Genomic DNA, 72,089 nt, shown 5'->3' with positions numbered 1-72,089 from the left:
AGGAGAACAAAGCAGAACATGAGCGGTAGAGACAGAAACATTGAGAGATGTCACTGAGGGTGATCCTCCATCATCTATTCTACTGTTTAAACAGCAGATCTCCTGCTTGCAGCTCCACCAGCTAACAGTTTACTCCTACAACTCTCTGCTTCAGCATTTCACAGCCTGTTTCTGCCACTTCTTTCTGAACTGTACTACTGTCATTAAATCCCTTGGACTCCTACATCATCCCCATTGTGTACATCAAAGCTCCCCCTTTAAGCCTGTGCATTTGGAACATAATAATTCCTCTATATTGCCTGACACGCACCCCAAAAATGTTATTCCCTCTGTACTGTCTGGCAGGCGTTCCAGGAGGCAACGAAGCCTTCACTAAAACCTAGGGGTGGGACTTTAACGCGTTAATTACGATTAATTAATTACGATTAATTAATTACGGGGAAAATAATGAATTAAAAAATGTAACGCATTTTAATCGCACTTTGCATAGTGGATGCTTCTCAGTGCATCCAGTTCCAGTTCCAGTCATACAGATTATATCGACGCACAATGTGATGAGCGTGATAAGCTGTGTCCAAATTCATATAGTTTAAATGCAAAAAGTGCTCCGCTGTTTTCGGAGTTGTCCGTTGCTGCTGCTCTACCTTCAGCTCGCCTCTCTACCTGTCAGCTGACCGGGCTATAGAGGCTCACTTTAGCCGGACAGAACGCCCGACTACCGGCACATCATTTTCAAACCCCCCGGTGGTTTTCGCCGCTGAGTGGAAGTTAAACACAGATATAATTCACTCAGACAGGGGCATGGTGGCCAATGGGAGGTTTCCTGAACGGCCGGTCGTTTCCAGGCTGAACCGGTGATCAGAATTTTTTTTTTTACCCAATTAAGAACAGCAGCTCTCGTGGCCACAGGTGCAGTCCCACCACTCCTGTCTTAAAATTATGTTTTCTCCATTGTACAATCGGATAAAATTGTCCTACTGCCCCTGAATTTGGACACAGCTACAGTGTATCACAAAAGTGAGTGCACCCCTCACATGTCTGTATATATTTAATTATATCTTTTCATGGGACAACACTGACAAAGTGCTCAATTTGGACATTTACGGATGTAGTATTTTAGGGGTGTACTCACTTTTGTGATACACTGTATGTAGATGATGGAAGAGACTACGCTGGTGGATGGGAAATTTAAATACAAGAAACTTCCAGATGGAAGTAGAAACAAAAATTCTGAATTTGCTTATCACAGGAGCACTTCCACCCTTTTTTGGTCTGTGTAGTAGACTGGAGGCAAAATAAACAACATTTTGAAGAGCAACCTTATGTATATTGATTCATTCATCAACCAAACCTAAATATTTCTCATGTTAAATATTGAAATGTGATTAAAATGCAATTAATTTCGATTAATTAATTAATGACAAAGCTTCTAATTAATTAGATTAATTTTATTAGTCGAGTCCCACCCCTACTAAAAACCTAAAAGGAGCGTTTGAGCAATTTACGTCCACTGACTCACATCAACAGCACAAAATCTCTTCACATCTATCCCACCATCAACTATCAACAGTACATCTTTCATGCTGAATGCTGATTCACTCAACAATAAAGCACCACTAACCCACAATATCATTACTGACAGGAACATTGACTTCCTTTGCTAAACAGAGACATGACAAAATCAGCAGGACTTCTTTCACTCAACCAGGCCATGCCCCCTGGCTTTGTGTACATTCAGTATCCTCGCTCCAAAGGTCGTGGTGGTGGGTTAGCTGTCATACACTGAGCTGGCATCCTGGTCAAAGAACTACCACTACCCAATGTCACCTCTTTCGATGGTCTTCTTGTCACTCTGGCTGGATCCACACACCTCCAGGTTGTCCTTATCTACTGCCCCACCCCCACCCCCACCCAGAAGCTTCATGTCTGAACTGTCTGAGCTTCTGACCTCTATCTGCTCCATGTCTCCATCCACATTCCCACTTGGTGACTTCAGTATTCATCTTGACTCCAACAGCTGTTTGTTCACCATCAAATTCCTGTCTCTGTTGGACTGCTTCAATTTCATGCAGCACATTAAAGACACTACTCACATCAGAGGCCACACACTGGATCTGGTTTGCTCTAAAGGCATAACTCCTTCCAGTCTGAAGTGCCTGGACCTTGCTGTCTCTGACCACTTTGCTGTCTGCTTTCTGTTCCTGTTCCTCAGCCTAAGCTGTACAGCAAATGTAGCATCATATACAGGAACATCAAGAGTTAGCATTAGCCCTTAACAACCTGATAGTAACCCATGTGGCTTCAGACCCTGTCAAAATCATGTGTGACGGGCTTGGTGACCACTATAACTTCACCCTACCCAGTAGCCTTCACTACCTTACCCCCATCAAACCCCAGACTGTCTTTTTTACGTGCTCTGCCTCATGTTTACGATGGAACTCCGTGCTCTAGACAACCAGCTGCTGACTTGAGAGGCTCTACAAAAGATCTAGCCTCAAAGTCCAGCTAGAGGCTTATAGAGATCACATGAGGTCCTACAAAGCTGCTCTTTCCCAGGCCAAGACTCATTATTACACCTGCCTCATTCACCAACAGCAAAGACATCTCAGATGGCTGTTGTCCACCATCAACTGGCTACGTCACCCCAGTGATCCACCTCATCCTTCAAGTGCCCCTGACTTCTGCCACAATTTCCTGGACTAATTCCAAGAAAAAGGTAAATCTATCCATCAGCACCTCCTGGCACCTGTACATCCACTGCAGGATAACATCCCCCCTTGCTGCACATTGGCATCAGTGCTCCTGCACCTCCTTCTCCTCAGTAAATTCCTCCCAGGTCACAAAGAACATGTCTCATGAAAACCTCCACACGCACACTGGACCCCATGCAGGCAATGTTGGTCAAGACATGTCTACCTGCTCTGTGCCACCTTATAATTGGCATAACCAACTCTTCTCTGGAGTCAGGAGTGGTACACTGCAGCTTCAAAACTGCCTGAGTGACTCCAATTCTAAAGAAGCCAGGTCTAGACCCTGACGTGCTACTTCTCCAACCGCACACAGTTTGTTACTGTGGGAGGCTCCCATTCCATCTCTGCTCCAGTTAACCACGGTGTGCCTCAAGGTTCTGTGATTGGACCCTTTCATTGTCTACATGCTCCGCATCTCTGCTTTGATTCCTATGCTGATGACACTCAACTCTATGTCAGTACCAAACCCTCCACCCAGGATCCCCACAATCACTGTGGTCATTCTAGACTCCCCACTTTCATTCCAGACTCATCTCAAATCTGTCACCAAAACAGCCTTTTCCTGCCTAATGAACTTCTCTACACTTCGGCCGTTACTTACTAACTCTGTAGCACAGACCTTTATAAGTGCCTTTATCACTACCCAGCTGGACTACTGAAACTGAGTCCTTTCGGGATATCCAGCAAAGCCCTGGAAAAGCTCCAGTATGTCCAGAACTACACTGCAACGCTAATAACATGCAGCAAGTTCTAGCACCATATCACCCCCACCCTTATTAATCTCACTGGCCCCCGGTAAAGTCATGCATTAACTACAAGATACTTCTTCTCACTTATAAATCCCTCAGTGTCCTGGCCCCTCAATATTTGCCCAATCTCCTTCACCCATACAAACAGTCTCTAACACTTTGGTCCTCAGCCATGGATCTGCTCTCTGTCCCTCACACCAACCTCCATACCTTTGGAGACAGAGCTTTGAGTGTGGCAGCCCCCACCCTCTGAAACTCTCTCCCTTCTAAGCTTCGCACAGCCCCATCACTGGACTCTTAATAACTTTTGAAAGCTCACCTGGTCAATAAGGTCTTTAATCTCTAGTGTATTTATTTGTTTACTCACTTATTTTTTTAAATAAATATTTTTACTGTTGTTTATTTACAATCTTTAAACAGCATCCTTGGGTTTCTTGAAAGGCACTACATAACTCACCTCTGACACTGAGAGTCACTGATTTCTGTAGCAGCATGAGTCCATCCTTGTTGCAGACGGTGCAGGTGTAGACTCCACTGTCAGTAAGTTGGAGGTCTTTTAGGGTCAGACTGAGGTCTCCAGTATTTATTTGCTCTGTCTTCATCTCTGAGCGTCCTTGTATGTGAGACTGGTTTCGTCCTCTTTGATACTCGTGGACTTTCTTGTCTTTGTGTTTCCACTCCACTGTCACAGCCTCAGGGTTGCTGACTTCAGCTTTAAATGGCAGCACGACAGACTGCACCCCTTTAGCTGTTTCCACCATCTGCACCTCAAGAACTGAGAGGAGGACATGAAGCAGACAGACAGACAGACAGAAATGAAATTAAGGTTACCAATGATCTTCTTACAGCCTCTGACAGTGGACTCATCTCTGTTCTTGTCCTGTTGGACCTCAGTGCAGCTTTTGATACTGTTGACCATAACATTTTATTACAGAGATTAGAGCTTGCTATAGGTATTAAAGGTACTGCACTGCAGTGGTTTGAATCATATTTATCTCATAGACTCCAATTTGTTCATGTAAATGGGGACTCTTCTTCACACACTAAGGTTAATTATGGAGTTCCACAGGGTTCTGTGCTAGGACCAATTTTATTTACATTATACATGCTTCCCTTAGGCAGTATTATTAGAAAGCATTGCATCAGTTTTCATTGTTATGAAGATGATACTCAGCTTTATCTATCAATGAAGCCAGATGACACACATCAATTAGTTAAACTGCAGGAATGTCTTAAAGACATTAAGGCCTGGATGACCTCTAATTTCCTGCTTCTAAATTCAGATAAAACTGAAGTTCTTGTTCTCGGCCCCACAAATCTTAGAAACATGGTGTCTAACCAGATACTTACTCTGGATGGCATTACTTTGGCCTCCAGTAACACTGTGAGAAATCTTGGAGTCGTTTTTGACCAGGATTTGTCCTTCAATGCACATATTAAACAAATATGTAGGACCGCTTTTTTGCATCTGCACAATATTTCTAAAATTAGAAACATCCTTTCTCAGAGTGATGCTGAAAAGCTAATTCATGCATTTATTAGTTCTGGGCTGAACTATTGTAATTCATTATTATCAAGCTGTCCTAAAAGCTATAATCAGGCCCCGTATTATCTCAAAGAACTTATGTACCATATCACCCCAATAGAGCACTTCACTCTCAGACTGCTGGCTTACTTGTGGTTCCTAGAATACTTAAGAGTAGAATGGGAGGCAGAGCCTTCAGCTTTCAGGCCCCTCTTCTGTGGAACCAGCTCCCAGCTTGGATTCAGGAGACAGACACCCTCTCTATTTTTAAGATTAGGCTTCAAACTTATGATAAAGTTTATAGTTAGGGCTGGATCATGTGACCCTGAACCACCCCTTAGTTATGCTGTAATAGGCCCTGCCTCTCCATCTGCTTAGGGTTAGAGTTAGAGTTTGCTGATGAGGAGCTTTTGTGTCTTGTCAGATGCTGGATTCCTTGCCACATGCACTGTCAGCCATTCTCCAGGTGTGACTCTATGTCGCATGACAATCTTAAGGATTTCATAGTGTCGTATCTCCCTAACAGAACACTTCAATCTCAGACTGGCTCTCTTCCACAGCATGTCTTTTTTTCTCTCCCCTCAGCCCACCCGGTCTCAGCAGGTGACTTCCCCTCCCTGAGCCTGGTTCTGATGGAGGTTTCTTCCTGTTAAAAGGGAGTTTTTCCTTCCCACTGTCACCAAGTGCTGCTCATAGGGGGTCGTTTTGACTGTTGGGTTTTCTCTGCAACTATTGTAGAAACAGTACCAAAAGTATTGGTATAAAAAAAATAGTGTAGGTAAGAACCTAATTGTGCTTAAGAAATATTTAGTTGTTCGGTTTCTATATTTGTTTATTTGATGTTACCATTTGATTTTTATTTGATTTTTTGAAATTTTACTGCCAGCCACCAGTATATTTTTACAGTAATGTGACACACATTAGATGCAACCAAATAAACTGGGCTGATGCCAGAACTAAAACTAAGGGCCACAATGAACAGGGTGGCACAGAGCAGATAGATAGACAACGCAACAAAAAACAGAAGACAACTGACGGCTTAAATACACATCAGGTAATCAGGGCAAGAGGAAACAGCAGGGCACAGCAGGTGAAGCAAGTGAAACTAATAACAGGGGAAGCAAAACTAAACACAAAGCACAGGGAACGCAACACTGTCAAAATAAAACAGGAAGTGTCTAAACAAGGTACACACAGACTAAACACAGAGGACTGGAACACACACACGGGACAGAGACACAGACTAGTCACAACACTGGGAATAAAACTCAATATGAAAACAGGAGGTCAGGGTCAAGGAAAAAGGACAGAACAGATGCAGGGGAGACAGGGACAAAGGGAACTAGAACACCAAAACAAACTAGGAAATAACAAAACTCAATGAAAACTAAACTAAACACAAAACGCTGGGCACACAGCCCAGGACCATGACACAAACAGCTGTTACACTCACCTCTGACACTGAGAGTCACTGATTTCTGTAGCAGCATGTGTCCATCCTTGTTGTAGATGGTGCAGGTGTAGACTCCACTGTCAGTAAGTCGGACATGCTCCAGAGTCAGACTGAGGTCTTTATTTTTCAGTGGATCTTCATTCATCCTGGTGCGGCCTTTATAATCCTGGTCCAGTAAGTCAGGCTTACTTTGGCCACTCTGATACAGGTGGACCATTTTGTTCTGGTGTCTCCACTCTAGTGTTGCATCCAGAGGCAGGTCAGAGTTGGCTTTGAAAGGCAGCAGGACAGACTTCATCTCCTGTGTCACCTCCACCATCTGCACCTCGAGGACTGAGAAGGAAACAGAGGAGAACATAAGATGTACAGACAGATATCAGCGAAGTCCTCCATCATCTATACTGTAAAAGACATCTGTAATTTTACAAACTTTTCTTGTTCTTTTTAAATACATGAAACATAAATTACAAAAAGCTATGATTTAACATGTCTAATGTAAAATAATGTAGAAAACCTTTCTCTGAATACACATGATTTTTACTTTTCTTTTTATGGAATTATTTTTTTTTTCCACAAAAAAAGGACTCAAAATACAGCCAGAAGTTTAACATAGATTCATGAATATGCCAGGTTTGTTTAAACTGTTAAAGTCAGGTTTAAAGCTGTGAATACATATCTAAAATTTGATACACTGAGTGCAGAATGACACCGTTTCCAGTTTTTGTAATCTCATATGGAGTTCTTCATTGTGTAATTTAGGAAAATGACACGTGTGCGTGCGTGCATGTGTGTTTGTGTGTGTGGGAGGAGTTCGGTGAGGCTATGGAAAAAGCCTTTCAGACGGCATTGAAGCGATTCTGGCAAACTGTCAGTCGACTCAGGAGGGGAAAGCGGTGCGCCACTTACACGGTTTATTGTGCGGGTTGGGTGCTGCTGACTTCAACTGAGGCTATAGTCGGACGGTGGAAGGAATACTTCAAAGACCTCCTGAATCCCATTGACACGCCTTCTGTAGTGGAAGCAGAGTCTGGATACGAGGGGGATGACACGCCCATCACTCCTTGGTGGCAGGGTCCCTGGGGTGGACGAGATTCGCTCTGAGTTCCTGAAGGCGCTGGATGTTGTAGGGCTTTCTTGGTTGATAAACCTCTCCAATGTTGCGTGGAGATCTAGGGTGGTGCCACTGCATTGGAAAACTGGGGTGGTAACCATCTCTAAGAAGTGTGCGTGCTCCAAATATTGGGGGATTACAGTTCTCAGTCTCCCTGGTAAGGTCTGTGCCAGGGTGCTGGAGAGGAGGGTCCACCAATAAGTCAAACCTCGGATCCAGGAGGAACAATGCGGTTTTCAACCTGGGCGTGGAACGATGGACCAGCTATTCAAGTGTGCGTGGGAGTTTGCCCATCCAGTTTACATGTGCTTTGTGGACTTGGAGAAGGCATTCGACTGTGTTTCTCGGGGTATCCTGTGGGAGGTCCTGTGGGAGTATGGGGTTTCTGGCCCATTATTGCGGGCCATTCAGTCTCTGTACAACCGCTTGGTCCTTATAGCTGGTAATAATTCGGATGCGTTTCCTGTGGGTGCTGGACTCCATCAGGGCTGCCCTTTGTCACCGATTTCTAGGAGCAGCCAGGTGGGGGAAAGGTTCTTCCTTGGTGGCCTCAGAGTCTCATCTCTGCTCTTTGCAGATGATGCAGTCCTGTTGGCTTCATCAGGGGGTGGCCTCCAGCTCGCAGTGGAACGGTTCGCAGCCAAGTGTGAAGCGGCCGGCATGAGAATCAGCACCTCTAAGCCTGAGGCCATGGTCCTCAGCTGGAAAAGGGTGGAGCGCCCTCTCCGGCTCAGGGATGAGTTCCTGCCCCAGGTGGAGGAGTTCAAGTATCTCAGGGTCTTGTTTTTTTGTTTTATTCATTTCCGATATTGGATCCAGTAATTTAGGACAGGATCAAACCGATACCGATACTTAATATCGGATCGGTGCATCCCTAGTTTTCATTACTATGATTTTCTCCACCTGTTCTTCCTGTTATACCTCATCATTCTCTGTGTCTATATAGTCTGCGTTTCCCTCTCTTCTCTGTCATGTCCTCCTTCATGGAGGTGTGGGTTTTTGTTGACGTTTTCCTGTCTGCTAATCAGTTTAGCTTTGTTAAACTACTCCCTGCCTTAATATTTCTGTTTTGGGCTATTCTGTAATAAACCACCATCAACCTTCTGTCCTGTTGTGGAGTCTGTTTTCGGGTCCACTCTGCTCCCCACACCACCCGTACATGACAGAAACACTGTATTTTTTTTCCTGCATGTGTTTCTTTAATGTTGTAGTCGGTGGTTTTCTGGAACCACAATGGAAATAAGTGGTTTCTGATGCTGAGTTTTTTTGGTTTGTTTGTTTTGTTTTTGTGTTCTGGCATGATGAATCCAAATAAACTAAACTAAATTAAATTTAAAATCATTTAAGCACTAACTAATACCTTACTAATGCTGAACCCTGTGTAGTTATTATAAAGTGGACCAAATAATTAGGTGGAATTCAAATGTTTATGTTAGCGCTGTGTGAGCTGAAGCAGCAGATTCAGGAGTTTCTGCAGCTCTCATAGTTTTTACAGCAGTGTTGATGTTTGCTGCTTTTTATGGTTCATGTTGTTATATGAAATTTTTATTCAAAATTTTGTCATCATCCAATAAAGTCTCTGATTGGAACAGACAGCACTCAAAGGGATCATCATGATATGTGAAACGCCCCTTTTGATTGATCAGATGCTGCCAGCTCCGCCCCTTTCATGTGACTGTTTATCCTGTTTACTGTAATTTTGAACAAACAGCTGTTGGACTCACCTCTGACACTGAGAGTCACTGATTTCTGTAGCAGCATGAGTCCATCCTTGTTGCAGACGGTGCAGGTGTAGACTCCACTGTCAGTAAGTTGGAGGTCTTTCAGGGTCAGACTGAGGTCTTTATTTTTCAGGGCATTGTCAGGCATCTCTGTGCGGCCTCCATAAACCTGATCCTGTGAGAGAGGCTGTTTCTGGCTGCTGTCATACAAGAGGACCATCTTGTCTTCAGGGTGAGTGAGTCTCCACTGCACTTTGACCTCTGGAGGAAGCTCATCTGTGATTTTAAACGGCATCAGGACAGACTTCTGGCCCTGTGTCACCTCCACCACCCCTGCCTGGTAGTCTGTGAGGAGAACAAAGCAGAACATGAGCTGTAGAGACTGAAACAATGAGAGATGTCAGTGAGGGTGATCCTCCATCATCTATTCTACTGTTTAAACAGCAGATCTCCTGCTTGCAGCTCCACCAGCTAACAGGTGCTCCTAAAACTCTCTGCTTCAGCACTTCACAGCCTGTTTCTGCCACTTCACTCTGAACTGTACTGTCATTAAATCCCTTGGACTCCTACATCATCCCTGTTGTGTACATCAAAGCTCCCCCTTTAAGCCTGTGCATTTGGAACATAATAATTCCTCTATATTGCCTGACACGCACCCCAAAAATGTTATTCCCTCTGTACTGTGTGGCAGGTGTTCCAGGAGGCAACGAAGCCTTCACTAAAAACTAGGAGTGGGACTTTAACGCGTTAATTACGATTCATTAATTACGGGGAAAATAATGAATTAAAAAATGTAACGCATTTTAATCGCACTTTGCATCGTGGATGCTTCTCAGTGCATCCAGTTCCAGTTCCAGTCATACAGATTATATCGACGCACAATGTGATGAGCGTGATAAGCTGTGTCCAAATTCATATAGTTTAAATGCAAAAAGTGCTCCGCTGTTTTCGGAGTTGTCCGTTGCTGCTGCTCTACCTTCAGCTCGCCTCTCTACCTGTCAGCTGACCGGGCTATAGAGGCTCACTTTAGCCGGACAGAACGCCCGACTACCGGCACATCCTTTTCAAACCCCCCGGTGGTTTTCGCTGCTGAGTGAAAGTTAAACACAGATATAATTCACTCAGACAGGGGCATGGTGGCCAATGGGAGGTTTCCTGAACGGCCGGTCGTTTCCAGGCTGAACCGGTGATCAGAATTTTTTTTTTTTACTCAATTAAGCACAGCAGCTCTCATGGCTACAGGTGCAGTCCACACCTGCAAATAAAGTTATCTTGTCTTAAAATTGTACAATCGGATAAAATTGTCCTACTGCCCCTGAATTTGGACACAGCTACAGTGTATCACAAAAGTGAGTGCACCCCTCACATGTCTGCAGATATTTAAGTATATCTTTTCATGGGACAACACTGACTAAATGACACTTTGACACAATGAACAGTAGTCTGTGTGCAGCTAATATAACAGTCTTCATGTAGAGCAACAACAGTTGGATGGCTCTCTTTACTCGGAGTGTTTCTCTCCAGCCTGCTAGGAGCACAATGACCGATCGTTCTAGTAACAACAGCAGCAGTTGGTTTGTCTTTATTATGTATATTTCTCAATAGCTGCTAGGCTCCTTAAACAACACCCATACAGGCTCATTTATTATGTGTGTTTCACCAATACCTTACACAGAGCTCAGAATGTGCAATCAGCTGTTTACTCACATATTCAACAGGTTTTACCTGTAGCACGAGTCAAAGTCAGAACAGAACGTCACACAGACTAGTGTCTCAGTTTTTGTGTATACCTTAATAAAAATCCTTTTTGTTTGTAAGTCAAAACGACACAGCATATAACCCATTAACCATGCTTCTATACGTTTTCATCATTAACAGAGATTCTTAATGAAATATTTCTACATAGTTTTTCTTCAACAGATTTGTAGTTATCTCATGTGTGGTCCACATTCATTCTGTAGACATGAGTGTTCTGCTTCTCATGCCTCAGGTTTTATGGTCCATCACGCTAATGTAGGTGTCTGGTGTTGTCTATATGTTGTTGCTGTCCACACCTTTCACATTGTCCTGAATGCCCATATTTGGCAGATGTAGTTTAATCTGAAATATTTTCATATTGATTCCGTAAATTGGACACAGTTAAAAAAATATATCCCTATTCTCAACGCTTGAGTCAATTAAAAATATGAGAAACAGCGAGCAGGACCTGAGTCTGGTAGAAACAGTGCTGTCCATAACACTCTATGAGGATCAAATAGATTAAGAATATTGATCTCAATGTAAAAAATTTCAAAGAATTTACAGATTTGAGCTAACTCTTTGTAGCAGCACTCTGATACAACTGTTGCCGGCCACCACAAAGCCGACACTTCATAAACAGACAGAATCAAAGATCAGTCATTGCATAAAGAGCCTGTCAGGCTGGAGGGAAACACTCCGAGTAAAGAGAACCATCCAGCTGTTGTTCTGGGTAAAAAGAGGTTTTTGTTTTAAAAAGAACCCGACTGCACCAACACTGAGGCTGACATTGTTTAAAAGATCACCTGTGTGACTGTCTCACAAATAAAAACAGAAATATACACTAGCATCAGACTTTTCTCATTAGACTAGTTTGTAACAATGAATCCAAACAACAAAAACTCTGAGTCAGCTGACCAGCCGGCCAGCGCTCCATGCTTTAACATAGAAAAAACATTGCACAGCTCATCATTGTATGCCCTTACATTTTAAAAATCCTACTTTAATTAAAGATCACGCTAGTAGATATTTTATTTTCATTAAATCAGATCTGTTAATAGACCCTGTCAAATACATTCAACCATCTGCCTCATAAACTGCCACTGATAAGGATTTTTAATAGCCAGGTTTGTAACAGTGAAATATGCAAAAGCAAACTCTACTGTCTCGATAACAGGGGAACCTTCAAGACAAAGGAGGGGGGCAGAAAAGCCACCAGATATCTGGGGGGGCAGGAATGCCAGAGATATACTACTTATTGATTTATTTGCTTACGTATTTGTTTTGTTTTTGTTTATTTACACTCTTTGTACAGCATCCTTGGGCACTATATAACTCACCTCTGACACTGAGTGTTACTATTTTCTGCAGCACCACGAGTCCATCCTTGTTGTAGATGGTGCAGGTGTAGACTCCACTGTCAGTAAGTTGGACATGCTCCAGAGTCAGACTGAGGTCTTTAGCTTTAAGAGGATCTTTATTCATCCTGGTGCGGCCTCTATAATTCTGGTCCTGTGAGTCAGGCTTACTTTGGCCGCTCTGATACATGTGGACCGTTTTGTTTTGGTGTCTCCACTCTAATGTTGCATCCAGAGGCAGGTCAGTGTTGGCTTTGAAAGGCAGCAGGACACACTTCACCCCCTGTGTCACCTCCACCATCTGCACCTCGAGGACTGAGAAGGAAACAGAGGAGAAGATGAGATGTACAGACAGGTGTCAGTGTGATCCTCCATCATCTCCTCTGCTGTGAAACCAGCAGCTCTTCACTCCTGTTTCAGTGTTTCCTCTGACTTGGAGCTGAACTGATTGTGTGTTGATGTGTGAGGCTGCACAAACAGCTGCTTTGCTTTCTGCTGCTTTCTTTAGTGTGCAGCATTGAGTCTGGCAGTGCTGGATGAAGCTGTTAGCACTAACAATTTTCTACAAGTTGGATTCATACAGTTGACAGCTGTTCCACTCACCTCTGACACTGAGAGTCACTACTTTCTGTAGCAGCATGAGTCCATCCTTGTTACAGACGGTGCAGGTGTAGACTCCACTGTCAGTAAGTTGGAGGTCTTTCAGGGTCAGACTGAGGTCTCCAGTCCTCAGTGGGTCTCTGTTCATCTCTGTGCGATCTCTGTAAAGCTGCTCCTTATTGTCTGCTTGTTTTTTCCAGCTTGGATACGTGTGGATCTTCATGTTTTTGTGTGTCCACTGCACTGTGACATCCTCAAGGTCAGCTGTGGTTTTAAAGGGCAGCAGGACAGACTCCTGCCAATCAGCTACCTCCACCATCTCTGCCTGGAAAACTGAGACAGACAGACAGACAGACAGACAGACAGACAGACAGACAGGTGTCAGTCAGTGTGATCCTCCATCATCTCCTCTGCTGTGGAACCAGCAGCTCTTCACTCCTGTTTCAGTGTTTCCTCTGACTTGGAGCTGAACTGCTTTTGTGTTGATGTGTGAGGCTGCACAAACAGCTGCTTTGCTTTCTGCTGACTCACACATTTATTCTCACACAGCTGCAAACAGCTGGATACACTCACAGCTTCTACAAGTTGGATTCAGACTGAGGACAAACAGCTGTTGTTCTCACCTGTGACATTTAGTGACACCACTTTGTGTAGCAGGATGTCTCCACCCTTGTTGTAGACGGTGCAGGTGTAGCCACCATGGTCACTAAGTTGGGGGTCTTTCAGTGTCAGACTGAGGTCTTTAGATCTCAGTGGATCTTCATTCATCTCTGTGCGATCTCTGTGATCCTGGTCCTGTAGCAGAGGCTGGTTTGGGTTGCTCTGATACTCATGGACCTTCATGTTTCTGTGTTTCCACTCCACTCTGACGTCCTGAGGAAGATCTTCTGTGAATTTAAAGGGCAGCAGGACAGACTTCTCCTCCTGTGTCACCTCCACCATCTCCAATGGATAATCTGAGAGGAGAACAGAGCAGAACATGAGACAGACAGACAGACAGACAGACAGGTTTTAGTGAGTGTGATCCTCCATCATCTCCTCTGCTGTGGAACCAGCAGCTCTTCTCTCCTGCTTCAGGCTCAGACTGAGGTCTCCAGTTCTCGGTGGTTCCTCATTGGTTCCTGTGTTCATGCTCCTTTAACAGAGCTGCTTTGATCATGTTTTGGTGTCTCGGTTCCACTTTGATGAGCAGAGGCAGCAGAGCTGAGCTTCTAAAGGCCACAACTCATCAGGTGGGTGAAGGATGCAGGAGGTCCATCAGAGCCTGCAGCTTTGTTAATAACCACACAAAAACTTCAGCTACAGGTGGAAGTGGGGCGCTCCTCTGCTAGAGCGACTCACAACGTGTAGCTCGTTATGTTAACTCATTTTTTGTTTTATGTTGTTTCATGAGCTCCTTTGTGTGCTTTCTTATGTGCATTTTTCCACAAGATTGGAAAGTTTTAACTTTTAATTCAGGCGATTTTGTATTTGGATGTCAGGAAGTCCAGGAGATCTGGCTTCAGCTAGCTGGGAATGGTGTGTGTACTCACAGTGGAAGCTGCTCAAGTTTAAACCAGGTAGTGCTGGTGTGGATCTGCGACTATCTTCCCTCCTTGCTGATGTTCCTCACTTTTTGCTGCGGGGATGTTATAACAAGCGGATCCGAAGGAAAAAAAGGGTCCAGAGGCAGGATCAGAAATCGCCTACATAGACCAGGAAGTAAGCTTCCACTACCTGCTATAACACTGTCAACTGTCCAATCACTGAACAACAAAACGATTGAACACTCGGCACTCATTCGCTATGACTCGGATTACAGACAGACTAGTCTTTTCTGTTTCACAGTCATGGTTGTCAGAGGACATACATATAGATGGATTTAACATCAAACGTCTTGACAGGGACACAGTAGCAACATGGAAATTAGGTGGTCTCTGTATGGCTGTTAACAACAGTTGGGCAACTAACTACACAGTGATAGAGAGTGAAAGTTGTAGGAACTTTGAGCTCTTAACTGTGTGCTTTAGACCTCATTATCTGCCCTGCAAGTTCACACAGATCATGGGGATACTGGCGTACGTTCCCCGACCTGATAATAATCTGGCAGCAGACCGCATGGCAGACTGTTATCACAGAGCCGTCACCCAAACGGGTGAACACCCCATGTTATTGATGGGGGACTTTAACAGATATGATGTCACCTCGGTGCTACCAAATCTGGAGCAATACATCCACCACAAGACTGAACAGCACGTTAGATCTCTGTCATGGAAATATACATGGAGCATGCATTTCTAAAGCCCGCCCTCCTCCTGGTCTTTCAGACCACAGTGTTATTCTCTTACTTCTTCAGGACAGACAAAAACTCAAAACAAACAAAATTCAGACAGAAACCATCAAAATACGGGACAGTGAGTCGATTGAGAAACTCAGAGGCTGCAAAGATCTGACTGAGTGGGATGTGTTTTTCAAAGACAGTGATTCTGATCTGAACTTACTAACGACTCAGTTTCTTCCTACCTGACCTGATTCTGTCATTCCATCTAAGCAGGTTAATAAGCCAAGGGGTCACAAAGGACCTGAAGATATGCCTAAAAAACAAGAAACTGACATTTCTTAGTGGTGACAAACAAAAGGTAAATGAGCTGGAAATGTAGTTCAGGTGGAAAGCAAAGCTGGGCGAAATCCACTATATGAACAAAGTGGAGGAAAAGTTTTCAACAGGAAGTGTAGAGAGGCCTGGAAGGACTCAGCATCATGATGGGCAGAAACCAGAGCCCAGCTCAGATTAACTTCTCTGATCCAACCTTATTTGCAGAGCAGTTGAACATATTCTTTAGCAGATTTGACAACTCACAACAACCATCGAGAGACTATAATCCTAGCAGCTGCAGTCTCTCACATATTCCAGTCACAATCGAGCAGAACACAGTGGTCCACATCCTCTCAGGAGTGCACTCACAAAAATCTCCAGGCTCAGATGAGTTAAATGGCCGAGTACTGCAGGAATGTGCCCATGACTCAACTCTTCCAGCTGCCTATGGACACTGGCTTTGCCCCACGTGCATGGAAGGAATCTACCATCATACCCATACCCAAAATCATGAAAGCTATGGCCCCCCCAAAGACTACAGACCAGTGGCACTGACACTGGTGTGGTGTGTGACCTGTTAACATCATGGATTGCAGACAAAATGGACCCATTCCAGTTTGCTTACAGAGCTAAACGTGGTGTTGAGGATGCATGCTTAAAACTCCTCAACACTGTAAATACAAATCTGGACCACCCTCACTCATGTAGTAGAATTTTATTTATGGATTTCTCCACAACATGTAACAGTTAATGGTAACAAATCCACTAACATTGTTGTAAACACAGGGGATCCACAGGCCTGTGTTTTAGCTCCTATTTTATTCCGTGCTTACACAAACAATATAACATGTACCATGGATAATATGACACTCCTCAAATATGCAGATGACATGGCCTTGACTCTGATTCTAACAGCTTAGCAGCACATCATCAACAGATGGAGACACTCATCACTCTTATTGATAATAGCTCCATAAAGTTGAATGTTTTAAAAATGAAGGAGCTGTGCTGCTGCAGGACAGTGACGCCTGATGATGCGGCCTTCATTACTTCAACCACTGGAGATCAAAGTGCAGTTGGTGGAGCAGGTAGAGGTCTTCAGGTATCTGGGACTGGAGGTGGACAGAACGCTGTCCTTCTCTGTGCACCGAGATTATGTCTACAAAAAGGCACAGCAGCAGCTTTTCCTGCTGAGAAAACTCGGGAGTTTGAATGTTAGCAAAAATATTTTAACAGTCACTTATCGAGTCAGTTCTCACCTATAACACCACATCTTGGTACCTTTCTACTGCTACAAATAAATCCAGACTATCACGGGTCATCAAACAGGAAAACAAAATAACTGGCACCACACAACCATCACTATCAGACATTCAATCAGACGTAAAGTCAGTGCTATCATACACGACTCTTCACACCTGCTGCGCAGCTCATTTCAACTCCTCTAATCAGGCTGCCACTTACGGATGGGAATCAAGAACTGGTTCTTGCAGAGAACCGGTTCCCAGTAATTCAGTTCCATGGATTTAGTCTGCTTGCCTAATGATATCGGTTCCACTGACATAAGGACACATTTGCGTGATGACATTACACACACGCTTCATTTGGTTTGGAATATATCCAACATGGCGTCAAGAAAGAAGCGTCTAAAGTCTGTGGTTGTATTTCACAAAGAAACATATTACTTCAAACATGCATTTAATTTAATCCAAATATTTTTTATGCTTCAATCCCTGATTAGAGGCTAGGGGGATGCTTGCAGATAAAAAGCATTACAAAATGATGTTCACAGTGTTTCACCAACAGCAGCAGCTGTTCTCTGTGCAGTCTGTGCACACGCAGCAAGCACAAAGAGGCGAAGCCGTTACTGAGACGTGAGCTCTGATGGAGCGAAAGGAAACGTTTTTCTTGCATCCAAAGCAGCAGCGCTTGTTCCTTTAACCACCATTAAAACCTTTACTTTGAAACAGCTGGAGGACCTTCATCAGCCACCTGATCAATAAGTGCCAACATGAAGAAAAGAGAACACCTTGCAGTTGTATTTTATGTTAAAATGTTAAAATATCAATAGTGTTAATTTTGAAAGAGGAATTCTTTTTTTTTTACCACTTTTAATTTTGTTCTACTTTACATTAAAGAGTAAATGCAAACCAACCCATTTGCGGTATATTTTATTCACTAACCCAATGAGAATCAATAAGAGAATCAATAAGGAATCGAATTGATAAGTGATATCGATAATGGAATCAGAATAGTTAAATTCTTATCGATTCCCATCCCTACCACCGCTACAGGGTCCCTGCAGCCAGGACTAATATCATTAGGAAATCATTTATCTCAGCTGCAGTTAACATTATTAACATAATTAATTGTTATTTTTTTAGGTACAACTTTTAATAGTGTTCTGGTCTTGCTGTGCAAATTTAAACTCAATTAAAAACACTGAAGCTGATTCTGAGGGAGATTTTTCATCAGATGATCCAATGACACATACACACACACACACACACACACACACACACACACAAACACACACACACACACACACACACACACACACACACACACACACTAACACACACACACACACACACACACACACAAATACCTTTTCTTATCTTCAGCATGCGATATCTACGGTAAATGAAGGCCCCAAATCCAGCAGCCAGCAGAACCACAGGGAACAGGACAGCTGTGAGAACTGTGGGCCAGACTGAAGGAGGAGGAGGAGGAGGTTCTGTAATCAGCACAAACAACAAAGTCTGATGAAGTCACGAGACAGTTCACCTCTAATTTAATCTCCAACCTTTATCTACAACACTGACCTGTGACCTTTAGTTCTACATAGGTCTTGGTCTGATCTTGTCCAAACTTGCGGGTGGTGCAGGTGTAGGTTCCACTGTCAGAGCCTGTAGGGTTCCTCAGAGTGAGGCTGAGGTTTCCAGTCTGCAGAGCATCAGCTCTCATTGATGTTCGGTTGGCGAAACGATCGTTTTGCTCTTCAAATTGATCACCGCTCTGCAGACGCACGTGGACTGTTGGGATGCTGAGGTCCTTCTGGTCCCACACTGCTGCTGTGGAGCTCCTGGAAACATCAACTGGTACCTGACAAGGCAGCAGGGCAGACTTTGCCCCCTTGTACACCTCCACCCCTGAGGCATGCTGGGAAACTGAGGAGAAAAAATATGAAGAGGAATGCTGTGATTTTGTAATAGTTACTGAGACACAGAATGAGAATCCTAATGCGCAATAAGAGCTGAAAGATTTACGTTTTTACTGATGTACAGATGGGTTTGGTACTCAGGTGATCAGTCCAACTAATCAGGCAAAGAGGATCGATCAGAGGCAAAAACTCAAGAAAGCTATCGCTGTAAGAATAATGGAACGCTAAATACCTACACTAAAGAACACTGAAGTACACAGAGGAGAGAAAGACACGAGTGCAGAGGAGGAGGACCTGAAATAACAAAGAAACGCTAACAGGAAAAATGAAACTGCAGCAAAAGAAAAATGAAACATGAGCTTCTGCTTTAAGACCTACCACCACACACACACACACACACACACACACACACACACACACACACACACACACACACACACACACTGGCACTAGTTTAATATCAAATATTTTACACTTCTCTGACAAGACTGTAGATTCAAACTGGTTTGGGGTCACACAGATGAGTTCTTTTTGAAGGTGGAAAAAAGTGTATATCTTTAATTTGGGGCAGTCATTTCACTGTGTTCCTACACAAGCAAGTGACTCAACAACACATCCAGTTCTTTAAATGAGTCTGCAGTAAAGACTCTGCACTTTACTGGAACTACTACCCTACAATAACTGAGGTGACAGGGATTGTGAAATGCTGCTATATAAATAAAACTGAACTGAAATTCCACTTTCACATTAAGTTTCTTTCTACACTGACCAATCTGTGTTTGTCCTACACATGAAAACATCTGGAAACACCTGTGTGGACTCTTAAATGGACCGGAGCACTAACATTACTAACAGTAACATTTATTTGTATGGCACCTTTTTAATAAGGATCACAAAGTACTTGACTACAATAAACAAAGAAAAGAGTAATACACACACACACACACACACACACACATGCTGGTTAAAAGCACGTGTGTACCAATAAGTCTTCAGATGCTGTTTAAAAGATTCAGTGTTGTTCACAGAGGTATAGAGGTAGTGCAGTCTAAAGTTTGAGAGCTGCAACCTCAAATTCACATTGTTCTTTAGTTTTCAGAGCGAGGAACCAGCAACAGACTTTAGTCAGCAGGCCTCAGTGGTCTGTATGTTATATGTGGGTGTAAGAACTCGCTAATGTATGAAGACAGCTGAGCTCTGGAAGTGATCACCAAACAGAGGTCTGACTCAAAGTCAGTGCAAATATGACAACATAGGTGTAACACACACACACACACACACACACACACAAACACACACACACACGTATATATATATATGTGTGTGTTTGATAAAATATCAGGGGGCAGAGCCAGTAACCAGCCGCCTGCTAATTATTGTTATCACAGACCCAGTGTGATAGAAAATGTGTGTAAAACATCAACTGAACAAGAGGACGTTCGTTTGATGCTATCAACCACATTTAGGAGCTTTTTAATGACTTCAATGAGAAGTTCTCTTTTTCTCAGGATTGATGGGGAAATAAATCAGAAGAAGAGGCAGAGGTGGGAAGTAATGAAGTGCAATCATTACTGTACTTAAGTAGAATTATCAGGTATCTGTACTTTGTTCTTTAGGTGACTACTTTATTACTTTTACTCCCTACATTTTTACACAAATATCTGTACATCCTAGTCAGATGCCCAAACCACCTCAACTGGCTCCTTTCAAGGTGGAGGAGCAGCAGCTCTGCTTTGAGCCCCTCCCTAAAGGCTGCACTCCCCACCTTATCTCTAAGGGAGAGGCCAGCCACCCTTTGGAGGAAGCTCATTCTGCTTATTTTGCCTCCTGTCACTGAGGGCAACTCCAGACTGGTACAGAGTCCAGCTCCTCTCCAGGAGTCTGGTTCCAGAGCCCGGGACATGTGTTGAGGTGAGCCTGACTATATCTAGCTGGTATCTCTCAACCTCACGCGCTAGCTCAGGCTCCTCCCCCACCAGAGAGGTTATATTCCATGTCCCAGTAGCCAGTCTCTATAGCCGGGGATCAGTCTGCCGGGGCCACCTCTGCCTTTGGCCACCGACCAACACACATTGTACACGACCCCTACAACACCTCCTGTGAGTGGTAGGCCTACAGGAGGGTGGGCCCATGCCACCAACTCTCCCTCGAGCTCCCTTCCTGTTCCTGTGAGCTGAAGGAAGAGCTGCTGTATTTCCAGAGAGAGGAAACAATGAGCGATAACTTCACTCAGAGATGGAGAAAGATGGAAGAAAGAGGAAGGAGAGAGGTTAGATTTAAAGGTAAGGACCGCTCAGTGACATCTGATAGTCTGGAAATTTAAAACTTACATTTTTAAATCAGATCCTAGATCTGTAAATGATGTGAAGTTATGATTTTTCATGCTGTGAAACATTTTGTAAAACAAACTGAGGTACACTAACTTTGTGTTATTCAAAGGTTGGATGAAAATACTGCAGTTTAGTGCAGGACAAACAGATTAGTTGCAGTACTGTGGTGAGTTTACAGTAAACTCTACAGCCTGCTCACAAAGAGAATTTACTGGAGCTCACAACAGAAATCAGATTATTTTCTTTTAATTATGATTATTCTTTTTTTTTCTTTTTGGAGTTTGCATGTTCTCCCCGTGTCTGTGTGGGTTTCCTCCCACACTCCAAAGACATGCACTTACTGGGGTTAGGTTAATGGGTCACTCTAAATTGCCCAGGTGTGAATGCTTGTCTGTCTCTCTGTGTTGGCCTGTGACAGGCTGGCGACCTGTACAGGTGTACCACTTTCCCTATGACAGCTGGGATGGGCTCCAGCCCCTGATGGATGGATGGATGGATGGTTGGATGGATGGATGGATGGAAACAGAATAAAATCATAAATGATAATGTAAAAAGTTCTGAAGACAATTATCTGAATTTTGTTTATTAAATGTTTCCAGGCTGGTGAGAGGCCGGTCAGCCTGTGGGTAAGTGCTGTTTCAGAGTCTGGTTGTTTCAGTGCTGATGCTTCTTTTCTGTGAGGGGAGAAAATTAGAAATGCATTAGGTGGGTGGAAAGGATCCTTAACAATCGACAGGCTCTTCTTCTGATACCAGTTCTTATAAATATCAGCAATGTCTGGGATTTCACACCCAGTAATATGAAGAAGCTCATCATACAGTCTTGATGGCACAATGGTATTAAAAGCTGAACTGAAATCAACAAAAAGAACCCTGCATAATCACCAGGCTCCTCTAGATGTTTTAAAATAGAGTGCAGGCATAGCGACACAGTATCCTGGACAGATCTATTTGCTCTATATGCAAACTGGTATGGATCTAAGATGATACTGGAAAGATGTGTACACATTAATAATATTTTCATGATAGCTGATGTCAGTGTTACAGGTCTGTAGTCATTCAGACAGCTCGGGTTAGGTTTCTTGGGTACAATCACAGCTGATTTAAAACATGCTGGAACTTCCTGTTGGGTTAAAGAACAGTTAAAACTGGGGCCAGTTCATAAGCTCAGTGTTTAAAGGAAACACATGACACCAGGTCAGGACCAGCAGCCTCTCTGCTGTTCTGCCTCTGCAGAAGGTTCCTTACCTCATGCTGTCTTATAAAAAAAAAAAAAAAAGCGGGGGGGGGGGGGGGGGGGGGGGGGGGGGGGGAGGCTTGGAGCCATTAATAATTTGAGGCTGGGGGCTTTTCCTTTTTTCAAATCTGGCATAAAAGTTATTCAGTTGTCAGGCAGATTAGGATCAAAATCCAATGAAGTGTGTTTTGCCTTATAATTGATCATTGATTGGAAGCCCTGCCATAACTCTCTGCTGTTACCAGAGCTGAGTTTATTTTCCAGCTTCTTTCTTGGCTTCCTTTAGGGCTTTTCTAAATCTATATTTAGCAGCCGTGTAAAAATCTTTGTCCCCCAATTTAAAAGCTGCATTTTTCTCCTTCCATAAGGTTTTAACATGTTGGTTAAACCACAGTTTGTTGTTACTATAAACCATTACACACTTAGATGGCACACACACACATCTTCAGCAAATTTAATGTGTGATGTAACCACATCAGTGAAGGTGTTCAGATCTTCATGTGGTTCCCCAGAACAGACCAGTCAGTTGTAACAAAGCAATCACTCCACATATCAATAGCTGTGGGGGACCATTGTCTGCCAGTCCTCCTGCAGGGTTTGATAGCTTTCAGTCTCTGCCCATATTTGGAAAACTGTGTTGTGGTCAGGATCTCCCAGGGGTGCTCTCAGAAGAGTATGAAAGGCCCCGGGAATAACACAGTAGCACTGATCATGTCTATTCTCAGCTGTGCTAGCAGTCGTAATCTGTTCTAGGCAGAGCTTTCTCTAAGCTAGCCTGATTAAAATCCCCTAAAACCAGCACTAACGAGTTCAGGTGGAAATTTTCAATGTCAGTAATGTGAGCAGAGAGTTTCTGAATGACAGCCATAACACCAGCTTGAGGAGGAACATAGACAGCTATCAATATAAAAGAAACAAATTCCATAAGGACATAAAAAGGCCTGCATCTGATGGTGAGAGTCTCAAGCTCCAGAGCATAACTGTGACCAGGGTGTTACTGTCAGTGTACCACCGCTGATTCACGTAAAACAGACGCCACCTCCACACTTCTTCAGAGACTCCTCTGTGTGATCCGCTCGGTGAAAGGTGAAGCCTTCTTGCTGTATCGCCGAGTGATTTATCCTGGCCTCCAGCCAGGTGTATGTGACGCACAGGGCTGAGCATTAGGTGTAGTCCCTCCTTGAGGTAATTGTCATACTCAATGTATCCACTTTGTTTGCCAAAGAGCGAGTGTTAGAGAGTATCATAGAGGGTAGTGGAGTACGATGACCCCACTCTCCTCCCTCGTTTCCTGGGCCTCAGGTGCTGCATGTTGCCTGATGCTGCAGCTCTAAACCATCAGCAACAAAGTCTTTGGAGGGATATAACAGTCCTCACCAATCTGCAATAAGCCCAGCTGATCATATTTGATTGAACAATGCACATTTCCCGCAATCAAACACACAACCAGCCAGCAGACACACAGCATGAGCCACATCAAGTTACCATAGGTCAGTGCCATCTTTAAAGCTGCTCCTCCAAGAGCTTCAAATGTCACTGATTACATGTGAATTTGATTTTTATGTGTATTAACATGTTATTTACATGTTTGAAATAAAGATTTGATATATAATATATAATGAAGATCAGTTAGCTTTACACAAAAATAGCTGACAGAAAAATGACAAAAAGACTTTACAGTCTTCATCAGACTGACTGGCTGTCTCTGGAGAAGCAGGTGTAACAATGTGTCTGATTGTGTCAACATTTTAGACTGAATTTCCTGTTGGACATCAAGTGTCTAATGACACAAGTGTCAACATTAGACTCAACATTAGACATCAAGTGAGAAAAATCAGCCCTTGCATTCTGCACACTTCTGATAAAAGAAAGTTTAAACACTTTCAGACAGGTTTGCTTCAAGCAGTGAATGCTGCCCTTCATCCAAGGAGACGGATTGTTAAAAGTCACCTTTCTCATTAATATTCTACCTAAAACAGAGAGACACTGATGGCTAAAAGAGTCTACTGAATATTTACATCCGTCACCCCTCATGTTTGAGAGCAACAGTAAGTTTATCTGGAGAAAGGTGATCAAAGATGTGTGAACAAATCACACATGGAAGAGATAGACAATCAAAATTAGGAAACAAATGAAAAAGAAAATGAATATAATAAGAAATTTTAAAAAATCCTCAGAATAAAAAGAATCAATATTTAACCAAGAGTAGAAACAAGATGTAAAACATGCCCTTTGTCATGTTGCTGCAGCTTATATAACAGTCTTCATGTAGAGCAACAATTCGTCTTTTAAGATGCTCACAGAGTTCTTTGCCATGAGGTGCCAGGTCCTGTTGGCTTCATCAAGTGGTGGCCTCCATCTCACTCTTGAACAGTGGTGAGTGTGAAGCAGCTGCATGAGAATTAGCACCTCTAAATCTAAGGGTGGAAAACCCACCTGGTTCAGGGACGAGTTGCTGCACCAGGTGGAGGAGTTTACGTATCTCAGGGTCTTGTTCACCAGTGACAAGAGATGGACAGACAGAGGCTGCTGCAGCATCTGCAGGGATGTGGACGCTGCAGCAGCCTGTCGTGGTAAAGAGGGAGCTGAGTGTGAAAGCAACGTAGATTTATGGGTCAGCCTGCGTCCCTACCCTCACCTGTAATCATGAGTACTGATGAAAAAATAGATTAAGTGACTAGTCTAACTAGAAACGTCAATCAAATTATATTTTAGGACTGATGGACAATGTCAAAAACAAAGGCATTGAAACCATTAATCTCATTCTTCAATAATGAATCACACTTTCAGTGCTGCTTAACTCTGTGGGAGCACTTATCATCCGGTCGTGTCCTCCTGTTTTACATGCAGTGCAGAAACATAAAATGCTGACCTGTTTCTCTCTCCTGGGTCCTACTCTCTGCTGGTCAGTGTTTTAAAGGTGCCTCTAGCCCCTCTGGTTTTTTTGCTTCTCTGTACAGACTTGGGGGGGGGGTACCCAGAAATGGAGAAAATGCCGTTTCTCTGGAGGTGCGCTTCAGGTTATGCTGTAAAACTTTAAAGATAACTAACAACATTAGACCTAATAAAAATATCTGGTCAGGATTAACAGTCAGGGCATTTTTCTATAAGGATGTCGGGGCTGCAACTTCATGTGGTGGCAGATGGCTGCATAACATTTAGGACAAACATTTATGGCACCAGGCATTAAAATCTTAATAATTAGGCTAATAGATTAGTACGTTTGGTAACGACTAGTAACAATTAGGTGTCTGTTGTGCACATCCCAAATCACGAGCTTTGGGTAGTGACCAAAGAATGAGATCACAAATACAAGCGTCAGAAATGAGCTTCCAAAGGGTTTCTATTGTAATAAAACATTTATGTAAATCATCACATTCTGTTTTACATTTATATTTTTCACAGCATCTTAACTTTTTTTTAAATTTGCTGCATCAGGCTATTCAAACTGATCACATGTTGCTTGAGAACTTAAGTCCACCCAAAACCCACTCTTAATAATTGCGTCATCATCGTCAGTGCAAACACTTTTTGATTTAATATAGTCTAAAATCAGCTGACGTACACAGATCATTCCATGATGAGGCTGAAAGTCTAACATCCAACTATTAACACCTGCTGGTGATGATTTACTCTGAGTTTATAAATGAAACTATGAACCACTAACAACTCCTAAATGCCTGCTTTGTACTTGATGTCATATTTAATTTAGAGATAATTTATAAAGTACAAAAACATGTAATTAAATCATGTTATATATGAGCTTTAAAATCAAGAATGAAACCTTTATATCTTTTTGTGTATTAATGTAGAAGTAATGCTTTATAAATCAGTTCTATAGAGCCTCCTCATATTACAGGCTAGTTTTAAGTAGCTGTGCATGTGTCAAAGACACCAGAGCAGCGTTACAGAGTGAGAGGAGCAGCAGCATCAGCAGCATCTTCATCCTCTGTAAAAAGGCCTATTAAAGGTGAGCCTCACTCACACAGACAGCTGAACCAGCCCACAAAAATCTGTTACACTGCAGAGGATCAGAGCGGCTTTCTTACCGAGTCCGAGCAGCAGCATCATCATCAGCATCTTCATCCTGCAGTAAAAACCCTCTTTAAGCTGATCCTGACCGAGGCTGTTGACAGAGCAACGGTGACTCTGCAGATACACCCAGAGACTGATGCACAGTTTACTTTCACTTTCACATCCTTCTTTCTGCAGACTGCCTCCTGATTGGCTCTTATTTTGCAGCATCCTGGGGCACTTTTTTTTCTATTCTCTGATTTAGAGTTTCTCTAACAGCATTTCCAGGTCAGGTGCTTTTTTAATATTACCTGTAGAGGAAGAAGGATCACTCTGAGAGAGGCTTCCCATGTGTATCTCTGTGCACCATGGATCCTGTCACGCCTGTGTGCGTACGTGTATGTGCGTGCATGTGTGCGCGCGTGTGCGCTTTCAGAAAGGATCAGAGCAGTTTTCTTATCACGTGAGAGGAGCAGCAGCATCACCTTCATCCTGCAGTAAAAAGCCCAGTTAATGCTGATCCTCAGTCAGACTACAGACACATGAACAACAGACAGAACAGTCCGTGACTGTGACACTCAGACACTGATGCATAAACACCATTTAATTTTCACTTTCAGTTTCCAGGATTTCAGGCTCTGATTCATTTCCCCCACTTGAATTCATGTGTCATAGTTTGGCTCAGTCTCCATCTGCAGAACATTACAGGAGAGCTTGGCGTGACAGTCTGACTCTGGAAGATGAATTCACAATGTTCAACCTTGTGAGTATTGAAGACCGTGAGGAGCATGCTCCCCATCTCGTTCCTCTGATGTGTTGACTTCAGGCTCAGAAACTGTGGTGTCTCCAGCAGAAAGCTGCTCAGTCATGGAGGTGTAGTTCTCCTCAGGAGTCCGCAGATCTAAAGAAACTAGCAGCCCTTCTTTAAAACTTAGCACAAAAATGAAAGAAATTAGTGTTTGGTTGATTATCTCTTGTTGTAACAATGCTTCCTGGCAATAAATCTTATACCATTTGAAAGCCTGTTTATTTCTCCTTAAATGGAGCCACATTCATAAGGAAAATGTATGTGTGGGTTGAGCAGCAGAGTTCAGTCTGTGAGATGTGCCCATGAAAAACTTGCCATATCTTCCAATGCCAAACAGCTGATTCTGCTGTTGACTCTGGCTTTGAGCTTCTGGTACCCCAGGTGCTGACAATCAAAACCCCACAGAGCGAGGTTTATCAGACTACCTCCAGAATGGTGGATGGAAGGGCCTGCCTGCAGTCCTGAGCTCGACCACACTGAACTATTGTGGGATCAGCTTGGGTGTGCTGTTCACGCCAGAGGGACCAACACAACCACTGGTTGTGCTGGTTGAAGAATGGGACGCCGTCCCACAGCAGTGTGTGACCGAGCTGGTGACCAGCATGAGGAGGAGAAGATTTGACAAGTTTTTGGCAGGTTGTGGTACTCCACCATCACTGACATGGAGAGGGGTCAGTAAATATCCCATGATGTAACGTCAGTGATGGTGGGTCAGTGATGGTGAGGTCAGTGATGGTGGGGCAGTGATGGTGGGGTCAATAGGTGGATCTTAGGTCCACTTAATGACACAAAGCCCAAATGAGTTGAGTTTACAAGAAAACTGTGTGGAATTGCCTTAAACCATTGAAGTTTTTACACAAGGTCAAACTAAATATATTAATTTGTATTAACACTGAATCATGAGTGATACAGTAGACAAATCAACAGTACATTAGTAATCTTTACTCAAAGTCATTAGTTCACAAAACTTATTCCTTTTGTGTAGTTGAACGTAAATGATCATTATATGAAACTTAAACACAAATGTTTCCTGCTTAAAATTCATTTGAAATTACAACTAATATCTTTTCTTGTACTTTAATTTCACTGTTTTCATTTTTCAACTGCTATATTAAAACTGTGTTTCAACAAAAAGTAAGAAAGCAACACATTTCAGTGTTTGAATATAAATATTTTATTTTGACAAAACATCAAAGGAACCAGTGAAAACAAGTCTTTATATCCTTAAAACTGGGTACAAGCAGAGTTACACAATTTAATACAAAGCCACTAAATAAACTATTTCTTTGGCTTGGTTATGATGAACAATGCACAGATTCATTAATATTCTGATTTATTTGAGTTAAAATATAATTTAACATACAACCTTAAATAGCATAAAGATGACAACATTAAGGCTACAGCCTGTCTTAAACAGCAACACGTGTTTGTCTCAGTGAAAATATAATGGAATTCGTAATAATCGTTTTCAAACAAAACAAACAAAAATAATGTTATAAGTTGTTCATAATGTATATTAAAAATAATCAAATAAGCATTTTAGAAACTTTTATTTATGGTGCCCAGGTGGCTTAGTGGTTAGTGACCACGTGTATATATCACGCTGCAGTGCAGGCGCTGCGGGTTTGAGTCCCGGCCTGTTGCTAATTTGCCTGCATATCTTTCCCTGATTTCCTGTCTCTCCTCTACTGCTAATAAAGCCACTGCGGCAATTATTCATAACATTTTGCTTTAAACTCAAAACATTTCTGTTATGTTGCTCCCTTATAGTGTCACTAAGTAAACATTATTACTCGACACACAGAGCATGGAGGACAACTTCTTGCTGGTTCACTCGTTTTTTTATTATCCTACTGTTGCTATCAGAACCCTGTATGCCCTAGTGGCGGTCTGCCCCTCTGGTGGTAAGTATTGGTAGGACATCTCTAGGTTCATACATCACATATCTCCTCCCCACTAAGATTTGTTGTCAGTAACAAAAACATTTCTTCGGAAACAAACGTAAGACATTATATCCCCTTTTAAACTACATGAGATTATTTCTTTCTTTACTTCTCCACAACATTACCAGAAAATAGGAGAGTTATGTCACAGCTTATAATCACTTCAAATATCAAAACTCAGAACCATTTAACAACATTCTACAAAAGCAAACATTCTTAAACATTCTTCAACTTTTTCTTTTCTTTTTTTTACAACATCTTGGAATGTCAACATTGTTCAACTCTTTTTTTTTTTTTTTTTTTTGTGGTTGTTAAGTTTACTGATCCCTGTAACGTACCGGCGGACGTGTGATCCTCAAAGGATATCCTCATACAGTCCCTGTTGTCTCTGAATGTTCTGTGTGTGTCATTTCTGTGGACTGTGGTGTCTTGAGTTGTTTGGGTGTTTTGGTGGTGCATGTGGTGTGTGTGGCACTGTATCAGTATCCTCCTTCTGTTGAGGTGTATTTGGGTCAGGTGTGGTTGTCTGAGGAAGTGACAGTGGACAACTCACAGGAAAACTCCTTGCAGTCTCTGGTGGGTCTGACTCGGGCCGAGTCAGCATCTGTCCACATGACGCTTCCAGACCCCTTGTGTTCCCACATGTACCTTGTAGGACACTGGTCCGGTCTTCTCGATCACACAGCTTGCGTCCACTTATCCTCCCCCCTCCTATAATCACGCACGAGCACTGGCTCACCAAGTTCAAACTGTCTCTGTTTAGAGTGTAGCTGGCGTCGTTGCTGTTGAGCCTCTTGTGACTGGTGCACTGTTCCAGCCATACTTGGTTTCAGGAAATCCAGTCGAGAACGCAACTTACATCCGATGAACAGCATTGCAGGGCTTTCCTTGGTTGTTGCATGGGGGGTGTTACGGTAGGTCAGGAGGAACGTATCCAGACGCTGCTGCACTGGTGTAGTACCTCTGGAAGATTTCAGAGCGTGCTTGAAGGTTTGCACAAATCGCTCTGCCAAGCCATTGGAGGCAGGGTGGTATGGTGCTGAGCGAATGTGTTTGACTCCATTGGCTTTCAGAAACGTGCTGAATTCTTCAGAGCAGAACTGAGGGCCGTTGTCGCTTACAAGACTGTGTGGAATGCCATAGCGACTAAAAAGTCCCCTAAGCACTTGGATGGTTTTGCTCGATGTGGTGCTATCCATGATGTGCACCTCGGGCCATTTGGAGTGTGCGTCCACTATGACCAGGTACATGTGCCCTTCAAATGGACCTGCAAAGTCCACATGTATCCGTTCCCAAGGACTGGATGGCCACATCCACAGGTGTAAGGGTGCTAGGCCAGGGTCTTTCTGCACTCGTTGACATGAGTGGCATGATTTTGCTTGGTGCTCGATCTGGGAGTCGATGCTGGGCCACCAAACGTAGCTACGAGCTAAGCTCTTCATCCTTACTACACCTGGGTGTGCTGAGTGTAGCTCTGTCAGCACCCGGGGGCGCAGTTTGGGTGGCACAATCACTCTCAACCCCACATAAGGCATCCGTGCTGCACAGTGAGATCATGGCGGCGCTGGAGATAGGGAGACAGCTCACCTGCGTCCTTTGCAGCTGGAAAACGACCAGTTGTGACCATTTCCATGACACGGGACAGGGTGGAATCCGACATGGTGTGACGCTTGATCTCGGCGTTGCTGACTGGCAATGTGTCCAACTGTGACGTGTAGAACACCTCCACTGCACCTTGTTTCTCACTGGGGGCATGAGGGAGCGGTAACCTTGACAGCCATCAGCGTTGGCATGTAGGGCCCCCTTGGCGGTACTCAATGGTGTAATTGTGAGCGGAAAGCATGAGCGCCCAGCGTTGCATGCGAGCTGCAGCCATGGATGGGGTGCTTTTCACTGGGACTGAGAGATGGTTGTAAGCCGGGCGATGGTCAGTGAGTAGGTGAATGTATTGCCATCAGGTACTGTGGGAACTTGCGTATTCCAAAGACTATCGCTAACGCCTCCCCTCTAAATCTGAGCGTAGTTTTGTTCTGCTTTGGCTGAGAGTTCTGGATGCATAGGCGATGGGTTTTTCATCGCCATCCCGGCAATGACATGCGAGAGAACAGCTCCGACCCCATAGGGTGAAGCATCGCAAGCGAGACGGAGAGGCAACTCAGGGTTGTAGTGTGTGAGCACCTCTTGTGATACCAGGAGTGCTTTGGCTTTCTGGAACGCTGATGCACAGGCTGACGTCCCTGCCATTTCTTTTCTTTGTTCAGCCAGTTCATTCAACGGCTTTAGCACAGTGCCAGATCAGGGATAAAGCGTCCATAATAGTTTAGCATTCCTAGGAAAGATCGAAGTTTACTTACATCGCCTGGTGCTGGTGCTTCCACGATGCACGTACCTCTCCGGTGACTTGTGGAGCCCAGCAGCAATCGATGATATGGCCCAGGTATTCACGGATTCCTGGAAGAAGAGACATTTCTCTTGCTTGAGGTGCAGGCCGTATTCCTCTAGCCTGCTGAGTACTGCATCCAGAGTTTTCAGGTGTGTCTGCTTGTCAGGACCACTGACCAGTATGTCCGTCCAGGTAGCAGTGAGTGTGTGGCAGTCCGAGGAGCACCTGTGGTCCATTGCCTTCTGGAACAAGGCGGGCGATGACGCTACAACCAAACGCAAGCGGTTGAAGCAGAACAGTCCTTTCTGTGTTGAGATGGTCAGCAACTTCTTGGAGCTCTCTTCTACTTCTATCTGTAGATATGCATTAGATAGATCCAGTTTACTGAAGCGTTGACCTCCAGCGAGAGAAGCGAACAAGTCCTCAATACGTGGAATTGGGTACTTGTCGAGTGCAGAGGGCTGGGTTGATGGTGACTTGAAGTCCCCGCAGAGTCTCACGCGCCGTCCTTCTTGTTCACGGGCACCACTGGCGTAGCCCAGTCACTATGCGCCACAGAGGAGATGACGCCAAGCTCAGTGAGGCGGTCAGCTCAGCTTCCACTCGCGGTCGAAGAGCAGTATGGCACATTGCGTGGTGGGCAGAATTGGGTACACTGTTTGGTCTTAGAGTGAGCTGGCTTTCACTCCTCTCATGGTGCCTAACTTATCGGAGAAAACAGCGGAGTGTCTCTTTAACACTGTCTCTAAGCTGTCTGTCTGTCTGTACTCAATTGCATGTACAGTCTTTAAGTCTCTCCAATTTAGTTGAATGGCTCTCAGCCACTCCCTGCCAAATAATGGTGGAGCATCCGCCTCACCACATACAGTGGCAATACAGCGTGTTGCTTGTTCCAATGCACTTGCACTTTAACAACTCCTTCTGGTGCCAAAGGCTCTCCTGTGTATGTCTTTAGTATGATATCAGTGGGTTGCAGAGGAAACTTATGCAGCTTTCGTTTGTACAGTTCCCAAGGAATCAATGACACTGCAGCCCTGTATCCAATTCCATCTCCATTTTCTTTCCGTTAACTGTTGGCACTACTGATATGCGTGAATATTCCCTTTCTGAGACACTGCATACAGTCCCAAGTCACTGTCACTATCCGATTTCGTTCCTTCACTTTCACTTTCATTCGCCTCGACATGATGGATCTTTTCTTCTCTATCTTTCACGCTGCGTTTGTGTGCATGGCTTTTCTGTTCAGGCTTAATATCTTTGTGTTTTATGTTCTCTTTCATGACTGCTTTTTGATTTACTCCTGCACATTCGTTTTGTGTGGCCCTTCCTCCCGCACTGGTGACATTCGCGGTCTTTGTACCAGCAGTCATCATCACTATGATTTCCCTTCCCACAGCGGCGGCATTTTTCACCTTGCGAAAACACTGCGTTTACTTTCAGGAATTACTTAACTGCTGTACGTCGCGTGCTGCTGTCTCTGCTGACACTGCATGTTCAACAGCTTCTTGAACGTGAGGTTTTCCTCAGTCAGAAGGCGTTCTGCACAGCTTCGCATTTCAATCCGCAAACAAATCTGTCCCTCAGAGCGTCCTCTAGGTAAGCCCCGAACTCACAGTGTTCCGATAGCTTCTTGAGCACTGCTACATACTGTGCTACCGTTCTCCCTCCCCCTGATTTCGCTTGTGGAACCTGAACCTCTCGGCTATAACAAGCGGTTTCGGTGTGAAGTGATCTTTAAGCACAGTCACAGCCTGTTTGTAAGTCATTGTGCCCAGGTGCCACGGAGCTACTAAGCTACGAAGCAGTCCATACGTTTTAGGTCCCATCACACGAACAGTACTGAAACTTTCTTAGCCTCATGAATGTCATTAGCCACCACGTAATGCTCAAAAGTTCAATATACGTGCCCATTGCTCACCCAGACTCATCGAAATGTCCATAGTGTCCATATATTCCAGCCATCATACGTCTTTCTGGGATTACGTGCACTGTAGATGAACTCGAAGCACTCGATGTCCTTGTATCGCAGATGTAAACACTAGCTGCACTCGGGCCCCCCTCCGATAAGGTTGGCTCAATAGTTGATCAGCACATTAGCTATCCAAAAACGCGGGTGTTCATTTCGGTCCACAAACTTGCACAAAGCTGACTTAACTTTCACAGCCAGTCGATGAAAAGTATTCCGAAATACACGACTCGTCGCCAATTTATGTTATGTTGCTCCCTTATAGTGTCACTAAGTAAACATTATTACTCGACACACAGAGCATGGAGGACAACTTCTTGCTGGTTCACTCGTTTTTTTATTATCCTACTGTTGCTATCAGAACCCCTGTATGCCCTAGTGGCGGTCTGCCCCTCTGGTGGTAAGTATTGGTAGGACATCTCTAGGTTCATACATCACAATTTCTTTACACAAACATTTATTATTCAGCGAACATCAAAAACATTACATTTATTTGAAAATGCATAAACATTAACAGGCCTGTTGAACAAAAATGCTCTTTGCATTATAAATTGAGAGAAAAAAAAACAATCAAAATATGTCTGCAGTTTTAGTTAACATACTTTGTGTCATGGTCCTGGGCCGGTGGCCCAGTATTTCATGTTCTTGTTATATATTTCTGTTTTATTGTGGTTTCACTGTTTCTATCCCCCTGTGTTCTGTTGTGCTGGTGTCAGTTATCCCTCTGTCATAGTCAAGTCGGTGTGTACTATGTAAGTTACTTCCTGTTTATGTTGATAGTCGTCCGGTCTCTGTCTGTTGTGTTCAGTTTTGCTTCCTCTGGTCTTGTCCTTGTAGTTAGTGTCACCTGTGTTCCCGGCTGTTTCCACTTCCCTCGTTATCCTCCTGTGTATTCAGGTCTCGTGTTTTCAGTGTCTGTTGTCGCGTCGTCGTCTTATCCTCGTCTTGCTCTTAGTTTCCCAGTGCTGTGTGCCTCTGTCAGTTTTCCCTGTGTTCTTGGAGTATTGATTTTGTTCATGCCTTTGTTAGCCCTGCCTAATGAAGCTGAGTTATTTCCTACCTGTCTGACGTATCCTGCGTTGGGTCCTCCTTCCTGCCTGTCACACGGACTGATCCATGACACTTTGAAATGGGTCCTGTTAAACCTGCTAAGGAGAACCATACTAAATGTCTTCCTAAAACAAAGCCAGCAGTCGCCCCCTTTTCAAATGGTCAACATAAAATATGTTATCAAAATAATACAGTGAGAGCTATTTCAAAAGGAATTATCGTCAGTTCCATAACTTTCAAACATAATATGGGTGGGGAAGGTTCAGCCCCTTTCTTGGTGTGAAAAACAGACACTGAAAATCCAATTGCTCTGCAGTTTTTCGGCACATTGACGATGTCTCTAAACTTATTGTGCAATTTGAACCTCTGAATGTGAACCTCATAAAAGGTAAATGAATGATGAAGGAGAACCAATGGAGAAGTAAAATCAAGTGAGTAACAGCTGTGAAGTTTGGTACTCAGCCTATAAACCTTTGGGGACATTTTTTTTCCACCAAGCTCCATCAGGACTTTTTGAAAGAGTCAAGAGCTGCAGATTTTTGGGATATTTTAGGTGAGTGGCATATATGAGCCCAAAGAACATAGCAAAATCATTCAGGACTTGTGTTCCATCAATGATTATCTTGATATCTTTGGGTGGATGGAAAGGATCCTCTCTCCCAGTGACAAAGATCATGGTTTCCAGCTGCAGTTGGTCATCCTCCTGCTCATCATGCAGACACACCAAGAAAAAAATTACGACAACTAAAAGAGTACAGACCTCTACCAACGGCCCTAAATATAAACAGTCTCACTACTTTCTGAAACACAGGACAATTTAGCAGATGTACAACAAGAGTTCTCTGTTAAAATTAAATGTATTTGTTTCTCCCACTACGGCTAACCCCAAATACAATAGACAAAATAAGAGGAGTTTATTGCAAGGAAAAAATATCTAGTGAAATGTTGAATTTCAACCACAAAAATGGTCTGTGGATGTTGCTTGTATCAGTGCAACAGATCTCCTTACCTGGTACTCTTTAAAAAGATGCTCAACAGGTTCACCCAGGTAGATCATCAGAGCTTTAAGGACAGCTTCTCTTTGGATGGTCATGTCAACAGTCTGAGTAAGAACAACAGCTATTAATTAAAATCTAACTCTACACAAAACAACTATTCAGCTATAAATCCCACCGAGTCTTCTCAGATACCTCATCTACAACTTGGTGGTCTGCTCTTTCACACGTCCTTCCTTGCTCTTAATGATTCAACTGCATACTTTAACTTCTGTACTGCAGTTTTTCCCTGTGTGAAACAAACAGGGTGGATGGAGCAGCTACAAAAAGTTCTCTGTTCTTCATGTTGCTGATCAGGTGGTTGATGAAGGACCTCCAGCTGTTTCCGGTTGCTCCACCTGACCTCACCATCTCAGTAATGGCTCCGCCTCTTTGCGTTGCAGACAGACTGTCCGGCACTGAACGATCGCTAGTGCTAATGGCAGCTCCCGCTAGCAAACTGGTTATGGGATCCTTTCTGGTGGCTACAGCTGAAGTAAAGACTAAACAGCTGACACTGGTTTACTTTTCTTAGCAAAGCTGATCAGAACAATTCATAGAACAAGGTTTCCCCGCACACGCCTGGGAACTTATATTATCTCATATTTACTTAGCCCACATAAACCTAACACAGGGTATTTTCTCAACAGTCCTACTAAATATAATAAATAAAATAAAACTTCTCTGCCACAAAGTGGGAACCTCTCCTGGGTGAAACTCGTCATCTTGTCCCCTTAGAATTATGAGGTTCTGTCTACGTTCTGACCAGTTTTGAGATACTGAGCTTTAAAGTTTTTGCACTCTGTATCACAAAAATTACACATGGAATAAGTCTTGTTCACACATGATTATGAAACACACCCTATATGTATTCTAAATCAGTAATATCAAAATCCTACTAAATGTGCAAATTTTTTTTGAACAAGTAAATGCAGAGAGAACCTTATAATTCTAAAAAAAAACTGTTTTTGTTTGGAATTTTAAGGTTCTATCTGCAAAATGTGAAAACTACTGCTGATTTTCAAGGAATGAAAAATAATTAACTTATAGTAAGTTTTAAACCAAAAACTAGAGATATAACAGAGTGTCCACAAGTATGATTAAATCAAATTTAATGAATTCTGTGATATTTTTTAAGTTTCTTCTTTCATGGCAAACAGTTTATACACACATTTCCCTTTAAAGGAACTTTCACCAAGTTTCATCTTTGAATGTTTCAATGCTAAAACATCTCCATCCATCTATCCTTTCTCTTCTGCTTATTCTGTCGGGGGGGGGGGGGGGGGGGGGGGGGGGGTCGCTGATTATTTTCTATTATGTTGGACTGAATTTCTCTTAGTTTGATTCCATTGTCAGCATCAAGCACACCTACAACATCATGCTCCTGGTCTTCATTCAGGAGTTTCCCCCAGAGAGAGGAAGACACTGCATACAACACATGTATTAGCAGTGGGACTGGAGGCCTACAGTTACAGCAAGATACAGCATCAGTAGGAACACACCTGAAAACTGCACTGATTACCTGTTAGTGTGTCCGGATAATGGCAGTGACAATGTGACTGCAGATCTACCTACTAATGATGTGCATTTCTGTGAGTGTAGTAGCACCAGACGTGTGGGTGGGGTCAGTGACTCCTGCTGTGATGACTGTGACAGCTCACCTGTCTAAGGTGAAGCTGCTGCGTCAGCTCCTGGTGTTTCCTCTCTTCTTGCTGCTGTAGGCAGGTGTGGGGTCAGCAGCAGGATGACCTCACTGGGCTCCTTCCAGAGGTTCATGTTTCATGTCACAGCTGGATTTATTAATCACATAAAGCACATTTCTAACTGTAAAGCTGCTGCCAACGCAAACTTTAAAAAGAATAAATGCATAAAATTACAGTAAAAACACTTTGTTCTGTAATTTATGAAGATGCAGCTGGTTCACTTCATCTGCTGAGAGCAGCACTGATGTCCTGATGCTTTCACACAGAAACAGAGAGGCAGCTCAGACAGTGAGAGGAGGACCAATATGCTCCTGATATCAGGAGAACTCTGCTGATAGGAGCTGCTGGGACTGTGAGGGTGTGAGGAGTGAGACCGAGCTCAGGATTCACCCCGAGGAGAGCTGCACCTGACTGTCATACCAAAGCATCCGTGTTATTGAACATGCTGCTACTATGACATGTGGATAAACGCACACATCAGTGTAACACTATCACAGCCTCATTAATCGATGCAGTCTGAGCTCAGGTAATCTCTGACCCACTCAGTCCACAGATTTCAGAGTGCATCTGAAAGTCCTACAAGCACACCTGTCCACCTGCTGCAGAGCGACAGCAAATCTGATCCTGAATCTGCCTTTTTCCTTAAAGCTGCAGCCTCTGTAATGAAGAGACATTTCTCACAGCTTGCTCTCATTTATCTGACCTGCATGAAGCAACAAGGTAAGAGCTGATGTCAGATGAACATCGAGTCCATCTTCTGGACATCTCAGCTTCTGCACAGCAGACCTGCTGCCTGATGCTGTGGTGGAGTTTAGTGTGTTAGCTTCTTATTCTGTGCCTCATAATATTTACTCATGTCTGTAACCAGCATGAATCCTGTTCTTCCTCTGTGGATGATTTCACTGTTCCCATCAGGTGAGTCCACTCAGCAGCTCCTCCTGGCCTCTGCAGTTCTTCATTTGTCCACCAGGTGTCCTCAGTTTACCAGCAGTCCAGGCTCTCCTGAGTCAACTGACCTTTGACCACCTGGTCCCTGTTTCCTCATAAAGTATTGATAGAGATGAGTTTCTATATGTAATTATTGATCTCAGCTCTGTGTGTTTGTGTGGCTGCTTCTTGTCTCTGCCTGATTACTGATGACATCATGTGGTCTCAGCTCTGACTGGCTGCCGTGTGAGCGCTCAGAGAGGTTCAGAGAGTCTCAGAGTCACAGAGAGCTGCTGCTGCTGAAGATGAAGGCGTTGGTGCTGCTTCTCGTGCTCTCCTCTGTCCTCTGTGTCTCTGCTGACGGTGAGTCTCTGAATCACTGCTGCAGTTATTTATCTCTGGCAGCCAGAACAGATCAGGGATCAATAATGAATGAAGGGTGGAGGTGGGTTGCAAAGGGGCTTGCTGTGTTTGGTGTTACCCAAGTTGCTGGATGGTCCCTGTGTGTACTGCGCACACACTTTTCACAGAGTGTAGTACGCACAGTGCCTGGCAGCAGACGGCCTGATTCAGGTGTGTGCAGTTCCCCTCAGCAATCTGCACCGTGCAGACTTGGTGAAGACGAGGCTTAAAAAACACTGAACGTTTCCATCCACAGTTCCTCTGAGTGGACAAACAGCAGCTCTGAGCAGCAGACACACACACCGACTGAGTGCAGCACCTTCATGTACTGAGTGTAGGCTCAGCACTGGGTTTCATTGGGTTAACAGTGAAACTCTGACCAAGTGTTTGCTACACTTCATGTAGAAAACATTTAAACCTGTGTGTTTGCTGTCGAATTTCAAACTGATAAATTAGAGGTGACGGCCTCATTTAAAGCAATTAGCAGCACTAAGTAAGAAAAAAAAAAAAAAAAAGTGAAACTGCGGTTAAGGTTTCTCTAGATATCAGCTGCGACAACGTCCCCTGGGGGAATTTCACTCCCAGGAAATATTAGATTTATAGAGAAATTGATTCAAAAATTTGCATTGGAGACTATAAATTAGACATAAATGAAATCTCTGGTCATAAGCAGTGTTTTTGTGCTGTGTTGTTGAAACTGAGCAGAATAACATGAAACACAATTAGTTCATCTCTATTTGCTTTTAACTGGATATTTTGTATCATGCAGACAGACATTAACCTGATAACTAGCCGCACCAAATTCACCTGCAAAAACTACGTGACGCCCTCTGGTTAACAGGCAACGTCCTGTCCGCGGGACATATGTAGTACACTTGATAGGGCAGGCTAAAGCCTCCCACTTTGACACCTCCTTCGGCCAATCATGTTAAGAAGTGGGTTTTCAAGAGCCAATAATAACCAGAGCTTTTGCAGGTGATTTTGGTACAGCCAGTTACATGACTGGCCAAATGTGGCGTCAGTCAAAATACGAGGGTCTAGCCTGCCATATAAAATGACTACTACGGTGGACGTGGCCACTGGCCAGTTGAAAGGCTAAACGTAACAGTGATCATTTTAAAGCCTGTCCACTGACAAAAGCCCTGAGCTCAGAGGGGAGAGAAGCTAGAGAATTGAGGCTCTAGCATAGCGCGAACAGTTAATTTGAAACGAGGAAAAGCTACTGCAGCCATGACCGGTTCTAAATGACAGCTGTACAGCAGACAGCTACTCCACTCTTCGCAGTACTGTGTGCCGGCACAGAATCTTTTAGTGGCACGCAGTACTGGACCGGCTGACTTTCATCCCTGCCCTTATCACTTGAGCCTCCAAGAGCTGATTGATATGGGCCCTCATGGCTTCATAGTCCGATTGGGGGATGGGGCTGTATTGTTGCCAAACTGAGACATCAAGCAGTGGTATGTCATGTGAGATGACATTAGTACAACCCAAGTTTCCATCATGGTCAGAAAACAACTATATTTCCGCAAACAGGACCTTACTTCCTGTTGCTCTGGATCAGGTAATATAGACAAAACATCAACTTTTCCCTGGATGAGAAGGGAGGCAGCTTGGGTGGAAACTGTAACAGTGGGAGCACTCACCTCAATGACCCCTGCTGGGAGACTAACAATCGCTCCACTGCTTAATCCTCCAAGACTGGTCCATGGATGGAGAAGGGCCTCATCTGTCCCCACATTGGATACTGGAAGGTAGTGCCCTTGACAACCTGTACCAAACACGATGAGGCTAGTAGTCCAGCTGGTAAACCTGACTCTGGAGGCTCAAAGAGCATGATTTGACCCAAAATTGACTGCTCGGGGGCCCCACAGCCCCAACAGGGTCCCTTAGAGTTTGTGTTGCAGATTGATGACACTGCTGCAGGGCCTCCCAAATGGGCCCTGGAGCCTGGGATACAGCAATCGAGTTAAACAGGGAAGAACCATACTCTCCAAATAGTTCCTTGTAGCAATGCTGAATTATGTTAATTCCCAAAATACCAGGGACAGATGCTGCACCGTGAGGGTCCTTCACTACCAAAATCCCACAGCAGGGTGTCACCTTACCACACAGTGATACACTAAGCTCCAGGTAGCTGACATAAGGACTGGTGCAAAGCTGCACCCAATGACATGACTGAAGATGTGCCTGGCCCCAAGGAGCAAAATGCTCCAGAAAGAAACTCTTTGTAACAGTAGAAACCATAGAGCCCATATCTACCAAACACGAGACAGTCACTCCTTCTAGCAAAACATTTATCTTTGGTCAAGGTGACATTAACCCACTCAGTAAACTTTCTATTGAGCCCGTGGACCTCCCACCTGAGCTGTGGCTCTGCAGTTCAGTGGGTTTCATTTTTCCGACTGGCCAGCGGAGGTATCAGAAATTATGGTGTTACAACGGGGACCAGCCATGGTGTTAGACTGCATTGCACCCCACACTATAGACCATAAGCTGATGGGAGAGAATAACAGTGTTTCCAGATACCACCTGGGAACCTCTCTCTCCCATCTGATCGCTTCCCCACTCACCTCTAACAGGGTAGCCATGGGCACACGGCGAAGATATTGCTTTATCTTCCTGCAGAGGGCATTGTCAGTTACAAACAGGTCCTGGACCAAACTGTCTGCATTACGCATACCATCAGGTGCAAAAGATCTCATTTGCACCATCAAAGCCATCAGTGCTAAAGAAAACTCCTGCAGTGTCTCTCCCTCTTACTGTCTCCTGGAAAAGAAAGCTTGCTGCAAGGAAATATGACTGTCCATTACCATACAACTCTGTCAGGATAGTCAAGACCCAGGCTGGGTCCTCTCGCTCTGCTAGAGCGAAACTTAATCTCATCCCTTGCCTCCCCCTCTAAATGGTCAAAAATGAAGGCCTGATCAGCAGCAGAAAGGTGTCGGGTGCACATGCATGCTTTCAATTCAATTTTAATTATATAGCGCCAAATCACAACAAACAGTCACCTCAAGGCACTTTGTATTGTGGGTAAAGACCCTACAATAATACAGAGAAAACCCAACAGTCAAAAAAACTCCTTTAGCAGGAAGAAACCTCCAGCAGAACCAGGCTCAGAGAGGGGCAGCCATCTGCTGTGAGGGTGAGGGGACAGAGACAGGACAATAGATACTGTGGGGCGAGAGACAGGATTACAATCCACTTAGATATACTTAAACCAGTCTTGCCGTTAAACATGACATTTATGGTCGTTGGGGATCACCACCACCTGCTCTGAAATAGGATGGTGAGCAACAGATGAAACAAAACCAGCCAGGTTGGAGGGGGTGGCTGCCGCCCGATCAGAACCAGCATCCCTATCCTGAAGCAGCCATTCCTCATCTGCCCTCATGTGACGATACAGTCAAGGTTTAGCTAAATACAAGCTGCGCCACCTGGAGGAATTTCACCCCCAAGAAATATTAGATTTATAAAGAAATTGATTAAAAAATTTACACTGGAGACTACACAGGTTCTAATACATAAACCAGGATGAGAGATGGTTCAGTGGTTAAAAAAAAGACTACTTTATTAAAACACCATTAAAAAAGCTAAACGTAAAACCATAAGGGCGCAGATTCCCGTACAGGGATTATGTCTAATCTTGGAGTAAATACTTTTTCCTATTTTGGTCTTCATTGACTTTGTCCTTTTAGTCTAGGACCGTGCTTAATCCATGACTGGGAAACCGGCTGAAGGTGTCTGGGCTGTAGCACTAATTGTAAACTAGTTAAGGAACTAAAAAAAAAATAAAAACAAGAGACTGGGACGGACTTACCGGCAGCAAGAGGCCTTGACAAGAGAGAAAGGAACAAACACCACAGCTACACCCGGAGGGCTGTACAACAACAAAACATGACCAGAAGGAGGGCGGACCCACCACCTGGGGAGTAGACCAAACTGCCACTGGCTCATTCTCCACAACACTTCTGATACTAAAAAGAGAGGAAGAAAAAAACAATTAGGAATTCACACAATTGGATACCACAATTCTAAAAACTCAAGATGCCTAGTAGGTACACACACTTAAAAACAGCAAAAATGCATAAAAAAAGTACGGAACCCCGCAAGGGACATGGGGGAAAAAAAAACATGGGAGGAAAAAAAAAAAAAGAGGCACTTTTGCGAGATCTCGCAATACTTTTGCGAGATCCCGAGTTACTTTTGCGAGACCTCGCAATACTTTTGCGAGATCTCGAGTTACTTTTGCGAGATCTCGCAATACTTTTCAATTTAAGGCCATGCACTTCCGGGTGAGTCTTGCGACCTTAGAAACAATCACAATAATGGAGGACGCACATCCATGGGGGGAATACATAGATTTTTATTTCGATCTTGGTTTAAACTATAAAGACATTACGTCGGTGCTTGGTAGTAGACACGGCTTTCATATTAGTGAGAGACATCTGAAGAGAGTTCTCAGCGCAAGGGGACACACTCGTCGCAAAGCGTACTCTGACCTCGCAGCCTTGGTTGATTTCATTAGCAACGAGCTGCAGTACTCTGGACAGCTTCACGGATACCGATGGATGTACGCTAAATGCAGAGAACATGGACTACGTGTAAGAAAAGAGGATGTGCGCTTGGTATTGAAGGAGATGGATCCCCGAGGAGTGGCATTAAGGCAAGCAAGACGTCTCAGGCGAAGGAACTATTTTTCCAAAGGACCGAACTTCATCTGGCACCTGGACTCATATGATAAACTAAAGCCATATGGCATTTGTATTAATGCGAGTATTGATGGTTTCTCAAGGAAAATAGTCTGGCTTAATGCCTATACAACAAATAGTAATCCAAAGGTTATTGGGGGCTATTACATAGAAGCGGTACAGCGTTTAAGGGGCTGCCCTAGAGTTGTGAGGGGCGATCTTGGAACCGAAAATGGTCATGTTAGAGGCTTTCAGCGTTTTCTTGTGCCCGTGAACCCAAATGACACCCTTGACAGTTACTTGGAGGGAGCAAGTTCTGGCAATCAAAGAATTGAATATTGGTGGCGTTTTCTTCGCAGCCAGTGTCTGGAGTTTTGGTTGTCCTTGTTTGAAGACATCAGAAACAATGTCTGCTGTCTGGTGGATTTCTGGAAAAAAAACCTCCTTCAGTATTGTTTTATGGGCCCTATCCAGGTGAGCTAATAAATTGCTTTTTTCATACGTGTGTGAATGTATGTCTGTGACTGAAAGAGAAAGTGGGGGGCTGAAAGAAAGGAGGAAGCATAGAGAGAGAGGAGAGAAAGTAAAGCGAGAGATGAGAGTAGGGGCAGGTAGAGGGAATAGACAGACTTGGAGGAACAATGAGACAGGGGAGATGGAAAAGGGAGAGAGGAATTGTCAGGTAAACAGGTTTTTTGTGAAGGAAGACACCTGAGACACTTTAATTAAAAAAGTAAATCATTTATTGTATTAAAGGATCAGAAAAAGTACACATGCATGCGGGGACTCAGAAGAGACAGGCTTGTTTGTGTGCTCTCTCTCTCTCTGAGCTCGTGTTCCTGTCTAACCAAAACATTTTTATACTGTCAGCCTTCTGTTATCTTAAACATAAACAATCTCTGGGCGCTATGAGTTGACCTTCATCACAAGCTGGTTTTCATGACTCATGATTCCTCAGCTGTGGAGTCATGAAGCACATCATCTTCCAGATGTTTTAGTTATGTGTCCTTGTGGCTAGTCCTCAAGATAAGATGTACTGAAACAGAGAAGTTAGTCTACTACATTCTGATCAGTTGCTCTCTGTCTAATGTATTGTTTAATTGTTTATTATTTGGTTGATCCATTGTTCATTATTTAATTTACTGGAGTTTACCTTTAAACATTTGTCCTTTATTCACTGAGTAAAAAATAATCCCTAACAGAATCAAGAGGACCAGGACAGTAAATACAATGAAAACTGAAATTGCTATATTTAGCATCTATTTTTAGACCACCATATACGCACAGTTCCTCAATTTATGCACTCTTTTTAACAGGATGAGCTGGATGAGACTGCACAGGTTTGGAATGCACACTCCATCAGGCCATCAAAAAACATCAACATCCCCAGTGGCCGGCCCAATGTGATGTATACATTACCTGAGCTCTACAGGACAAGAGACTTCATTTGCCACGTTGAGGAGGAGCATGTTGAACTGTGCAAAAATGAGTGTGTTTTTCGGCAGACCAAACCATGTGATCAAGATGTATATGAACTATGCAGTATCCTTATGAGTGAGTCCCATCGGACTCCACCAACAGACCCATATCAGGCTGTGAATCTGTATATGCATCTAAGAGAGGCCATCATGGCATCACTGTAAAACGTGTGCAGCACAGAACATTTCTTAACATTGACCTCAAGGTGCTGTACGTATGAAATCAAACATCTGGATGTAAAATGGACTCAAGTTCTCTAGTACACAGCCATGTTTGAGAATGACTTATTGCACAAGTATTTCATTTTGTATTACAGGAAGGTCAGTGGTAAGCTGTGAAATGACTTCTATAGTAATGTTTTTTTGTTTTCCAGTAAGTGAGTTGGCATTTATTGACTGGAATGTAGTTAGCTATGGTGTCTAGAATATAATGGGTAAAATACAAATTCTGTTCTTTGTATCTGGCAGGCCACACAAAACTGTATTATGGGGCATCAAGACCCTAGGGGCTGCAGTTTGAGAAACTTGACTTTCAGGATCAATACAATCTAACAATATTTACTTTTTTTCCCAATTTAAATGATTTAAGACTTATTGGTGTGCAAAGCTAAATAAAATGCTGATCTTTTGCAGTGTTGGAGGCTCTGAGGTACATAAACACTAGGTTCTGGTCACCAAATTATTCAAAAATGTATTTTATGAGCAGAAAGTTTAATTTTCTGAACACACCTGTCCTGATGAGCTTTAATAAAATGTAAATTAATTCAAATGATACTTTGACATTAGACACCACTTTTATAATGAAGTCATGGTATATGTTTTTGTAATATGGGACAAATAAACTGAAATATAATCAAACTTTTATTTCTTAACTTGAAATATACACTGTACAGACAACAAACACAAATGACTGAAAATCATCATTAACTTTAAATCTTTTTTACTCAACAAAAAACTAAAAGTACATGGACCTTTCACCATGAAATCAAGTGTATATCTCTTTCTTCTTGCCTGGATTCTTCAACAGTTCCTATAAACAGCTAGACACAGCAAAATAAGTATAGGTGGTTTTCATGTGAGCCGAACTTTGACACCAGCCTCAAACATGGTGTCAGCAGTAGTGAAACCTACAATCAATGTACGAGCATATTAGAAATTAAAGAAAATCCTTATGAAATGCAACAGAACATAACATTACACGATCTGAAAATGAAACCGATGACTGATCACTATATGGCAGAATGCATTCAAAATTTCAATAACAAATTTAAATAGAAAACAGTGAAATCAAGGGTAAACATATTTGTAATCAATTACAGCTGTAATTATTAATCCAGAAAAAAGACTTCCAGCAAGTTCAAATGATGTCCATTTCCAAGTAATTGCTGGAAAGGATGTTGTCAAACTCCGTGCGAAAATCAGGATAGCAAGTGTAAGTGCACGGTACTTCAAGAGTAGCTCCACAGGTATGAGCAACAGGCCTTCTGTTCAGCCCTGTTTCAGCATTGAAGCACACCAGAATTTTGTCAACACAGATGACAGAAGACCCTGTGCAGAAACGCAGGATTTTCTCAGCTTTGCTTTCATCAGCATTTTTGACATATCGCTGAAGATGGTTAAAGGTTGTTTGTTCTATTTGAGACAGCATCACCTTTGTTGTTTGAAATAGTTGTGATACTCTTTTGCCTGTGGCCTTCTTTGTCTCATACAGAGACACCACACTTTCCCTGTTTGACAGTTTCAGTTGTACACATGCCATGGCTGTGGAGAAGCAATCAACTACATATTTTGGCTCTTGGAGAATCGCCTTATGAGCCATTGCCTCAATGGCAGGCTGCATGTTGTTCTGAGGAGGTAGGGAGTGGGAACCCATCCTTGTAAAAAGGTCAAGCAGGTCCTCTTCATCACTTTCATCCATTGTGCCATTGAGAGCCTTCTCAACAGCTGATCTCTCAACAGGAGGGAGGTAGTTTAAAAACGATGACATCAGGATGTCTGCATCAACTGAGTCGATTCCATGAATGCATGCTAAAATGAAAGCCTTTGATAGTCTCACCGGAATGACACCATAATCAAGCAATCCTTTCACCCAAATGTGTCCAACTGCTTTCCACTCTGCCTCACCAAAGTCTGGCCTCAGCCTTGGAACTCGTTCTGTTTCACCTTCACACTGTTCCAAAAATTGCTCCCAAAAGGCAGTGTAAACCTCCCTTGACACCCCAGCATCATCAACAGCTTTTTCATTTACAAAGTCCATCTTTAAAGTCACAGTAATTATGCTGCTGTCCATAAATATAGCCAAAAGATCTTCAACAACATTTACCCTGCGAACAGATATACGTCGGGGGCTCTCTGGATTTCCTGGGTTGCCAGCTGAATTTGATGGGGAAAGTTGGCTGCTAGAAACCAAGGGCAAATCTTGTGCTGTGAAATTCAGTCCATTGTCCTGGAAAAAACAAACAAACACACACATGCCATAAAAAATATCAGTGATTTGAATGTTTCACAGTTTTAAGTTAAGTTGTCTGTCCACTCAGAAATCAATGTTACCTTGACAACTCGTTATTTGTCATTATTTGTTATTTGTGAGTGCACAGAATCATGCAGTACAGAAAATATTGGACCTGATTAATTCTTTTCAAAGCACTAATCCATAGCTGATGTTTTTGAGTTGAGACTCTAAAACTATGCAAGTTATTGTTAGAGTATAATCATATTTTTATATTTTGTACTTTTCTACGTTATCCAAAACTGTTCGTGGTCTTACCTGTATTAGATCGTCACTGTTGACACAATTCAGCATTATCACGACTGCCTCATCAGCATCGGCTCTGACAAGGTCCTCTTCGGGATTCCATACAACTGTATCAGCCTCATCTATACCTGGATCAAATTCAGAGGCCTCATGATGGGTGTGAGCTGACTCTAGCTGGGGGGATTCTTTAGGGACTGCACTGGTCAGATCAATAACTCCTGAGCTGTGGTCATATAAATCGCTGCAAAGCTGAAGTTGATTCCAAGCATTCTCATTACCATGATCACTTGAGTCAGTGCCCTGCCACTGTCCCGTGACAGTTGTTTTAATTTCTGTTGGTGTTGAATGCATGTAATGTGACTGTCCTGGACTATGTGTTGTCACTGTCTCACACGCTGATCTCTTTTTTTTTGGTCTTGGTTGGATCTGGAAATCGTGATTCTGCAAACAAGAAAAAAAAAACAACATAACGCACAAAAACTAACAGAACATAATTATTGTTTTTGGCAGCCAAGCATTTAGTATATGTTAATAAATACAAAGCTGGGAGTCTTTCAAAGATATGTGAAATGTACCTGACCAACCAAGGGGGTTTTTATTATTTGTAATATATTTTCTATTGCCACAAACCTGTTCGCTATTATCACTGTCAGATGAATCCCCACGGTCAACGAGATCTGTGATAAAATCATCCGACTCTGTGTGAGGTCCATGTTTAGGCAACTGTAACTCTTCCTTGGTGATACTGACAGAATCCTCCTCAGATAAGAAATCTTCCCCACATTCATCCACTTCAGATGAGGAAAGAACTGTTAAAGATGTTTCTTCTTTTGTGCAAATGTAAAACCTTAGCAGCTTCAATTTTGTTTTTTCATAAAGTCTGCCAACAGTGTCATCTAAAGGAATTGGATTTTTTTTAAAGTCACTAACAGTAAATATAAAGTCTTCAACTCTCCCTTTTGTAGAGTTACCATCTGGAAAAACAGGTCCTTTCCCATTTCCAGAATCTGTGCTACAGTCGTGTTTTTTTCCACCGTTGCATGTCTTGTTCCACCACCATTTCTGGTTCTCACTTGATGATATTCATTGTCAATTAAATGAAGCCATCCAATTTCAATCCTTCTGGATGTCTTCTCTGCTGCACTATTTCTATATCTTGACATCCCTTCACCTCGCTTTTGGAACAGACCAGATGTACCACACAGTGCTCCTTTAGTCTTTGATCTCATTTTCCGTGCTCCAATTTTTTCTCTTAGATTCTGCAGAAGAGTCTCTTTATCCGTGCTGTATGTAGATTGTTGACAGAAGGACAGGACAGCTACTCGGTCACCATATGAAGTAATATATTTTGACATTTGATCATCAGTCATGATGGATATCACTGCCTTGTCCACCTGTACACAAAAATATTACAGAAAAAAAAATAATTACATTGAGTTTGTAGTTTCATCCTAGCAAGCCACGCAGCACACACTAATTGTATTTTTTTTTTCAAGGAATTTATTAAGATTCTACTTGTATTATTTTCAATGGCACAAGTTACTTTGTCAGTTTTTGTCTTCTTCATGTGCTGTAACTGTAGTAATATTTGTACACCGTGTAACTACGGTGCCCCTGTACATGTTGCCAGCCTGTCACAGGGCTAACACTGAGAGACAGACAACCATCCACTCACATTCACAACTATGGACAGTTTAACCTAGGTAACCTAATCCCATTAACTGCATGTCTTTGGACTGAGGGAGGAGGCCATAGAGAACCCACGCGCAAACGGGGGAACACACAAGCTCCGCGCAGGAAGGTCCCGATCTGATGGATTTGAACACAGGACCTTCTTGTGTGGCAATATTGCTAACCGGGATGAAAAAAAATTAAGGGTCCGCACACCAGCAAAGCTCCGGAATAATATTTGTTAGAGACAAACCTCACATGAGAGGGACGTTTCGTGCCGTAGATTACCCTTCCTCAGACTAAAATACCATTGCTAATAGCAAAATATAACAAAACATTGCTAACCACCGCACCACTGTGCTGCCCGCTACAACCATCTATAACCTTAATGAGATGAACTGGCATGTAATGACGACAATTAGTATCTAATGCTTGTAAATGCTGCTTCTGTTGTTACCAAGTTAGCCACCTTCTCAACCCCCGCATTTTTAATGCTATTTTGTTTTATAACTTAATGAATTTTATAAGTACCTTGTCTCGTTGCATGCGCATGATGTCCTCCTGTGGGACCTCTCTTGACCTCAGGAAACCTTCTAGATCGTCCTCCATTTCTGCTCTGTTCCATGAAACCTTCTCATTCTTCAATGGCCCAAACCTATGAAACCATCTTTCTTTTGCGAGATCTCGCAAAAGTAACTCGGGATCTCGCAAAAGTTTTGCGAGGTCTCGCAAAAGTGCCTCTTTTTTTTTTTTTTCCTCCCATGTTTTTCCCCCCCCCCATGTCCCTTGCGGGGTTCCGTAAAAAAGATACTCAAAATGCTCACGATAAAAATAACCAATATGAATTTTCCACTCAGGGGAATAATGCCCACAATTCCACCAGAATTAGTCCCTGAAATGTGTGGAATAGCACTTGTAGTAGTACTTAGCACTTTAACCCAGCTGGGCCTCATCAGGACTGAGACCCAGAGACACTGGAATGAGCCGATTCTCCCGTTTGGCTGTTCCAATGCTCACTCGGAAAGAAATACTGCTGGTCGGAGTGAAGCAGACCAATCTTCCACATTCACAGTAACAATCTTCCAGGTGACATAATCCTCTTCAGGCAAGACAGCAGATCTCCAGTACAGGCCAACACTGCAAGCTATATAGCTGACACTAGCCATAGTTGAACTTGTGAAAAGCGTCGATCATTACAGGAAATGGGAGCCCTAAAAGTGAAAAATGGATTAAAAAGGCTGTTGATAGTTAGGGGAAAGCATACTGCCGTCAGAATCACTCACCAGGATGAATGGACGCAGTCGAGCAGCCAGTCTATGGATTCCATCTCCCACCAAAATATCTAGCCAGCCATACTATAAACAAGTGCAGATAAGTAGCTGCTAGGCACATAAAAATCACTTGCTTGGGAACAGTGCCTACCTGTCGTGATCATACAGCTGATCCAGATGGCTTTATATATATATATATATATATATATATATATATATATATCTCTATATCTATATCTATATATATATATATATATATATATATATATATATATATATATATATATATATATACACACACTTAACATTAACAAGACTCGAAGCCCCAGTGAATTTATCCTGCAGGAGACACCACCTCGCAATTAGCTGCAGGTGCACCGCCACACATTGTAACAAGGGGAGAGAGTGCAATCGCAAGAGAGAGCAAGCCTGTCTGGCCACATAAAAAAGTTCAGTTGTGTTTAAAATAGCTGCAAGATGTTGAGTCGTACAGTCTGGTATGTAGTGTTTCTAGTCATTTTTGTGCTGATGCTTCTCAGTGTTTTCTCTGAGGGGAGCCAGTTAAAAAAGCAGTAAGCTTGGTGAGAAGAATCCTTTACAATCAACAGGCTCTTCTTGTGCAACCTGTTCTTATAAACTTCAGCAATGTCTTCAGTAATTTTGGATGCAGCATGCACCACCATGTTCAGTTGCCTCTGTTCCTCAGCAGTCACACTCCCAAACCAGATGGTTATGGCAAAAGCAGGAATACTCTCCACAGCTCCTCGATAAAACTGCAACAAACCTCTCCTGGTCACACTCCACTGCTTTAACAGTTTTAAAAAGTACAGTCTCTGATGAGATTCCTTTGAAACAAAAATCGTGTTGTCCTTCCATTTCAAGGTGCATGAAATGTCAACACCTAAGAATTTATAGCTGTCCACTCTCTGCACCTTTGTGTTGTTGATAACCAAAGGAAGGTGATCCGTCTGCGGCAGAAGTGCACAATAATGTCCTTGGTCTTTGAAATGTTCAAGTCCAGGTTATTTGTGTTGCACCAGTCCACCAGAGATGAAACTCAGTCTTGTACATAGATTCATCATGTGTTGTGATTAAACCCACTACTGTAGTGGCATCTGCAGATTTGAACAGTTTACCTCTCGCTGTCAGTCAGTCAAAGTCATTTGTATACAATGAGAACAGGAGTGCTGACACGACACACCCCTGTGGAGACCCCATACTGATGGTGAGGGGTTTAGATGTTTTGATTTTACATTTGACCACCTGAACTCTGTCTGCTAAGAAATCCAATACCCACTGACACAATGATTGTTCTATTCCCATATGACGAAGCTTATCATACAGTCTAGATGGCACAATGGTGCTGAAATAGACAAAAAGAACTCTTGCATAATTGCCAGGATCCTTCAGATATTGCAGAATGACGTGCAGGCACAAAGATCATCAACAGATCTATTTGCTTTATATGCAGACTGGTATGTTTCTAGGGTGATACTGAAAAGGTGTCTATATACAGTACCAAGCTTTCAAATATTTTCATGATAGCTGATGTTAATGCTACAGGTCTATAGTCATTCAGACAGCTCGGGTTAGAGTTCTTGGGTACTGGTACAATCACAGGTGATTTCTGTTGAGCCAGGGAGCAGCTAAAGATCAGTTAAAATCTGGGCCAGTTCATATGCACAGTGTTAGAGGCAAACACATGATACCCGATCAGGACCAGCAGTCTTTCTGCAGTTTTACCTGTGCAGAAGATTCCTTACCTCATGCTCCCTGATGAAAAATGGCGAAGCAGTAGGCTCTAGTGATGTGTGTCGTTCTCAAAAAGCCAGCTCCAAGAGCCAATGCTTGGTAGTGAATTAGAAGAGCCGACTCCTGATTGTGAGCTTGTTTTTTGTGGAACCTGCACATGATTGGTTAAGATGTGTGGCAGAATTTGTGTGTCTTCATGGAGGAACAGGGTGGGGAAGAGGGCACAGCCACACCACACAGTGAGTTCACACAGATCAGACACAGAGGGAGAGGCTCCTGCAAAGCTCACTCAGAGACCGGAAAGAGCAAGAGGAAGTTACGCTTTACAGAGAGGCAGCATGCAGGAACGGTGAGGAAAATGAATGAGTTTGGACAAATTTTAATGTGATAGGTAGAGTGTAGACTGTGCAAAGTCATTAGTAATTAAAGTAATTCATTTTACACAGATGGCCATAGAAGCAAGAACAGAGAAAAAGCGAAGGAAAACCAAACACAAAGCACAGGGAACACAGGACTGTCAAAATAAAACAGGAAGTAACTAAACATGGTACACACAGACTATACACATAAGGAGACAGGCACACAGAGGGAACCTAAACACCAAATACAAGGAAACAACAGGAAGGGAACTAAACACAAAAGCCAGACACAGGTACACAGACACAGTAAAGACAAGAACGAAGGGAAACCAAAACAGCACAAATAACTTCAATCTAAAGCAGAATACACAACAACAAACTGAAAATCTAAACTGTAAGGAAAAGAAACTCAACAAGTGAAACACCAAAGAACACGACTTCACAGGAATACAAAAACACTGGGCCAACAGCCCAAGACCAAGACAACTGGTGGGTGTCACCAACATACTGAGAAGGTCTGCTCGATTTAAGAGGTTACTGTGGTTTCATTTGAAGTGTGATGAGCTGTTCAGTCAGGGTTAAAGGTCAGACAGGCTGACGGTTCATATGAAACTCACAGACACTGACTCAGCTCTGATTTTTTTTATCAGTTCAGCACGAGAGCAACGCCATCAGTGGCTGTTCCGATACCGATGGAGAGGATGTGGTGATACTGGATGATGAGGCAGTGTGGTACGCAGACTTCTACAGAAAGATAGGAGTCGATACTCTGCCTGACTTTGCAGATCCTATGCGCTCTCCAGTTCAGTATGACGAAGCTGTGGCTAATCGAGAGATCTGCAGATATAGGCTGCAGATCATTCGTCAGGCCATGAAGGACGTCCCCAAAGAACTCGGTAAGCAGAAATCACCTGCCTCTTTAATACAACCACACAGTCCAGAGCAGGAAAACCTTCAGAGAGTGGAGATAAATCAAACACTTGTGGCTCTGTTAAAGAAACAGGAGCTTCGTCAGGTTCATGGTGAATGAATCTAGCTTTGACAGGCTGACAGGTCAGATCAGAGCAGCAGACAGAATGAAACACTCCTCAGGTAAACCACCTGAGTTTGATTCACGTTTGGGTTCAGGATCAAATCCAGCCGTGTTGAAGGTCAGTTCATTCCTGATCATTCCTCAGCCAAACTGATCAGATCACTTCATCAGCTGGATTAACGATTGGCTTCATCTTGTTCAGTCATTATACTGATACTCAGGTACACAGTGATACTCTGTTCTCTCAGCTGTTGGACCACATACACAGAACGATGATGTCATAAATAACAGTGTCTCTCTGAGGTCACACAGAGCTCTTTGAATGCAGAGAAAACTTCAATATTCATCAGATTTGAAATAAAAACACATCCAAACAGAAATGTTTCCATATTTGGTGAGTGAACAGATGCTGTGACTCTTATTGTCACTGAGCTCCAAGTTTCTCACCAAGACTCAAGATTAGAAATTAATGTGACTGAATGGAAATAAACATGACACTGCATAAGATTATCAAAATGACATCACAGTGAATCAGTTCTGTTACCAACAATAAAGACGCTTGAGTGAGATATTAGAATGATCAGTTCAATTCAATTCAATTTTATTTATATAGAAACAAATCACAGCAAACAGTCGCCTCAAGGTGCTTTGTATTGTAGGTAAAGACCCTAAAATAATTACATAAAGAACAGAAGATCCCCTATTAGCAACATTTGGTGACAGTGGGAAGGAAAAATTCCCTTTTAACAGGAAAAAGTCTCCAGCAGAACCAGGCTCAGGGAGGGGCAGTCATCTGCTGTGACCAGTTGGAGCTGAGGCAACGGAGAAAGGACAAAAGACTAACAACAGATATTGTGAGTAAAATGTGTGTGTTTGTGCACAGATCCTCCTTCCAACCTGATCATCTACACCGAACTAAACGAGGAGCTCAGAGTCAAAAACACTCTGATCTGCTATGTGACCGGTTTCTATCCCGCTCCCGTCAACGTCTCCTGGACCAAGAACGGAGAGAGCGTGATCGAAGGAACCAGCATCAGCGTTGCCTTCCCCAACACAGACGGGACCTTCAGACAGACTGCCAGACTGGACTTCGTCCCACAGCCGGGAGACAGCTACACCTGTACAGTGGAACATGTGGCCCTGACCCGACCAATCATGAAATTCCATGGTGAGAAAATTCAGCTGAGTTTTATTCACACTGTAACAACACACAGCAGTTATCTGAAGTGCTTTATGTTCAAAGATAAAGATCCAATGATATTACAGAGAGAACCTTTATCATAAAGGAAAGTTTTAAGCCTAATCTTAAAAATAGAGAGGGTGTCTGTCTCCTGAATCCAAGCTGGGAGCTGGTTCCACAGAAGAGGGGCCTGAAAGCTGAAGGCTCTGCCTCCCATTCTACTCTTAAGTATCCTAGGAACCACGAGTAAGCCAGCAGTCTGAGAGAGAAGTGCTCTGTTGGGGTGACATGGGACTATAAGGTCTTTGAGATAAGATGGGGCCTGATTATTCAAGACCTTGTTTTTGAATTTAATTCCTGATCTAACGGGAAGCCAGTGAAGAAGAAGCCAATATGGGAGAAATCTGCTCTCTCTTTCTAGTCCCTGTCAGTACTCTAGCTGCAGCATTTTGGATCAGCTGAAGGCTTTTCAGGGAGCTTTTAGGAAAGCCTGATAATAATGAATTACAATTGTCCAGCCTAGAAGTAATAAATGCATGAATTAGCTTTGCACCATCATTCTGAGAAAATATGTTTCTAATTTTAGAAATATTGCGCAAATAGAAAAAAAGCGGTCCTACGTATTTGTTTAATATGTGCATTTAAGGACAAATCTTGGTCAAAAATGACTCCAAGGTTTCTCACTGTATTACTGGACGCCAGGCTAATTCCATCCAGAGTAAGTATCTGGTTAGACACCATGTTTCTAAGATTTGTGGGGCCGAGTACAAGAACTTCAGTTTTATCTAAATTTAGAAGCAGGAAATTAGAGGTCATCCAGGCCGTTATGTCTTTATGACAGTCCCATCATCTCATCTTGTTTCATAGATAAATATAACGGAATATCATCAGCATAGCAATATTATGCAGTGATTTCTATAATATTGCGTGAAATAAAAAGTATTGGTCCCAGCTATTGGTGTGCAATATATATCATCTACGATAATATCTTAATTGCCGTGTTAATTATGTTCGTTAGCTGACGTTATCGTAATCAAAACACCTCTGCTCCACGCGTTCACTAATTTATGCTTTAGTATAGGCTGCTGCGTGTGCGCAGTGAGAGTGCCCATACTATGTGCTAGCATAGCTGCCACACCTAAAGCTGTAAAAGAGTGATCACACTGCTCTAGGGGAAGAAATTCAGACATCGCCAGCCTCGCAGTCTACCGCCTTAGCTTTAATTCCTAGGCGAGGAGGTGGTTTGAATTTGAAAAGACTGACATTGATCAAAATACGGCAGTTTCCAGACTTTGTAAGAACCCCGATAGATGAGATAAACCTAAATCAGCTAAGGTGTTCGGCAAAATACACACACAGCAAGCTTTAGACCCTTATGATGCTGACTAGCAGGATAAAGAGGAAAATGATGGATGGATGGATGGATGATATTGTAATCTTTAAGTTAAAGTAGGTATGTTACAATCACTGCTTCATAACCTAGCAATGCCCACAGAGCTCACTTGTGTGGAGCCTCGGATAAGACACTGAAGCGGTCTGCTAAAAATCAGGTTTCTGATCAGATGAAGGTGTGTAGCTTCTGAGATTTTTTTGGATATAATCTAGAGGGAATCTCCCTGGACAGCCTCTTTTTTGATTTCTTTCATTGTGTCAAGCTTTCGCTTGAGCGATTGCTTTTGAAAAACTCGCCAAAGTTAATGTGCCACAAACACTGATTTAAGTCTTATGTTTTACTAGCTTGCACTTCTTTTAAGAACACATTTTTAAATAATGCAAAATATCGTTCATTATCGTTATTGATAAAATTACAGAAAATATCGAATTATTATTTTTTGTCAGTTTTGCACAACCCTAGTCCCAGCACAGAACCCTGTGGAACTCCTTGACTGTTTCCAGATGTGAAGCTTCACGTTTCTCTGTGTTTCTGTCTGCAGATGTGGAGATCCCTAAGCCCAGTATTGGACCTGTGATCTTTTGTGGAGCGGGTCTGACTGTCGGAGTCCTCGGTGCGGCAGCAGGAACCTACTTGCTCATCAGAGGAAACAAGTGATGCTGATTGGCTGAAGCTATTTTTTTTTTTTAATAAAACTGAGTAGTCTGTAATCTGATTACACAGAACCTGAAGGTCCACCACTGGTGCAGACAGACTACACTCTCTGATAAATTGCTGCTCTTTACAGATATTATATTTTTCACTGTATTTTATTACAAAATAAATACCTGGAAGACCCTTCCATAAAAAAAAGAGGCAGCAGGTCAGAATGATGTCAAACCTTTCCATCCTCATCCTCACTGATTACTGAGTTTTTGATTACAGAAAAACACTTTAAGAATCAGACGGCTTTTTGTGTCATTAAAGATTTATTGAGGAAGACCTGATTTCATTTAATTTAATCTAAGTTCCTTTCAGTTTAATATTTCAATGTTCTTTTTTGTTTTTATTTTATTGACTGACCTTTTTTATGTCCTTACTGAAGATGGATCACACGACATTCTGAAGGAACAAACTGACTCTATGTCAAACTCTAAAGTTCTGCTTAACTCCCAATATAAATAAAATATTATATACAAGGTCTAAAATATTGATATTTTTATAAATCTACAAATTAAACATACAAATCTGAAATCATCTGGTTTACATAAAGGTTGATTAAAACGAATGTTGTGTCAGGAAAGCTGGGGAAACTCCTTAAGGAAAAAAAAAAAACCTCAGGAAAAGCTCTGATTACATTTGAAGATAAGACGAGGTCACTGCCTGAGGCTAAGTCTCAGGCTTACTGAGGCTGCATCTGTAATCACAAACATCTTTATGCCACAGATGGTTTTTAGGAATTCTCTGAGCAAATCTGAGCTGAAAGTGTGTTTTGGAAATTCTGAGACCAGGTTGGAAATAAGTGTTCGGGAGGTGCAGATGAATAGTACAAAGCATCTGTCAGCCACAGGGAGACAGCAGGCCCATCACAGGGGTAACATAAGTGTTAAACTTCTACCCACTTCTGTTCAGGTATAATACGTACATGATTATTTCATATCATCTTTATGTATCACACATGGAGTGCAAGGATTTTCAGCAATGGTGCTTACACTTTGTTTTCACTGGATTTTGCCTTTGTTCTTGTGTTTTTTGTATGAAAACTTCTAGTTGTGTATACTATGCAGAATAACATAAACTAAGTAAAAATACCTAAATACCTAAACTAAAATACCCAGCAACAAGTGAAGTCCACAGTGAAAGACCAGGCGGTGAAATTTGGGCACATTTGGATTCTGTTCACTCAAACCATTTAAAGCAGTTAATTGATGTCGAACATTTTGTGCCATTAGTAGCAATTTCCCATCTTAAGTTTACAGTACACAACAAATTGAATTCAGTTTCCACCATCAGCTATGATCAGTAAAGGAAGTGTGCGTCAGTCACGTGACGAGCTCACTGCGCTTCAGCAAGTTGGCCATGTTTGCTCTGCTCGCTTTAGGCTGATCTCTTGTGGTGGTTAACTCAGGTCACTCTGAGTCACTTAGTAATGTGATCCAGGCCCCCAAACATTAAATTAATTTAGTTACACATTTATAGCTTGTGGGCACCAGAGTGGTGTGGTGGTTAGCACTGAATGGTATCTAGAAGGCCTGGGTTTGATTCCACCTCGGCCCGGACCTTCCTGTGTGGAGTTTGCATGTTCTCCCTGTGTTTGTGTGGGTTTTTTCCAGCTACTCCAGATTCCTGTCACAGTCCAAAGACATGCAGGTCACTCTAAATTGCCCATAGGTGTGAATGGTTGTCTGTCTCTCTGTGTTAGCCCTGCAACAGGCTGGTGACCTGTACAGCTGTATCCTGCCTCGTGCCTTGTGACAGTTGGGATAGGCTCCAGCCCCCCGTGACCCTGACCAGGATAAGTGGAAGAGGATGATGCATTTATAGTGTGTTGTTTTGCTTGAAAGGACGAATGCTACATCGCTTGTCTATACTGCTACTGTAACTACAGATGCTGAAGAAAACATGGCCAGGCATCGTCCTTGAAGTTTTATTTCTCTCTCGCTCTTCAGACACTGTGAAAATGAAAGAAAAGAAAAGACATAAAAGTTTACAACTTAAATCAGACCTTTCAGAGTCACTCATCTTAGCTTCCATAAACAATCTCAAGCTAAAACAACAGAACCGTGCCAAAGTTAAAGAAGTGACTGAAAATGTCTTCATATTCTGCATAATGTCCAAAGGCATGTAAACAACATTACAAATACACAAAATCACGACCATGTGGGCCTCTTGGACCAATCCAGAATAAGGCTGTTTTTTGGCTGTATGCGTTCCTCAGTGTCCGTTATTGTTCTCACCCACAATGCCCTGCTCTCAGCTAGACTTTGATCATGTGACCTTTACACCCTGCATCAGCTTTACAGCACTTATGTATTTAATTATTTACTTAAATCACTGACTGGAGTAAAGAGCGGTATTTCCAGTGGGTCACTGTCCGGTCTCACTCATTTGGCTTTTGTACTCAGCAGCAGCTAATCAGAGGACAGAGGAGATTCGACTCAGGAACCAACCACACACATAGACTACACATCACTTCTTGGAGAGGCTACGTGTGGTGCCGCGCAGTCACTTGCCTCTCCTTTTTAATTACATTATTGTCATTGCGACTTACAACACATCACTATACACACAGGACCTTAGAGGCAGGCATGTTACCCACAGGTTGTTGAGCTGGGGCTGCTGAGGTGGTCCCATTCATCTCTTCACTACTGTCTGCCCCTCAATTTTATTTGCACCTTAGAGGTTTGGGGGTGGGGGTGGGGGGTGAGCACTGATGACCAGTGGTTGGGTGCTCATGTAACATCTGGTCCCTCAGTTTTAACAGCATCCTAGTTTCACACACAGTTTAGACCTCATACATTCACATACACCAACACATGTACCCATCATATCACTGAGAAATTTCCTACACCTTGCCCAAGGTGGGAGTCTAACACCACAGATTCTCGTCTCCTCCAGGGACCAAACCTGGGATCCTTTGCTCGTCGGGAGATTGTGTAAACCACCACACTATGAAGCCACCTGTTTTTAAAATCAATATTAGAGAAGGCTGTTCAGGTTAAAGTGGTTCCACCTGAATATATTCTGTTTATTAAGCATCACTTCCTGGTTTCCTGTCAGGAAAGTCCTCCCGGTAACAGCTGATGCTGCAGGTCATGTGATTGCATTTTTAGAGCCGCTCTCAGTCAGAGTTTGTCAGGAGAGCTCAGGAACATGGCTTCACCCTTTCTCTGCTTCACCCTCCTCTTCCTCACTCTCTGCACAGCAGGTAGGATCAATATATTGATCACTTATTGATACACTGATCACTTATTGATACACTGATCACATATATGAACAGGGGTGAAGAAGTGTGAGCCACTCAGGGATGTTTTCATTGATGAAAGTAAAGGGAGCTTCAGCTGGATCCATGAATCAATATTTCCATCATTGGAGACAAACATTCAATAAAGATCCTCCTGCTGCTTTATTTCACTTTGTTCACAGTTTACAGACAAACTGATCAGATCCATAATCAGCTGATCAATCTCTGATAAAAGTAACTCTTAGTTTCAGCTTTCACCATTTGTGCCTGTCATGAATGAAGTCAGTTTGTACAGTTTACTGCACATCATTTCTCATGTTTTTACAAAATAATTTAAATGTAAAAAAAATCTTTTGTGTCCAGTTTAAATTTACAATTTATTGTTTCTGATGTTCTTTAAGACATAATGTATATTATGATTGTTTCCAATACTCAACATTGTCTATAGCATTTAGTCTAAATGTATGTTTTTTCTAACATTTACACTTTTAATATAATATCATAATGTGTAAGAATTAAAGTTTTATGCTGCCATGTTTATAGTTGGGTTATTTATATTTGTATATGCAAAATAGTTATTAAATACCTGTATGTACCTTATAGTTTTTCAATTTCTATATATGAAATCATTTATGGATCCAGCTCAGCCTGAGTTTTGTTTCTCAGATGGATATGAACATTACACTTCAACTCGCTGCCTGTTTAACTCCACTGAGCTGAAGGACATGGAGCTCATCAGATCTTATTATTACAACAAGCTGGAGTATGTCAGGTTCAGCAGCAGTGTGGGGAAGTTTGTAGGATACACTGAGTTTGGTGTGAAGAATGCAGAATACTGGAACAATGATTATGGACAGCTCGCTCAAATGAGAGCTGAGAAGAAGAGGTCCTGCCAATACTACTGTCGGCTCTGGTACACAAATGTTCTGACAAAATCAGGTGAGTTATGGTTCATCATCAGATCATCATAGAAAATCTCATCTCACTGATGGATCATTATCAATACAGCTGCTGCCTGAACACAGTTGTCAGTTAACACTGCAGTTCTGTTAGTTTACAGGAAGCTCTGACCCAGAGCACTCCTGCACTCACTGTTGGATTTAGTGTCACTTCAGCTTCACTGTGTTGCAGTTTGAACTGGAAATAAAGTAAAGAGTCTTCCTCATTCTGATGTTCCAGTGAAACCATCAGTCAGACTTCACTCCACGACGCCCCCTGGTGGTCATCATCCTGCCATGTTGGTGTGCAGCGTCTATAACTTCTACCCCAAACAAATCAAAGTCAGCTGGTTGAGAGACGGACAGGAAGTGACCTCTGACATCACTTCTACTGAAGAGTATGCAAACGCTGATTGGCTCTACCAGGTCCACTCCAAATTAGAGTACCTGCCCAGGTGAGTCCAGGTCAGGCGTGGCACCGGGACCTGTTGATTCTTTATGTCTGTGTTTGCCTGGACAGCATGGATCACTGTTAGTTAGTTTGAGGTTATGGAGCTTCACAGATATTCACAGGTGAAACCTGTTCACAGCAGTCTCTCGTCTCCTTCCTCACTGCTGCTAGAATGTCCTAAAGACAACCAGCTTTGACTTTCTGCAGATCGAGTGTTTGAGCAGGACGTCAGAAGCTTCAGCAGAGCTTCAGCAGAGCATGTTTCACTAAATGGAAGCTAGAACCAAAGTCCCCACATTAGTTTGTAATATAGGAGCTTAGAATCCTGCTATGACTCTTTCTACATTTGCAGCTCTGTGAACATTTCCCTAACTTACCTTTGCAGGTATTTGTGTGTCATATGCAGAGGTGGCAAAAGTACTGACATTCTGTACTTAAGTAGAAGTACAAGTACTTATGTTAAAAAATACTTAAGTAAAAGTCGAAGTACTGGTTCAACTTCTCTACTTAAGTAAAAGTAAAAAAGTACAGGCTCTGAAATGTACTCAAAGTAAGAAAGTAAAAGTAGCTCTTTGGAGGACGTTTCTACCTTCTTTTTTTCTGTAAAGCTAACTGAACCTCATTATATATTATTGTAATAATATAAAATAATATTACATGAGAATACAAATGTTATTCCAATCTAAATTTTAATTCTAATGAATGCACTCAGCTTGAATCTGTTCTGTAGGACACAAACTGTGAAAGGGAATTTAAACACAGCTCTGTTCTCTGTGTCCTCCATAGTAGAGGGTGACTGTGCCTCCACCTAAACACAAACATGAGGATACTCAGGGGTTACAGTGGGATTCAGAAGGTGGAGGAACCCTAAGATCAGCTGTAGTGGCTCTGCATGGGGAGAAGAATCACAGCTTTCTATTGTGAGCTGCAGTAAATGATGTTGGTGTGCAGGCTGTGATCAGCTGACCTGCTGCTGCTGCTCTGAGGTTTACTGCTCTGTGTGGATGAACTGAACTCACAAAGATGTAACCCAGTATTTCACAGCTATCTGAGCTGATCTCCATCCCCTACACTGACAGCATACAGGCTGTAGAAATGTTGGATTCAGTGAATGAATCTCAGCATCAGCAGCTTTGATTCAAACTCATCTCTGCTGCACTGATGTAACCTGTAACTCTGACCATGAACACAAACACTGTGCTCCAGTCCAACACAGAGCTTTACTGTAAATACAGTACAACAAGCTAACCTATTTATTAAACACTAAACTGCAGTATTTTCATACAATCTTTGAATAACACAAAGTCAGCATCCTTCAGTTTGTTTTCCAGTCCTTACCTTTAATTCTAACCTCTCTTCTTCCTCTCCTGTCCTCTTTCTCCATCTCTGAGTGAACTTCTCTCTCTTTGCTCTCCCTGAAATACAGCAGCTATTCTTTTAGCTAGCAGAAACACTGTGTGACAAACTGCACACACTTTGTGTGTTTGCTGATATTTGTTGAGCATTTAGAAACGTTGCATTTACCTGCCACACGTTATTCCCTTTATGCTCGCTCCTCTTCAGTAGTGCTAGCTAATCTGTTTATGTGCCGCAGCGCAACTCGGTCCGGCCCGATTATAGCGCTATAAATGATACATTAATTATATGGGGAGATGGAGGATACGCCAGTACGATTGTCTCTTATATGTTGTTATTCCTCCGTTTAGGCTCAGATCGTTTGATGACTGACGGCGCACTGACCGGAAATGCAAACTTCTCTCTGACGTGTTAAAAAGTAACGAGTCTGTTTGAAAATGTAAGAAGTAGAAAGTACCGATACTTGTGTAAAAATGTAGGAAGTAAAAGTAAAAAGTAGTCAGAAAAATAAATACTTAAGTAAAGTACAGATACCTGAAAAATCTACTTAAGTACAGTAACGAAGTATTTGTACATCGTTACTTCCCACCTCTGGTCATATGCATGATACAATAGTTGCAGCAGATGATCGGGTAGCCATGAGCTGGCCGTATGAATACAGGTCACATCAATCTGAAGAATTTTTGTGAGAGTCAGTGTTCATTTGTGTTGAAGGTCTGGACAGAAGATCTCCTGTGTGGTGGAGCACGCCAGTCTGAAGGAACCTCTGATTATTGACTGGGGTAAATACCTGCCTGTGTCTACACACCTGTGCACCTGTTTCTGTTCACCTGTGTTCACTCTCACCTGTGTGTTCTCAGTCCCACCCATGCCTGAAACAGAGAGATTGGTCATTGTTGGAGCTGTAGGAATGATCCTGGGTCTGATCATATTTCTGGCTGGAGTCATCTACACAAGGAAGAGTGGAGGTCAGACCAGCACACACACTCAAACACCGGATCACTCCAACCAGTTCAGACCAGACTTAACCAGTTTAGACCAGACTGAAACCAGTTCAGACCAGACTAAATCAGGTCAGACCAGACTTAACCACTTTAGACCAGACTGAAACCAGTTTAGGCCAGACTAAACCAGTTTAGACCAGACTGTAACTAGTTTAAACCAGACTTAACCAGTTTAGACCAGACTAAACCAGTGTGGGTTTAAAATGTTGCATGTAGCACATGTTAGAAATGTGTTTTGTTAATTGTGACTCAAAACTGTTTAGACCAGAGGTCCCCAACCCCCGGGCCGTGGACCGGTACCGGGCCGTGGGACATTTGGTACCGGGCCGCACATAAAGAATAAATAACTTAAATTATTTCCGTTTTACTTATTATCTGCGCCTAAACTATATTTTATTTTGAAAAATGGGCGGATTCGCTCCGTTACTTCCTTCCATGACTTCCTCTTGACGTGTCAAGACGTTTCTGCTCACATGATACGTTACCGCTAAAATTAAACCCAGAAGCTTCAGGCCTGTCTAACGAAATCGATTGGTTGACCTACATAACGCTTCTTTAAATTTTTGAGTGCTCAACAAGAGTAGAAAAGCGCTATGTAAGAACTAGTCCATTTACCATTTTTATTTATCAACACCGGGGATAGCAGTGAGGTAGACCCAGCCATCAAACTGACTCTCCAGCGCTTGACACCGCGGCTCTGCAGCCACGCTCCATGTGAAATCGACCGAACCCAGTCAAACCAGAAGCCAGCAAAAATGAGTATCAGAGAAACAAGCTCAGGGCTCACACTGATTCAGTGTTATGGTGAGTTGTATTTTTCATGCGCTTTATACAGTAAAAATCACCTAAGTCGAAGTTGCAAAAATCGGGTTTTTGCTCTAGTTGGATGGCATCTGCAGATCCTGATTTTTCCTAACATTAATTCCAATAAAATCATCACATAAATCCGTCGGATATTCACGTACCTCGGATGAAAAATCTGGTCCCATTGTAATAAATTTCCAGTTAAATGTGATCGCATAAACTGGATGAGTTTAGCGCTAAAACCCTCCTCAGCTCCTGCTTCCATGCATCGGCTCGTTCATGCACAACTACACACACACTAACAACGCCTGGAAAAATGTTGTAGTGTTTATATCAGTTCATTTCACCGGGGACAATCAAGTGTAAGCTACAAACTTGCACTTACGAGTAAAATTTCAGATTATAAAATTTGCAGAAGCAAATTCATAGATGAAGCAGAAGCCATTGCAGCGAAATTCGATAATAGACCCCAAACTGGGCCATTTGAATCCGACTGAGGTGATTTCTACTGTATTTGTTTTTGCGGTGTATCTTATTTTGAAGGCATGTTTTACCATGGCTCTAACAGCTGACCAGGGAGCGCTGTGGGCAGAGAGCCTGTTATTCATGTTGAGGCGGGATGTTACGAGAACGCTGCTGATAGAGTTGCATACGAATACAAAGTGGATTCCCGTTTTTTATTATTATACGTAGAAAATATCACACTTGGTTATGGTCGTATCATTTATTTTGACGTATTTATTCGCCACACCTTAAAAGCCGGTCCGTGGAAATATTTTCTAACACTAAACCGGTCCGCGGCTCAAAAAAGGTTGGGGACCACTGGTTTAGACGACACATCTAAGTTGGATTATTTTAAAGCAGAACCTGAGCATGAACATGAGAATGATCCAGGGTCAGATTTATGAATCTCTTTACCAGAAACCAAACTGTGTGCAGCACAGCGCAGCAGACATGTGACCTGTACCTGCTGGAGGAGCAGCTCAGCCCGAGCCATTCACTCTTTAACCTGATTCCCTCGTTCTTTGTTCTCAGATCCATCTTCATCTCACAGGTTCAGTGAGAAGCATGCAGAGAGCTGGAACAAAGATCCGGCAGCTCTGAGCTTGTGGAGACCTCAGAAGGAGATGGTCCACAAATCCGGCTCTGAGCTCTGCTACACAAATGTTCTGTCTAAGTCAGGTGAGCCGGTGTTTCTGTGACATCATCAGGTCATCATATGAAAGCAAAGTGTTCAGACATCTCAGGTTCTTTTTGGTGTGCTCAGTGAACATCTGCCAACAGCTGCAGTTTATTAATGTGAGAGTTTCCAGGCGACTTTCAGCTCTCACACAAACACTTTTACAGAGTTTATTGTGCTGCAGCTTTAACTGAATCATGATGATGTCATCTCATTTTTATGATCCAGTCATGCCGTCAGTCAGACTTCAGGCCATGACGCCCCCTGGTGGTCATCATCTTCCCTTGTTGCTCTGCAGCGTCTATGACTTCTACCACAAACAGGTCAAGAAAAAAGGACAGGAAGTCGCCACTGATGTCACTAATAGCGGTGGGACAGCAGGAGCTGATGGGCTTTGTCAGGCTTTAGTAGACCACCTGGCCTCCAGGTGAGTCCATGTCAGGTCTGAAGTGACTGACATGGTGAAGAAGCAAATGTTTTTAATAAATTCAATTCAATTCAATTCAATTCAATTCAATTCAATTTTATTTATATAGCGCCAAATCTCAACAAACAGTCGCCTCAAGGCGCTTTGTATTGTGGGTAAAGACCCTACAATAATACAGAGAAAACCCAACAGTCAAAATGACCCCCTATGAGCAGCACTTGGCGACAGTGGAAAGGAAAAACTCCCTTGAAATGCTCATATGAAACTTCAGACAGCAGGATGTTGTGTTAAAAAATTTGAATTATCTAAGATGTATCATTTGTAGTGACCACAAGGAGGCGTGCACAAGTTCCAGATTCACATAGACTTGATTCTGATTTACAGTTTACCTGACTGTGTGTTTGTCTGTGTGTGTGTGCCAAATATGCACGGATGAATTTTGATTTATGCTGATCTCATGAATTAAATTTAATTCTTGAAATTATTTTTTTTCCATTTGTCACATAATTACACAGGACAGCAAGTCAGTTGTAATTAAGCTAATTTACAAACCACTCCTCCACATTTTGAAACGACTTACTAAAACAATTTAAGTGTACGTGTCCTTTAATAACAAATTGAGGCAATTACTAAATCTCATTTTTGTGATTTTATTGATGGTTGTATAGAGTTCAAAGTATGTAAATCTTATATTTAAAGCTGGGGCACAGACCATGGTTTTTGCTATTAATGGACTAATAAAATCCACAATAACCTCTCAGAATATTGTAATTTCAGACTTTTGAACATCTAACCCGTGACTGGAGACTTTGACTAATGGAAGTCAATATGAGTAGTAAAAATTCATAAAAACAAGTCACAAATTATAAAAACAAAACAAAAAGTTTTGAGTCCCTTTATCGATAGAAAACCTCGTGTATTTTGTTAGAGTCCATGGATGATACATGACAAACCTTTAATGGCTCAAAACAAAGTGAAATATAATCACAGAAATATTGCTGTTGGACAAGTAGAATTAAACTCAGTATTTCTTTATAATTTCATTCCAAATTGTGATTTTTGTGTTGAATTATTCAAAATTTAGCACTATGATAAAACAATAATGATAACATACATAGCAGCAATAGAGAACCCAAATAATTGGCTGAACCTGCATTTATCAGCGAGTGGTGAGGACGTGAGTGAAGGTCCTTCTGCATCAGCGTCTGCAGTCCAGGACAGGACAAATAATGGAGATTTACATTTTTACTGTCTGTACAGTGCAAAACATGTAGCTGCAGAGGACAGACCTCTACAAAAAGTGGGATGTAGTTGTGATTATGTGTTATTAAAATAAGACATCGCTACAGTATCCACAGAAGCAGTGGTGTAGTCTACATTTTTGTGGTGGGTATACTGCACTAAGAAATAAAAGTACACCGGTTATTGCAATGTAATTGACAATTTATTTTGATTTTTAAGTATGTTTAACATGCTATTAAATGCTATTCTCATCTGCACAGATTTATATAATGAACTAAACTTTATATACATACTTGTTCCAATGTTTGATGGTATTTACCTGACTCTCTGCCCCTCCATTCTAACCAAGGATGTCTGTTTTTCCCTAGCCCAGTGGTTCTCAACTCCAGGCCTCGTGGTCCTGCAGGTTTTAGATGTGTCTCTGCTTCAACACACCTGAGCCAAATACAGAAGTCATTAGCAGGACTCTGGAGAACTTGACTGCATACTGAGGAGGTCGTTCAGCCATTTGATTCAGGTGTGTTGGATCAGGAACACATCTAAAACCTGCAGGACACCGGCCCTCGAGGCCTGGAGTTGAGAACCACAGGGCTAACCTGACTCTGACTCCACACGGCTGGAACTCACATCTAAAAAAACAATCAAGGAGTTTTCCAACAGAGTACAAAGCAGTGCCCTTTGTTGATTACTGGATCAATGACACACTTTGACACAAACCCATAATTTTTATATTCATGTATTTATTTTTAGTCATTGCATTCATTTAAAGTATTGAAATGTTACTGCAAATAGCTGGACTGAGCGATCACACGCAGTTGCTGCCTGAGCTAGCTTCAGCTAACTTATACTAGCTACTTCTATTTACCAGGGTAACGCTGACATCAGCCTCATTGTCCATAGTTTCGGGTATCAAACTGGCAGCTTCTTCAGATAAGATAAAACTTTAATGATTCCACGACAGAGAAATGTTTGCATTACAGCAGCTCAGTGCAGAGACGAAGGATGAATAAAAAATGATATAAAATAGAACAGAAAAACACTATATACATAAAATATATATCAATAGATATATCAATGTATACATATACACACATATACATCAAATGTTGTGAAGCGCGTATCGGGGGTTGGGTCGTGACGTGCGAAGCCTCGCAACCCAACTCAAAGCTTCACGCACCAAATCCTTGGTGTGATTATAATCAGTCTGATTTACACTGACTGTCCTCTTGATGGCGCAGTTTCGACCCATGGCTTCACCGATTGACTGGAAAGCTTAAATGCTTCATGAAGCTTCATCTCACCATCACTATCTAACGTTAATATTAAAAAAGCACCTGACCTGGAAATGCTGTTAGAGAAACTCTAAAGCAGAGATTGGAAAAAAGAAGTGCCCCAGGATGCTGCAAAATAAGATCCAATCAGGAGGCAGTCTGCAGAGAGCAAGATGAAAGTGAAAGTAAACTGTGCATCAGTCTCTGGGTGCAGAGTCACCGTGGCTCCGTCGACACATGAAGATGCTGCTGATGCTGCTCCTCTCACTCTGTAACGCTGCTCTGAGGTCTCTGACACATGCACAGCTACTTAAACCTAGCCTGTAATATGAGGAGGCTCTATAGAACTGATTTATAAAGCATTACTTCTACATTAATACACATTCAGTCAAACAGATATAAATTCATTTCATTCTTGATTTTAAAGCTCATTTAGGAGTTGTTAATGGTTCATAGTATCATTCATAAACTCAGAGTAAATCATCACCAGCAGGTGTTAATATTTGGATGTTAGACTTTCAGCCTCATCATGAAATGATCTGTGTACATCAGCTGATTTTAGACTATATTAAATCAAAAAGCGTTTGCATTAACCAAGATGAAGCAATTATTAAGAGTAGGTTTTGGGTGGACTTAAGTTCTCAAGCAACATGTGATCAGTCTGAATAGCCTGATGCAGCTTGTTGTACAAATTTCAAAAAAGTTAAGATGCTGTGACCCATAAATCTACGTTGCTTTCACACTCAGCTCCCTCTTTACCACGACAGGCTGCTGCAGCGTCCACATACCTGCAGATGCTGCAGCAGCCTCCGTCTGTCCATCTCTTGTCACTCGTGAACAAGACCCTGAGATACCTAAACTCCTCCACCTGGTGCAGCAACTCGTCCCTGAACCAGAGTGGGCACTCCACCCTTTTCCAGCTGGCCTTAGATTTAGAGGTGCTAATTCTCATGCAGCTGCCTCACACTCGACTGTGAACTGTTCCAGAGTGAGATGGAGGCCACCGCTTGTTTAGGTGCACCGGGTCTGTCCAGCATCCTCCCCCGCCACCTGATCCAACTCACCACCAGGTGGTGATCAGCTGACAGCTCAGCTCCTCTCTTCACCCGAGTGTCCAGAACATACGGCCGCAGATCTGATGATACGATGACCAAATCGATCATCAACCAGCAACCTAGGGTGTCCTGATGCCATGGGCACTTATGGACATCCTTATGTTCAAACATGGTGTTCATTATGGACAAACTGTGGTTTGCACAGAAGCCCAATAACAAAACACCGTTCCTGTTCGGACTGGGCAGGCCGTTCCTCCCGTGTGTGGCCTCACAGGCCGTGAGTGTTGAAGTCTCCCAGTAGGGTGATGGAGTCACCAAATGGAGCACCCTTAACCACCCTAACCCTAATTTCAGACTGAAATGTAAATGAGAACTGGTTCTCAAACATTTTACCTGGTAAAATAAAGGTTTAAATAAAAATAAGAAAATAAATAAAAACCGAGTCCAGCCCCTCTCCAGGAGACTGGTCCCAGAGCTCAGGCCATGTTTCAAGGTCAGCCTGATTATGTCTAGCTGGTACCGCTCAACCTCACACACTAGCTCAGGCTCCTTCCCCACAGTAGAGGTAAGATGTCATGTCTTGATAAACAAGGATTGTCTGGGCTTCCACCTTTGGCAGCTGCTCAACACACACTGCACCCAACACCTACGACTCCCATGTCTCTCTTTGGGCTGCGCCTGGCCAGACACCAAGGGTTAATTCCCAGCTATCAGATACTCTTCCTTGGGTATCCTCCCCGGGCCTGGCTCCAGGTCGAGGCCCCGTAACCCCATCCCGGGCATGGTAAACTGTTCCCTTGATGTCTCCTCCATAGCAGTCATTAGAATTGCTCTTCATCTGGGCCCTCACACAGGACCCATTTGCCCAACCAGGGGACAAAAACCCCCAGGCAACATAGCTCCTGGGACCACTGGGACACAGAAACCCCTCCACCACGATAAGGAGACGACTGACAGAGGAGCTTTCACACTTTAGCAAGACAGTAATAAACCATATACTGCATCTATTACAACAACATGGCTTCAGAGCTGGTCTGCCTGCAGTCCAGACCTTTCACCAACTGAAAACCTTTGGAGCATCATGAAATCCAACAAAGAAGATCGAGGACTGCTGAGCAGCTAGACTCCTCTATCAGACAAACATTCACTACCCAAAAGTCCAGCAGCTGCTGTCCTCAGTCTGCAGACATTTATAGACTGATGTTAAAAGAAGAGGGGGTGATGGACAACTGTCCACAACTTTATTGTGGCACATTGTTGCCATCAAATTTCAAATTAAGAAGTATTTTTCATTAATTAATAAAATGTCTCAGTTTAACCATTTGACATGTTTTACATGCTCCATTGTGGATAAAATAATATAAACAATATATTTTAATGAACGTCACTTCTCTACTACTCTTCCAGAGGTAAAAAAAAAAAGGTTCTTCTTCACTGAACAAGCAAAAGATAATAATTGAAATACTCAGAAATGCCACAAAAAAAAAAACTGAAAGAGCTGAATTGTAGCTGCATAAAAAGTCAAACTGGTATTTATAACATCTCACTGAGTCAGGAGTCTGTAGTACCAATAAAATATCAGTAGGTGGCAGCAAGAATCCACAAATCAAACTGTGGGTTTGGTGTCACCGGCCTCCTCTTTGTTCTGAACCGCAGCCAATGAGATTCAACTAAAAATGACCTCAAAAGAAAACAGATTAAGTTTCTTCTGCTGACAGATGCTGAACTTTGATGCAATACAAATAAACAGTTAATTTTATAGGTTGATAGGTGAATATGTGACATTTCCAGCCAATTTTACACTAAAATTCTTTATTGTTATTGTTCAGCATCAGACACCATGGTCTTCTTGCCGGGTTGAATGAATCATCTTCATGATTCAAAATCTTAATCTGCTTTGTAGTAAACCCCTGATATGGGACTAACTGTGCTGATTAACTTCCTCTCAATCATGAGGAGGTGATGGATGTAAATATTTCAGTAGACTCTTTTAGCCATCAGTGTCTGTTTTAGGTAGAATATTAATGAGAAAAGCTACTTTTAACAATCCGTCTCCTTGGATGAAGGGCAGCGTTCACTGCTTGAAGCAAACCTGTCTGAAAGTGTTTAAACTTTCTTTTATCAGAAGCGTGCAGAATGCAAGGGCTGCTTATTTTTCTCACTGTGTCAACATTAGACATCAAATCAGACACATTGTTACACCTACTTCTCCAGAGACAGCCAGTCAGTCTGATGAAGACTGTAAAGTCTTTTTGTCATTTTTTCATCAGGAAGGTTAATGATATCAACATAAACCCATT

At 42.7% G+C, this 72,089-nt stretch overlaps 3 protein-coding genes, 1 long non-coding RNA gene and 1 pseudogene across 4 annotated transcripts; 3 read left to right on the top strand and 2 right to left on the bottom strand.

The window, feature by feature from the left end:
• Positions 1-29,750: 29,750 nt before the first annotated feature.
• On the bottom strand, positions 29,751-35,565 carry LOC115775842 (uncharacterized protein K02A2.6-like; annotated as a pseudogene).
• Positions 35,566-38,427: 2,862 nt separating this feature from the next.
• On the top strand, positions 38,428-56,775 carry LOC115775859 (HLA class II histocompatibility antigen, DP alpha 1 chain-like). Its single transcript, XM_030723379.1, has 4 exons — positions 38,428-38,499; positions 53,163-53,408; positions 54,429-54,713; positions 56,660-56,775. The coding sequence occupies exons 1-4, from the start codon at positions 38,442-38,444 to the stop codon at positions 56,773-56,775; spliced, it is 705 nt and encodes a 234-aa protein (XP_030579239.1). The 5' UTR covers positions 38,428-38,441.
• Positions 42,814-45,468, top strand: LOC115775853 (uncharacterized). Its single transcript, XM_030723373.1, has 2 exons — positions 42,814-43,700; positions 44,543-45,468. Exons 1-2 carry the CDS (start codon positions 42,819-42,821, stop codon positions 44,867-44,869), a joined length of 1,209 nt encoding a protein of 402 aa, XP_030579233.1. The 5' UTR covers positions 42,814-42,818; the 3' UTR covers positions 44,870-45,468.
• On the bottom strand, positions 46,799-48,423 carry LOC115775861 (uncharacterized). The gene is made up of 3 exons (XR_004019401.1): positions 48,090-48,423; positions 47,472-47,900; positions 46,799-47,150 (listed from the first exon to the last, which is right to left on the bottom strand). It is a non-coding gene; the product is annotated as an uncharacterized LOC115775861 (long non-coding RNA).
• A 3,153-nt stretch (positions 56,776-59,928) lies between the features above and the next one.
• LOC115775856 (rano class II histocompatibility antigen, A beta chain-like) lies at positions 59,929-66,351 on the top strand. Its single transcript, XM_030723376.1, has 7 exons — positions 59,929-60,025; positions 60,728-61,000; positions 61,241-61,454; positions 63,521-63,588; positions 63,667-63,774; positions 65,650-65,796; positions 66,023-66,351. The coding sequence occupies exons 1-7, from the start codon at positions 59,971-59,973 to the stop codon at positions 66,223-66,225; spliced, it is 1,068 nt and encodes a 355-aa protein (XP_030579236.1). The 5' UTR covers positions 59,929-59,970; the 3' UTR covers positions 66,226-66,351.
• The last annotated feature ends 5,738 nt before the right edge of the window (positions 66,352-72,089 follow it).

Source organism: Archocentrus centrarchus, unplaced genomic scaffold, assembly GCF_007364275.1.
Source record: "Archocentrus centrarchus isolate MPI-CPG fArcCen1 unplaced genomic scaffold, fArcCen1 scaffold_24_ctg1_1, whole genome shotgun sequence".
In the NCBI taxonomy this organism is placed as follows: domain Eukaryota; kingdom Metazoa; phylum Chordata; class Actinopteri; order Cichliformes; family Cichlidae; genus Archocentrus; species Archocentrus centrarchus.
Note: the sequence above shows the minus strand (reverse complement) of the source record. Positions and strands in the feature narration are given on the sequence as shown.

Bases quoted from the DNA above. Each gene is read 5' to 3' on its own strand.
- LOC115775859 (XM_030723379.1), top strand. From the start codon at position 38,442: ATGAAGGCGTTGGTGCTGCTTCTCGTGCTCTCCTCTGTCCTCTGTGTC. The intron at 53,409-54,428 runs GTAAGCAGAAAT...GTTTGTGCACAG, and splicing joins GGACGTCCCCAAAGAACTCG to ATCCTCCTTCCAACCTGATC. The intron at 54,714-56,659 runs GTGAGAAAATTC...TTCTGTCTGCAG, and splicing joins ACCAATCATGAAATTCCATG to ATGTGGAGATCCCTAAGCCC.
- LOC115775853 (XM_030723373.1), top strand. From the start codon at position 42,819: ATGCACTTCCGGGTGAGTCTTGCGACCTTAGAAACAATCACAATAATG. The intron at 43,701-44,542 runs GTGAGCTAATAA...TCTTTTTAACAG, and splicing joins GTTTTATGGGCCCTATCCAG to GATGAGCTGGATGAGACTGC.
- LOC115775856 (XM_030723376.1), top strand. From the start codon at position 59,971: ATGGCTTCACCCTTTCTCTGCTTCACCCTCCTCTTCCTCACTCTCTGC. The intron at 61,455-63,520 runs GTGAGTCCAGGT...TTTGTGTTGAAG, and splicing joins AAATTAGAGTACCTGCCCAG to GTCTGGACAGAAGATCTCCT. The intron at 63,775-65,649 runs GTCAGACCAGCA...CTTTGTTCTCAG, and splicing joins CTACACAAGGAAGAGTGGAG to ATCCATCTTCATCTCACAGG.